Here is a 72,089-nt window from a genome sequence, read left to right as displayed (position 1 = left end):
AAGGTTCCTAAGCGATAAAAATCGCCGCAGCTCGGCGATAAAAATATTGCCGCTAAACCAACATAGCGATAATTATCGCTAGTTGTTAGTAATATGCCCCAAAGTTGGCAAATTGCTTCACTCTAGCACATCTTGTAACATCCTTGCAAGAGTTTGTAAATAAAGTAAGAAAGGCACCACAAAATATTACTCCAACGAACATCTTCCCAAAATAGCATTATAAAGTGCACAAACAGTGAATCTAGTAATCTCCTGCTACTGTTCTGTAGTATGTCCATCCTGCCTTTGTTTTCTGTATGTCAACAAAAAAAACATATTTACCCTCTTTCAGTCCTGATAGAATTTCACTCAGCTACCCTCTACTGGGATAAGACTTTGTAACCTCTCCCGTGCTCATGACAGCTCTACTCCGTCATGAGTCAAGGACAGCGTGTTCTCATGAGGGCGTGGGCCCGTCATGTAACTCCCGTGCCGCCCATGTGGCACTGATTCCCTGCCTGTGCGGGTGAATTAGTGAGTGGGCGGGGTCATGATGGCTCCACGCCGTCAGGAGCACATGCCAACCGTGACTCATGATGGCGTGGAGCAGTCATAGGTACGGGAGCGCCACGCCACCCCCTAGCCCCACCCGCCCACGGCAGAATTTGCGCCGCTGCGAAAAGGTTAACTCAATATTATTCTCAAGGTGCTCATTATGAACTGACAAAACAAGGTCCATCGACCTTGCTTGGCTATTGCATTATGTAAAAGCGTTGAGTTCATATGAGCCTCAGACTTAGTTTTCTGACATGCTTCAGTTCCTTCTGAACATGTTACAGTAACTTTAATGATAGCTTTCAGAGTGCACCTTGTGCTCCTATTTTGGACGTGAAGCCTTAGTGGCATTCAATTATCTCAAGATGACGTCCATAGAATGTTTTAATACTCTGCACACACGTCTAACGTGCTGGACTTTTATTTCAGAATTAGGTACTTAATAGAGAAGGTAGTGGGAATTACAATTTAATGTTTCGTCTGATGTCCTGAAATAGCGTGCTGCTTCCAGTACTGAATGGGAGAATTGTTCAGAGTATGTATACATTTCCTTGTCGACGTCACATTCAGTTCCAGTTGTCGAAATATATTTTTTCAGCATACAATCTGGAACATAGGTCGCTTTCATGAAAGCGCTGTTGGATGATAATATTTTTCATGAATTTAAAACAGTTTCATGTATTAATACCTCACAAACAACATTGACTTTTATTTATGATTTTAAAGAAAGCAACTACTGGACAGGTGTTTTCCACTTATATTGATTTATATACATTTACAAAAAAAATAAATTCGGATGATTTAGCAAATAATTAGGACATCTTGTTTCTGTCGTGGATATGAAATAGCCAGTTTCTGCTTGGGGCATCGTTTTAACTTTACTGAATATAGGCCAGTGTCCTAAGCCTTGTTGCTATGAAATTTAACCATAGCAACAAACATAAAAGATCTGCGTTGCTTTTTTCTGTTTTCCCTTGCAGACAGGTTTTATTGGCTGAAAAAGACAGTAGCCAGATATAGCTCTGTCAAAATAGTTATTCCCATAGAGAGCCGCGTCAGCCAGTTGCTCGTTCACAGTCAATCCAAGAAAGCTACAATTTGAAAAAAACTTAATATATCTCACTTAGTATGGGAAGTGCATACAAGAGTCATTTTGATATTTACATTTCAAAGAAGCACTTTAGAAGATAATTACATGTTAACATACTGCATTTTTCAAACTTTGTGATGGATATACATCAACGCATTATTTTTATTCCTGTAATATATGCAACTTCAACACAAACGTTATTTTATGTTACTCTTTATTTCACAGACAAATATTTCTCTTAAAATACTTTTTATGTTTCTTCTTCAACAATAACTGATGTTTGTAAAGTGTTTCCAAAATGGTTACATGCAATGTAATGTAATGTAATGAAATGTAATGTAAGTGGACATTTCTATAGCGCACCTATCACTCCAGGGAGCATCTTGGCGCTGTGATGCAACCAACATATCGTAATAATGTATAGAATAAAATAAAATGTAAGGTAAATAATAGTTGGTCAGTTGTCAAACCTAATTAGGAAAATATTTACAGTAGATACATTTACTCTAGTAATGATGGGAAATATTACCCTAGTTAGATTCCTCATGCAGTATTGTATAAATTATAGTGCTTCAAAAATGCTGCAGTAGTTGCAGTCTGTGCAAACATGTGTGCACCTCCACGCCACTGGCTCCCTATCGAAAGACGGAGAACTTTCAAACTGCACATGGACGCGTACAAGGCCCTCCACAACATCGGACCACAATACTTTAACAACCGTCTCTCCTTCCACGCCCCCAAGAGAAATCTCTATTCATCCAACCTCTCCCTTGCCACCATCTCATGCTTCTACAGGAACAGAGCGGGTGGAAAGTCTTCTCCTACCTCGCAGCCAAGACCTGGACCGACCTCCCCCTCCAGTTCAGGAAAGGCCTCAAGACATGGCTCTTCAGATGACCCCAATGGGGCTGCACACACACACCCAGCGCCATGAGACCCTAACAGGTGAGCAGTGCGCTTTACAAACCCCTGATTGATTGATTGTGTGCACACTTGTTTAACTGTAGCTATCCTGTTAGAGCAAAGCTATGACTTCCATAAGTCAGAGGTTTATGTAAATTGATTTCCGTGCACCAAATGTACATAGCCAATGACTACAACTGTTTTTGCTTACTTCTCTTATGTCTACTATGGATATGGCTCCTGGTGCACTCATATCAAAACATTCTTCAGGCAAGGTCAGAGTCCTAGACAAGCTAACTATCCAAGGAGCTTCGCTCCAAACATATAATGACGACAACTGTTGATTCTTCATTATCTCTGGTGATCCATAAAACACAGCCAAGCAATGTCCAGTGCATTCAAATATTCTGCCAACATGTTTCTGCCCTTCTGCATCAGTCTATCCAGGTCGAGGGCATTCTTCAGGGCTCTAATTGATCCCCTTTACCAAGTGTGCATGGTTAAATACAAAGCAACATGAGAAGGAAATTACCACCTACTCTGTTAACAAGAATTGTACATAGAGTGTAGAAACAACATAGGGGCCGATTAGAATGGCGGACGGATAGCCACCGCTATGCAGGCGGTGGCGATCTGTCCGTCACCTATTTCCCCCTGCCATATTACAATGGCGGGGGGACTGCGGCGGACGGAAAGACCGTCTGCCACTTTTCCGCCGTGGTCGCCATGCGACCGTGGTGGAAAAGGTCTAATTTTCCGCCAGCCATATTAGGATGGGCTTTGGGGAATGCCTGGAAAGGCATACGGTCTTTGCTTTGGGGGCCCGATCTGGGCCCCCAGGGTGTAGGGAGGGTGGGAGGTGCACATGGGGGGTACGTACGGTACCCCCCTGCATTTCAAAGTACATCATGTTGTGTTTTGAAACGCACAACATGCATTTTTAACATTGCAGCATAGCACCGCCCGCCGCAATGTTAAAGATGTGGGATGCACCCGCCACCGTGGCGGGTGCATCCTAATTCGGCACACGGGACCTCCGCCATTATGGTGGACGGTCCCTTGCCACGACAGGATGGCAAATGAACAATGTCCGTCCGCCATCCTAATAGATGGTTTAGTTAGGATTCTGAATGTCATCTTACTCCATTGATAGCCATCTATATATAAGCACACATTCGAATCCCGGGACCCACATGGATGTAGTGGCACTACAAATACAGATATATGACATGCAATCATAGTGACATGGAACTCAGGAATTCTACAAGCAAATACTTAGGAGTGCTCTGGTGCCTTCCCTAATCAGGATATTATGAAGCTCCTTGGTCTGCAGTGAGGAGGTGACTCCTGTAGGGACACACTGCTATACCTGATGTACCACCTATTAAAGAAAATCCTTGTGGTATACCTTAAGTTATTTGTAGAATAATTGAACACCTGTTTTCTCCAGAAGATCAGTATATCTTAAGAACTCCCTTAACAGTGTTGATGTTGAGTCCCCCCGGTAGGACCTTTTTACCAAGGTGAGATGATGTGACCAATGATGAAGCATTCCACATTGTGTGGGTTAGACTACCTCATTCATATATTTATTAAGATCTTTTCACCTCGGTCTATGGAGGTTTTGTAGGGAGACAGTAGACCCCCTTGAATAATTCTTCACTGCACTTGTTGTGTTTATTTTTAAGTGAATGCCCATGTTTATTGTTTGATCATTGTGTGTGGGTGTTGTTGAGAATAGGCTGAGAGGGTAAATGCAAGAATGAGTCAATAAAAATAAGAAAGGATGCATTGTTATAAGGATTATATTAAGTCCTCATTTTAGTTTTCTCCTTGAACTTAGCATCTAGACATTTAGACATTATTGTCTGTATTCTGCCCTGTTAGTTACAAGGACACATACTAGAAGGGATGCCCTTGCTGTACTTTGTGCTCGTAGGAGAGGACTCTTTTACCCTGACTAAGTAAAGATGTTTTTCTGCATGTCTTATAGAATGAGATAAGGCCAGTATTTTAGGATTTAAACAGGCACTTCACACTGAAATTATCATGGAAGCTATGGAGAGCTGGGAATGAACTGCAGCTCAGCAGGCCCCATTATACATTCTAAGAAGGAAGATAGTTACGCAGTTAGAAATGTATGCAGGCTTGCACACTGAGGTGGAAAATATTTGTTAGTGCACTGAGGCCATCCTCCTGAGACATTACACCAAGGTATGGCATTAGATCATTCCAATTGTGTCTGACAGAAGGGTACTCCCACAACACTCTCACTAGTACAGGAGTATTTGTGATAGACATCAGTAATATTAGGAATAATCAACACAGTTGGATTATTGGTATTTTAACCATTCTAACAATGCTTAGAACAAAGAAGCTGCAGTAAGAGAGACCTTTCAGGGAGTACTGGAATACTAGACAAGAGATGCGGCCATTGTGGATGGACAGGTGCACAATGCAGGCAAAGAGAACTGATCTACCCCACGCCCATCCCCAAGCAAACATGAGCCCATCCAAGCCTTGTATTTTAATGCGAGATCTATCCCTAAGCACTTTGCAGGAGTCTGGGATTTATTAGAAGATATAAAGCCAGACATATGCCTTATTTTAGAGACCAGGTTACAGAATCACACTACACCGGTGCTAGCCCTTGCACTCCCTGAGGATTACACTATTATATGTTTAGACAGGGTGAACGAGAGGGGAGGTGGCCTGGCAAGAGCTTTCCTGGCCCCCAATCACATCAAATTACTTGATATGGTGATGACCGACGGCTTGGAACTGTTGGTCTTCCAGTTACACTCACAGGAAGGTGCGAGTGTGACGGGGGCAGCAGTGTATCACCCTCCAGGAGAAAGTAATAAAGACTTCTGCACCTCACTACTGGAGTCCCTCGCACCATATATACCACAATCGGAACTCTTCTGTCTGGTGGGTGATTTTAACCATCACTTAGATGACCTCGCAAACATAAACACAAAATGCTTAGTATCGGCCATGGAGTCATTAGGGTTCACACAAATGATCCATGAACCCACCCACTTAGCAGGGCACGCTCTGGACAACATTTTTGCCAACATAGGCCTATCAGTAGATCCCCCATGGGCACTGACTTGGACTGATCATTTTGGTCTCAAATACACTACTAAGGTGACAGGTAGAGGTCGCAAGCACCAAGGCAGAGTGACTCCTCGGAGAGCATAGAGGAAAGTTATACGGCCTTAGATATATGGGAGACCTCCATTGAAGACACTTTAAATACTATCACGCCACTTAGAGCCACATGCACGCAGGAGTGAGTTAGTTAGTTTAGCCCCCTGGTACTCTGAGACTACAAAAAAAAGAAAAGACACAGTGCAGATGTAGAGAAAGGAAATAGAGGAAAACCAAGAGATCAGTGGATAAAGAGGCCTTTTCAGTGCTACATAAAGTATACTTAAAAACTGTAACCAAGCTAGAAGAGACCATTTAGGTCTGCAAATACGGGAGGCAAAGAACTCCTCCAGAGAGCTTTTTAAAATTCTTAAGGAGTTCGCAAACCCTACAGTAAGTACACCTTTCCATCATCCCTACACAAATGCTATGCAATGATCCGGCAAATCATTTCAAGGACAAGATAGACAAAGTTTACTGCTCCCTGGTGGTAGGAAAAGCTTCTGACGGGATATCCCCGGTTGGGAGAGACCCCTCACTTCCCAGACTTGGCTCCTTTACAACCATAACCACAGAGCAAGTGCAAAGTCCGATGGAGAAAACAAGATCCGGTGCCCTCACGGACCCGGTGTTGCCATTTATGATGCCTAAACTACCCCCAAACCTTGTCCCCTCACTAACCGAGGTTTGCAACATTTCCCAGGAGTTGGAAAAGGGCACACATAAAACCTCTACTTAAAAAGGCATTGTCAGACCCCACTGAGTTGCAAAATTATAGACCAATGTCCCTCGTTGCAAGTAGCTCGAAGGTCATGGAGACACTGGTAAACAAGCAACTGATGGGATACTTAGACCGGCATAATTTATTCGACTCCTTGCAATCAGTATTCTGTGCAGCCCATAGCAAAGAAGCGGCACTGGTAGAGGTAGTTGACACCATCAGGATGTTACAGGATAGAGGGACCCCCACCATGCTGGTGCTCCTGGATCGATTGGCTGCCTTTGACACCATCTTCCACAATGTCTTATTGGACAGGTTGCGGTAGATTGGTGTCAGAGGACGAGCCTGGTCATTAATGCAGAGTTTCCTTAACAACAGAACTCAATGTGTCCAATTAGACACATTTGTCTCCCAGACCACGGCAGTAGACAAGGGAATGCAGCAGGGCTCAATCCTAAGCCGGACTTTATTCAACATCTATGTGGCTCCGCTTGCAGCCATCATAAGATCCTGTGGCTTTGAGACAATCTTGTATGCGGATGACACACAGGTGATAGTCCCCATCGAGAAGGACCCAGAAAAGTCTAAAGTAAAATTTAGAACCTGTATGCTGCAAATTGCCACCTGGATGAGCAAGAACTTTCTGCAGTTAAATTCCAATAAAACAGAGATCCTTCTGTTCGGAAAGGCCACGGAGATTTGGCCTGCAGATTGGTGGCCACCCGAATTGGGGGAGGCACCTAACCCTATGGCTCAGGCATGGAATCAGGGCATACTGATAGACAACAAGCTCTCGCTGGAGAAGCAGGTGAAATCAGTGTCGGGAACCTGCTTTGATAACAAGCAGATGTTCAGGAAAATCTTCCCATGGATCCCTGTAAAGGACATAAAGACCCTAGTACAGGCCTTACTAGTCAGTAGACTAGATTATGGCAACAAGCTTTTAGTAGGAATCAGGGGTGACCTCGCAGCAAGACTACAGGTAGTGCAAAATACAGCGACACCGGTAGTCCTTAATAAACCAAGGCTTACCCCCTCCTGCCCTCTTTTACAACAATTGCACTGGTTAACTGTGAGGAAGAGAGCTGTGTTTATACTATTGGTGATGGTGTTTAGAACACGACAAGGGATCGGTCCGCTCTACCTAAGGAGGAAAATAACAGCTTACACACTGGCCCGTGTACTAAGATCTCGCAACCGGAATCTGCTTTTCCCTTGTAAAATCAAGAAAACCAAATCGTGAGGACGCGCATTCTCACATCTTGCCCCTTTCCATTGTATTCATCTGCCGGATGAGTTACGTGCCTGCCCTAGTTTGGAACAATTCAAGAAGCTCCTAAAAACCTGGCTCTTTTAACCGCTGTAAGCCCTGTCTTAGTCACCAGCTCTGTGTTGCCAAATGCGCCGAGAGATCCCTGTCGAGATGATTTGTTGCTCAATACAAGTCGTAAAAAAATAAATAAATAAAACAATGTGTCTCATCTGTCTAATTATCGCAGTTCATGATTTAATTACATGGATTGGATCTTTTAAATAAACATTTGAAAATATGTCACTGTCACTTCTCTTTGTGAAAGCTAGGGCAGCAAAAAGGACAAATGAAAGGGTTAGATATGTTTCCACAAATTCCTTGGGAATAGGAGTGATCATGTTCGAGGTTGCAGATCGCATCTGTAACTCTAAAGGTTTAGGAATTTAGATGCAGTACTGTGAGCAAGCGGGACCAACAATTACGGATGATATAAGACTCAGGGCCAGATGCATCAAGCATCCATTTTGCGATTCCTAAATAGCGATTTTTTGCGAATCGCTATTTAGAAAGCGCAAAATGGTATGTATGTACAAAATCGCTATTTTTTAGCGATTCCTTATTATTCTTTATTTGCGAATTCACATTTTGCGGATTCGCAAATAAAGAATAATTTGCAATGCATTCCTATGGGCCAGGAGGCCCATAGGAATGATAGTGCAATAATTCTCAAATTGCGATTTCGCAATTAGCTAATCGCGATTTGAGAATTATTTCAAGGGTGCAGGGGTGTCTCAAAGACACCCTGCTGCACCCCTGAAATTTACATGTGTGTGCATGTGGCACACATACATGCCCTATGGGCATGTATGTGTGTCACATGCCACCCTCACATATGCCATATAGGGCATTTTTAAAAAGAAATCGCAATTTACCACAAACTACAAATTGGTGGTAATTTGCGATTTCTTAACACAAATTCGCAATTCCAATTAGTTACATACATATCATTTAAGGAATCGAAAAATTTGTTATTCCTTAAATGCTATGGCAAAATAAGGAATCGCAATTTTTTGCGATTCCTTAAATTGCGATTATTTGATACATAACAAATCATGCTAATAGGCCGTTTGCGAGTCGCAAAGGCCGAAATTCTGTGAATTTCGGACATTGCGAGTCGCAAAAGCCTTGATGCATCTGGCCCTCAGTCTCTATATTATAAAGTTTTGTTGACCTAATTCGCAGTCCTACTAAATTTGCAGAAACCGTATAACATCATGAATGAATTCAAGGTGACAGATTGTATGACTTAGAGTGATTGTGTGGCTGGATGGACACAATCCTTTCTTTCCGCCCATTATCTTTTTATTGTATTCACCCAATGTACCCATCCATTCTAACACAAATAATGGCAACAATCAATGAAGAGGCATTTTCAGTTATATGATAGACCTGTAAGCTTTGCTATTAGGTGGGCATATCATATCCCAGGAAAGCTTCCTAATATGCTTTAATTTCTGCCATGTTCTAACAGTGTCTCTTTCTTTTTTTATGGAGCAGGATAAAGGTGCTGCTAACTCGAAATATACTCTGCTTGCATTAACTTGTTTTCAGTTTGCATGTGCAAAATCAACAAAGCTATTGATGCAATTTACACATGCCATTAATATCTGCACATTTAAACAATTATTGTGTAAACCAGAGCATTTCAGAAACTAATGGCCTGATATAGTAAGACAATGGTCGCAAAATGTTGTTGCAATTTGTGACTGGACTTATTTTGACCGGTACATAATTTTGTTAACTAACCCATAAACGAATAAGTCTGATATATAAATAGATAATAAAACTGGATCAAGCTACCAAATTTATATTAATTAGGCAGGTGGTAAAATATGATCCACTATGATTGGGTGCAAAGACATAGCTAATTGCCGGCTACAAATAGCAGAACACATTGCCGGTCTTTGCATTTTAACATTGAAAGCTATGGGGCATATTACCAAGCAATAGCGATAATTATCGCTATTGCTTGGTTAGAGACAAAACTTTACCGCTGAGCTGCGGTGATTTCTACCGCAAATAAACCTTGGTATTACCAAGGTTTATCGCAAATGCGATAAAAATCGCCGCAAAGCATGAATATCGCTGAAAAGTCAGCGATATTCATGCATTAGCGAGCTAATGTCCTTAGCCATGTTATCCACCTCCCATTGGATAACATGGCTAAGAACTGCTCAGGGCAGGTGTTAGCTTTTGGAGATATTCGTGCTTAGCGCGAATATCTCCAAAAGTTGGTAATAGGAGATAGCGATGTTAGCGACTGTTTTCAGTTGCTAACATCTTGGAACGCCCACTTTGCATGTCATTAGTGATAAATATCACTGACATGCAAAGTGGGGCCCAAGATGGTCGCTATCTCCTACTAGCTGTCGCTAACTGGTGTTAGCGACAGCTAGGTAATAGGGAGATAATTTTATCGGAGATAAACCCCCTTGATAATATGCCCCTATATTTTTTAAGAAACCCAACGTTTGAAAAGAAAACTCGGCTACTTTAAAAAAAACTTCCATTTTGCAAACATTCTGTGAACTTTGGCTGTGTTCCTGGGACAACTGCCTACCCCCACAAAGCTGCAACCCAGGATTCTCAAAGTCCAAGAGGTCTTTGGAAATCAGTTACTGCCCTATCTTGGAAAATATAAACTTTTCAATCGTTTGGCACCATAATTGTGGTCACAAGTCATTAATATAAATGGCTCTGATTTGCAATCTGTATCATACTCCGATAACCTGCTCCATGCAAATTGCAAATAAGTATCTATTAGGAAAACCATTTTAAAATTGGTTAAAACTGTAATGACTCTTAAAATGAATTTAGTAAATTTTTGTAAATATTTTAGGCGTTGCAAATTTTTCAAATGGGAGAGTTTGCGATCGCTAAGTTTAGTATCACTAGCCCTTTGGGTATTTCTATTACAACTATTTGTCTGTAGTCTTTAATTTCACACTAAAATGCACTGATATGATGTTCTCACAAATACATTTTGACATCTTGGTGGTGGCGGATTGTAAGATCCCGCTACATAAGAGAGCTCTGCTGCATAAAGTCAAAAGAATATCACATGCACATGTTAAAGTAGCCCAGAGAGATGGTATGTATGCCAGGGCATGTTCTCATCCTAGACAGATGTTACTGACTCAAATACACTAATATTTCCAAATCGTACAAGGTTACCAAAGATGCTATGAGCCTGGCCTGTGAAATGTTTTACAAATCATTGGGTTCTGAGGTGTTAATGTCCTATTTTAACGGGATCAACTGAGATAAACCAGAACTACAACTTATAGAAGGAATGACGTTGTTCAATGAAAGCAAACGTCCAGAGCACCATGCTATTTGTGAGCTGAAGTTATTGAATTATATGCAACCATGACCCCACCTGATGCAGCCAACATTATTCCCAGTTTTGGTGAGTAAGGAGTGGTGCTGGGTAGCCTGTCCCATAATGGAGCACAGCAAAGTAGATCTTGTCCTTCTGTTGACTGTTGTCCTGTTCTTATAAGCAGGTGGAGACAGACTCTGAAACAATGGGTCTGATTTATATTTAAGAGGGCAGTCCTCCATTCCGCTATGGAGATTGAGTAGGCTTCCTCACCTAATTTATAAATGACTGCCAACCAGTCAGTCATTTATAAAGGCAGGGTTACATACCTGCGTCGGAAAGATGCATCTCTTTATTATCGCTATGCTTGGTTAGCGGCAATAATTTTATCGCCGTGCTTCGCCGATTTTTATCGCTTAGGAGCCTTGCTTTTATCAAGGTTTATCTCCTAAGCGATAAAAATCGGCCGAAATGCATGAATATCGCTGAAAAGTCAGCGATATTCATGCATTACCGAGATAATGCTCTTAGCCATGTTATCCACCTACCATTGGATAACATGGCTAAAAACTGCTCTGGGCAGGCGTTAGCTTTTGGAGATATTCGCGCTTAGCGCAAATATTTCCAAAAGTTGGTAATTGGAGATAGCGATGTTAGCGACTTTCCGTGTCATTAGCGATAATTATCGCTGACATGCAAAGTGGGCCCCTAAATGCCCGCTATCACCTACAAGCTGTTGCTAACTGTTGTTAGCGACAGCTTGGTAATAGGGCCATGAAATTATCGCCGCATTAGCGGGAAAAAGTCCCGCTAATGCGGCGATAATGGCCCTTGGTAATATGCCCCAATATCCTGAAACTATTTTTTTTGGTTTTTTTTAAAGAAGAAAGAAAACACTGTGTTGTTTATTTCTCTGTATCCCGCCCTGTTCCACCGCGGCTGGTGCCGTTTGTGTGGAGGGCGAGGCGAGCCGCCATCTTGGGTGGGGCTGGACCGGATCTAGCGGTCTAGTTCTCCCGGGAGGCAGGGCATAAAACCAAATGTGTATACGGGAGCGCAGTGGACGAGCGCAGCGGGCGCGACGAATGCGCGCCGAAGTTGCGCATAAGTCAAGCCCGTCTGTGCCCGTCCACGGCCGACCGGGGCTAGGGGCTGGAACCCCTGGCCAAAAATACACATATTCTTCCCAGGACCTGATACAACTTAGACCAACAGACAATCTGGGTCCAGCTTTACCAGCGTATGCACTAAAGCGCGCCGCTACTTATGGCATTCTTAAACCCAAGCACACTGCAGGTAAAGCCACGCGCCCCAATCCCTGTACTCCCCCTCTACCCTCACTGGACTTAGAGACCACGCTTAAATGTTACTATTTAAACACCAGGTCTATGGTCAAACACCATATGTATTATATGTATTAACCACAGTATTATAGCGCGGGGATGCCTTCGGGTCACCAGGCGCTTTACAAATCTCAAAAATAAAATAAATATGGATATATTTTTTCTGCTACAAGCCGAGCAACCTGATCTCTTACTCCTCACAGAGACTTGGCTTAACACAGATTCTTTACCCTATATTTTAGCAGCTGTCCCCTCTAACTACTACATTTTAAATGTTAATAGACCTGCTGACAAAAGGGGTGGAGGAGTCGCAGCTATTATTCGCAACACCCACAAATTCTCACTTTTACCATCTCTTGACCTCATAGGATCAAATAATATGATTTTTAAAATGGACACTGATAGTGGATCACTACTAATGATCCTCATCTACCGTCCCCCTCAAAACATGCCTACATTTGCGGCATCTTTGGCAGAACACCTAGCCCCCTTAATTATCAACCACAAAAAAATCGTGCTGCTGGGCGACTTTAATCTTTGGTTGAACTCTACTACGTTGGACACCCAGGCAGCCGCGTTGAAAGAGACCTTATTAGACCTGAACTTGATCAAACAGATTCACTTACCCACCCATGAAAAAGGGCACAGCCTTGATCAAATATGGTCACAGAATATCCCCTTGGTTATTAGTTCCATTACTCCTTGTATTTGGACGGACCATTTTTTGATACATTTCACTATCTCTATCGCGAAAAGTAGAAAGCAGCCTGTCCAGAAAGGTGGGAAAGTTAGAATACGGAAGAACACTGACATCTCAGCCTTCATCGACACTTTGACTTCATCCCTCCCCCCATTGGATCAGGACATTGATGGGACTGAAGAAGCCTTTACCAACTGGCTACGTCAAGCAGCTGACGTTCATGCCCCTTGTTCTAATACTCCCCGCTCCCACCCCAATGACGCCCACAGGTGGTTCACACCTCAACTGAAGACTTTAAAACTTGAAGTTCGTCAAAAAGAGCAGAAGTGGCGAACGGATTATTCGGCACTAGATAAAGCCAACTACTGCAGGGCTCGAAAGGACTATCTGAAACTTGTCCAAAAACATAAAACTGATTACTTCTCGGAAAAAATCCTGAATTCCTGTAACAAATCAAAAGAATTGTTTAATATCGTTGAAGGTCTTAGTGGCAGTGATAGAACTACTCAATCTGTGGCTCCTACTCAGGACCTCTGTAATTCACTTAATTCTTTTTTCTTTGATAAAATCTGCACTATAAAACAACTACTCTGTCCTCCCCCCCTTTGGCTGATGCGTATTATAATTCTTCAACTTTGGAATCATTTCCCCTTATTGATGGTGATACTCTATCTAAGCTGTTCGGCAGGGTCAAATCAGGCTCACCCGATGACATCTGCCCTCCGCACATCTTGAGAGAGGTGGGAACTGCTATTCCTGAGGGCATGCTTTCTATGCTGAATGGATCTCTTTCACAGGGTAAAGTCCCCAACAACCTCAAAAAGGCTCTACTCATTCCCCTGATAAAGAAGGTCGGAGCAAACCCGCTTGACCCGCTCAACTATAGGCCCATATCACTGCTGCCGTACTGTGCTAAACTCTTGGAGGCTCATGTCTGTGACAATATGTCCAAATTTGTCGAAGAAACTGAATACCTCGAACCCAACCAAGCTGGTTTTCGCCCATGTCATTCGACTGAGGCAGTCATCCTGGCGGTACAAAATACCCTGAGGCGGAACGCGGATAACGGGATCCACCAAGCCCTGGTGCTACTGGACCTCTCGGCTGCGTTCGACACGGTTGACTATACCATCTTGGTCAACCGTGTCAAACAAGCTGGTCTTAGGTGCCCTGCGTTGAGTTGGATCCGTTCATTCATCTCCGGCCGCACTCAATCTGTAAGATTAGGCTCTTTCACAGCTCCCACTATTTCCACCACCTGTGGAGTACCTCAGGGCTCATCATTGTCACCTTTACTTTTTAATTTATACCTACGCCCCCTATTTTACTCCTTAAGAAAAGCGAAAGTTACCATCTTTAATTATGCAGATGATTTGCAACTCATCTTCCCTTTGAACACCAAGGACTCAGTGGAGGTATTTCAAAATGCCATGTCTCACATCCAGGGTTGGATGAGTTGCAATCATTTGAAACTCAACCCAGGCAAGACTGAATTGGTCTTGCCTGGGCAGAGTGTACTAAGCTGGAACCCATGCTTTTGGCCATCAAGCATGGGGGCCCCACCCTCCAAGTCAGCTTCAGTTAAAAGTCTTGGAGTACTAATTAGCGAGGATCTGTCCCTGAAAAGACAGGTAGGCGCGGTGGTGTCATCCAGCTTTTTTCAACTAAAGAAAATCAAGAAAATTGCTTGTTTCTTTTCTCCGGCTGCCCTTACCCAGATTGTTATTGCCTTGGTCCTGTTGCGACTAGACTTCTCCAACAGCCTTTACTTTGGGCTCCAAATTGGAGAGTTAAAACGCCTCCAGCTGGTCCAAAACCAGGCTGCCAGACTTATTCTGAACCTTTCTAAAAGGCAGTCCATTAGATCAGGGTTTAAACAGCTACAGTGGCTGCCTGTTGAGCAGCGAGTTGCTTTCAAAACAGGGTGCATTTTATTTAAGTCCCTACATGACTCTGGCCCTAAGTTCATCAGAGATCTGTTCATCATATACGATCCTTCTCGCAATCTTCGGTCAGCTCACAAATCCCTTTTGAGTGTCCCTTCTTACAAGAGGAAGCGTCTAGGCGGTTGCTGCTTTGATCATCTTGCAGCCACCTTCTGCAACTCCCTTCCTCTTCAATTGAAACTGAGATGGTAACATTCTGAGCTTTAGACACTCTCTCAAAACCTGGCTATTCTCCCAGGCTTACTGCTGAGTTGCTTTATCTCTATTTTTAACCGTTGTGCTGTGTTCCCTCCTACAGCGCCATGAAGCCCTTGGGCGTACGAGCGCTTAATAAATGAATATTAACATTAACATTAACATTAATGCTCTCTTCTGCATGGGAGGCTTCTTCCAGGCCGGGAAGAGCATTGAAATGGTTTTACTGTTTCCTATTCTCCATGTTAGTAAGAAAAAAATAAAACATAGGATTTAAATTAGGCAGGCAGACAAGCAGGCATTTCAGGGGTGTAAAGGCTGAGTAGTCTCTGCCGTGGCCAAACTTAAGGTCGGCAAGCAATAACATTTGGTGGGGGGACCGCTGTATTGAAGGGGTGGGAACTCCGTTGCCGTATCCCCTCTGTCAATTTATAAAATGGCCCTAAATCATCTACTTAATGTTGCATAAATGCCTTTTAGACTGGTTTCACGGCAAAGCAGCTATGGCCCATGGAGGCTACTTTGACTGTAATAATTGTATGATAAAACTGGATGAAGCCCCCTGAAGAGGAACTGCTCCTTGATCGAGAAGGAAGAGAATATGTCTGACCGCTAATAGTTGGCCATCAGACACCAGCAACACTGATCAGCCAGTGCAAAATAATAGCTGTGAGTTACTACATGCCCAAGTGTCCAAGAGTTCTTTACACCACTCCCTCTCTTGGAGGCTGCTTGAACAACAGCAGAATATAAAAAGACAGCTTCAAGAGGTGAGTTGCACAGGTGAGCTATACAAAGCTCTAGTCTGATCTTCTTGGACTCCTGCAGAAGAAAGAATGGCCCACATGCACTCATTTCAGAAAACCATTTGTGCCAAGAGGACCACAGCCCTAACAAATGTGGGTTGTGTGATAGAGGCACGCATGGCTAAACAATGCATGCAGCCCAAACCACGAATGAGCCTTAACCACTCGGTCCTTTACCACGCATCCCTTTACCAGGCAATTTCGTGGTAAAGGCATGAATGGTAAAGGGGTATACATGGCTAAGTTCACCACTACTCTGACCCCTTCCCTTAGCTACATACCCCATAGGCCCCCATCCTAAGGCCCAAAACATTCCACTGACCTCCTCCTACCCCCACACTGTCCCTAAAACTACCCCAACCCCTTCCATTGTCCTTAGGCCTAAAACCCTAACCCCTAATTGAACAAAACTATGGGCCCCCTCCTTAGCCCTAATACTATAGACTACCCATTCCCCTCCCCCTTTCCTGAGGCCTAAAACCTTGCCCCTTTACATACACTTTCCTGAGCTCTACCCTGTGCTGTCCCAAAACAGAACCTCAAACACCCTCCACTGCCCTTAGGCCTAACACCATAATGCCTAATTAAAAAAACTACCCCAACTTCCCCATGCCCTAAAAACTACTGCAACCCCCAGCCCTAAAAACTACCCTGAACCCCAGCCCTAAAATCTTTCTTGTCCCCAGCCCTGAAAACTACAAGACCCTGCCATCCCTGAAAATGACGCTGACTACACCATAGCCCTGTAAACTATCCTGACCCACCAACCATGAAAAGTAACACCCTAAAAACACGGCCCCAGCCCTACTGAACTCACTGTGTCCTCCACTATCTCATTTGAGGTCCTCCGTCTTCCATGTTCCACCGAGCAGTAGCCAGCAGCTAGACTGTACACTGACTTAACCACCCATATGTGTGAATAAGGTAAGTGTAGTTGTGTGGTTCCTAATAATACATAGGATCCGCATGTTTCCATTACATAAACTAAGGGATTGGTGTCTAGACTGATTCCAGACACCCCCAAAGGATATGTTAGTCTTTAGACCAGCTAGCTCACAGTGTCAGCATAAGCCCACTAACCTTACCAAGGAGCAAATAGTTTCTGGCAACTATCAAACATTACAACCCTTGATCCTTCAGGGATTATGGAAACAGTACAGTACCTTTCGCACAGTCAATCGTGCTCACTTAGTCTCAGAGAGATATACGGAATAAATAATGGGGACACTTTCATTATGCATTTGTTGAACCAGCATCATTCTAGTATAAAACATGTTTGCTGTGACAATCATTAGACAGAAACAGATATATAAGATTACAAGCACTGATAGCGTAAATAATAGGTTCAATTCCAGTTAATATATCCAGGCATATAGCTACATGGCAGTAATCGAGCGTACTCTTAAAATGCAAACCCAATCTAAGTGTACCAAAGTGTACCTAGCATGTATGTGGGTGTAAAGGCAAGAATCTCCCTAGGAAGGAGCAAACCCCATTACCTGATGGGAGAGAATGAAGGAACCCATCTTGGTCTGGAGTTGGACACATAGCAAGATATGTCAGACCACTGATTGCTGGAGCTTCTGTAGGCCGGGTCCTCAGCATCTAGTGTCAGTGTGAAAGGTTCTCCTCTCGTTAAGCAGTAAAAATGTGGTTCTTGTATACCCACAAAATACCCTCAGGGGTACTCTACCTCGATATGAAATGGCTTGGCATTATGTATAGTGGAACTGTCATCCAAGGATGACATTAGTAGTGACTTTAGTACAGAGTTATTATACAGAAGATGGCAATCCTGCTGTGTACATCCTGGACAGGGGATTAAGATATGATACTGATGTCATCAGTGATGTCATCAGTGATGTCATTTGAGATGTCATCAGTGATGTCATGAGTGATGTCACTGACCATGTCATGAGTGATGTAATATGTGACGTCATCAGCAGTGGATTGCGGGCTCGCAAGTTATAGTTAGCTGAACTAACTAAAACAGGGGAATTTCAATGGTTATGTATGAGTGAAATGGCCAGCTAACTATAACAAGTGTGAAACCTATGTTTTTTTCAGTGAATTTCTAAGGTTTTTTAAATGCTAATTCCTAACTATAACGTGTGTGAAACCTATGTTTTTTCTGTGAATTTCAAAGGTTTTTTAAATACTAATTCCTAACTATAACATGCCTAAAACCTATGCTTTTTTGTGAATTTCAAAGGTTTTTTAAATGCTAATTCCTAACTATAACATGCCTAAAACCTATGTTTTTTCCAGTGAATTTCAAAGGTTTTTTAAATGCTAATTCCTAACTATATCAGGCCTGAAACCTATGTTTTTTTCAGTGAATTACAAAGGTTTTGTAAATGACAATTTGTAAATGTATTAATTATTATATTTATTTGCTTAGATACTGATTTAATACATTTTTTTAAACTTTTTTTTAGCAATTATATTTTGTAAATTACATTATAATTACATTATCCATTACATTACAAAATATACTTTCTCAGAATGAATTACTTTACTTTAAATACTTTGCAAATAAACAATAGACTTTTAAGTACAGTAATTTCAGTTGTTGCAATGCACAACATAATTTTAGATACAATGCAACATTGAGCTCAATGTGAATTTCTAGTCAAATGCAATTCGTTACTTTTTGGATTACTTTTCTAACCAGAGGACTGAATCCTAGATTAAGTCCTGGGAATTCTCCTGTAAACAGTTGAGTAAAAGCGTTTTGGTTACAGTAGTGATTTTTAAGGAATATTATTGTATTTTAAAAGTTGACAGTAAGAAACTTTTTCACATAGAATCACCAATGTTAGCCTATGGGAGGAAATTCACTTATCAGGTAAGTAGTGTTAACGTTACTGTTTCTTACTCAGTGGTGGACCCTTGATCCGGCACAGGTGCATCTCCTGTAACCAGTCGAAAGAATGCGTTTAAGTCATACAGGCAATTTTTAAGGAATATTTTTAGTTTGTGAAAATAGACACAGAAACTTTTCCGCTAAAAACCAGACATTGGATTCCTATGGAAGGAAATACTAGTTACTGGTAAGTACGCTTAGAATTATTTTTCAGCGTCAGTGCTGGGCTAAAAGATGCAGCACTGGGTTCTCTTGTGCTAACAGGTGAGTAAATCGCAATTCGTAGTTCGGCTGATTATAGAGGAATATTTGTACATTTCAAAAATCAACAACTAGAAACCTTTCTGGTGAAAATCACACAATGGATTCCTATGGAAGGAAATACAAGTTACTAATAAGTACGCTTAGAATTACTTTTCAGGGTCAGTGCTGGGCTAAAAGATGCAGCACTGAGGTCACTCCTGATAACAGGTGAGGATTCGTAGTTCTGCTGATTTTATAGGAATATTCTATAGTTCCAAAACTCCACTCTTAGAAAATTTTCTGGTGAAACCACACAATGGATTCCTATGGAAGGAAATTCAAGTAACTGGTAAGTATGGTTAAAATTACTTTTCAGGATCAGTATTGGGCTTAAAGTTGCAGCACTGAAGTCACTCCTGATAACAGGTGATAAAATCGGAATTCATAGTTCTGCTGATTTTATTGGAATATTTTAAAGTTCCAAAACTCCACACTTACAAACTTTTCTGGTGAAATGCACACAATGGATTCCTATGGAAGGAAATACAAGTTACTGGTAAGTACGGTTAGAATTACTTTTCAGGATCAGTACTGGGCTTAAAGTTGCAGCACTGAGGTCACTCCTGATAACAGGTGAGTAAATCGGAATTCGTAGTTCTGCTGACTTTATAGGAATATTTTAAAGTTCCAAAACTCTACACTTAGAAACTTTTCTGGTGAAATCCACACAATGGATTCCTATGGAAAGAAATACAAGTTACGGTAAGTACGGTTAAAATTACTTTTCATGGACAGTGCTGTGCTAAAAGATGCAGCCCTGGGTTCTCTCCTGGTAACAGGTTAGTAAATTGGAATTCGTAGTTCGGTTGATTTTATAGGAATTTGTTAAAGTTCCAAAACAAAACACTTGGAAACTTTTCTGGTGAAAACCACACAATGGATTCCAATGGAAGGAAATTCAAGTAACCTGCAAGTATAGTTAAAATTACTTTTCAAGATCACTACTGGGCTTAAAGTTGCAGCACTGAGGTCAATCCTGATAACAGGTGAGTAAATCGGAATTCATAGTTCGACTGATTTTAGAGCAATATTTGCACAATGCTGAAGGAAGGGGGCGGTGCCTGAGGTGACATGTGTGCAAACACGCCCTGTGGGGCGTTTTAAGTTGGGGAATTAATTCTTCTTCAATCCTGAGGTCCCCTGTGGGCCAACTAGCCCACCAGGTACCTCCAGTATGCGCCAGGGAGCTGCATTACAGAGAGGCCACGCCCCTTTTTACAACACTCTGCAATGCAGCTCCGTGGCGCTTACTGGAGGTACCTGGTGGGATAGTTGGCCCCTAGGGGACCTCTGGATTGAAGAGGAATTAATTCTCCAACTTAAAACGCGCCACATTTTAACGGGGAGGTGGGCCGCGGGCCCCCCTCCCGGGTCACTGGTAGCTCCGGGGATCGTGGGGGGTCCCCAATCCCCCCAAGGTCCCGTTGGCTCCACGCCTCCTGTGGGACCCGGCATTGATTTTCCATATGGGGTGCAGCTAACATGCTGCTTCCCATATGGAAAAGCATTCTGCTTTGCTTCATTGAAGCAAGAGCAGGTTTCCCTGCTCTCGCTTCAATGAGGCAAAGCAGTTTGCAATGGTCATTGCAAATAGCAGTATCCCGAGAGTGGGCACCCCGGGACACTGCAGGAGCTGGCCCTGGGGGGTGGCGGTCCCCAGGGCCTCTACAAGGCTCCAGGAGGGGGCAGAGTGGCCCCCTCCCACATTTGTTTCAAGCCCCTGGGGGGTGACGGTCCCCGGGCTGGAGGAGCCTGGGAGCCCCCCACCCAATTCTAAGAAGCCCCGGGGGTTGCATCCCCGGGGCTGGGGGGACCTGAGGGCCCCCACCCAATTGTAAAAAGCCCCGGTGGTGGTGGTCCCCGGGGCCGGGGGGGCCTGAGAGACCCCCATATGTAATATAAATAAGCCCAGGGATGGCGGTCCCTGAGGTAGTGTGGAGGGATTGGGACCCCCCACACTATTTTTTTACAAACGCCCCCAGGATTTGGCCCCCCGGGGGCTAAAGTTTTTTCTTTTTTTAGCAGCAGGATGCGCGCAGGATGAGTGTATCCGGCGTTTCAAAAAAAAGAAAAATGTTGTGGGACCCACTGAGCAGGCCTAGGGGGTCAGGGTGTTTCTAGCCTGCCCCCTTTGCGTCTTTTGCGCACTTCTTTTTCAGATGTCTTGTGCCTCACTTCTACCGAGGCACAAGATGGCTGCCAACACTTCCTGGTTTCGAGTGTTGACAGACAGTTGACAGCCAATTAGCATGCAGCTCGGGCTCCTAAGGGTAGGCGTATAATCCTTGGACGGTACTTCGTCCACAGATATATCTTTGATTTTACTTTTGATTTTCCCTGGAACTACTGCACGGATTTACACCATTTAACAAAAAGCGTCATCTGCGAACCAAACTCTACCTTTTTGCCAAATTTAGTGCAATACCGTTCAGCAGTTCGGGCTGAAGCCCGACTTAAATGACCCCATGGAAAATTGCATGGGGAAAACACATTTTGGGATTCCCTTTTTTCTCAGCCCCCGCTTTACGAATCACCCCCAAACTTTCAGGAAAGGACCGGAGCGGAGCAGGCCATCTTCTTGGAGAAATTCGCGAACATTTGGCGACCGGCGCCAAAGTTATCCTATATAGAATGTTGCGGATTCCCTATGGAAACTAGGTCCTAACTATAACTAGCTACTGGCGACTGCCAGTAGGTTATATATATATATATATATATATATATATATATATATATATATATATATATATATATATATATATATATATATATATGAAGAAAGATTCCTCCCCAGCCTGCTCTGCGCTCGCAGACACCGCCTCCACGCCAGCAAGGAAGAGGACCGGACCAGCAATTCAGCAAAGATGGTAATTTTATTACAGATTAAAACAGAACCAGCGACGCGTTACGGGCGGAAAGCCCTTGATCACGCTGCCAATATATATATATTTTTTTTTTTTCTTTTTTTCAAATACTTTATTTTCGATTGCAAGGATCTTATAAAGTGCAAAGTGCTATAAAAATAATATAAATAATAACAAAAGCATGCAAAATACAGTATTCTGCAAAGGTTAGAAATATACGAAATACAATATTTAGCATTAATTAAAAAGAATATGCAGGATTAAAAGTCGATAAAAGAAAGCGCCGGTTTTAACATACAGTAATTTGGGAGACTATTTCATACATTTAGAGCGTTTGATCCGTAGTGCATACCAAAATCTGGCAAGACCCAATACCACTGTCCTACATGTAATGGTAGATAGTATTCTCATAGCCCCAGTCGTGCCAGTCTACATAATGGCCCAATCCACTTAACCCTCAGATTTTTGTAATAGGGGAAAAAAAGCAAAACTGGACAATTGATTCTGGACAAGCATTACATGCCAGACACTGGTTGTCTACGGAGGGATTGCTACACCTCTTTTTACAGAATAATTTAGTTGGCAGGGTTTTAAAACAGTATTGAATAAATAATTTCCTTGCCAGAGGAGGAACAATTTAATCGATGGTTTCTTCAAATTAAGGAGCACATTTTAAATGAGTAAACTCTTAGATAAAAGGGCCCACCAGTTGAGCCGACTCCTTCTCCATAATGCCATCCCAGTAGATCTTTTTTACCCTGCACTCTGGAATAAGGACACGTTTTCCTGGAGTGATCCAGTACTCCTCCATCCCAAGACTCTTCAGTAGATTCTTCAAACAGCTAAACCATAAGATGGAGTTAGCCTGGGATCGCTTAGGATATCTATTGTCTCTGCTCTATATGGTGTGAGCTCATTTACCGACCACAAGCAATGCCAGAACATTAGCTGCTTATAGCCCATCTTATTCTGTAAAATGTTCTGTTTTCTACTGAAATAAGGGAGTTTATATTTCCTATACCCCACAGTTCAGCCCCATAGAGGGTCCCCCCAGTATTTTAGTATTATAGATCTCTTGGGCTGGACCCACTTTCCTAGATACTGTTTTTTATGTATCTTACCTAGGTGAGTGGTTTGTTGGATTAAGGATGCCAGTGCCTTTTTGATTTGTGGTGCCAAACTTAAATTTGTGGTTAGGTGAATACCTATATAATCAAATGCAAAAACTCGCTCAAGGGGGCATTCTCCTACATACATTTGCCACTTAGATGGCTTGGAGTTCCCTTTGAGAATATCATATATTTTGTTTTTGCCTCATTTAATAACAGGCCATGTTCCTTGCAGAATTTAATAACATTATTCCATAATTGTTGAAGACCAAGGATGGATTTGGAAACTAAAAGGGTGTCATCTGCGAACAGTAAATCTGGAACTCTATGCTCCCCCACCTTTGGGGCATCACTCTATCCATTTCCGAGTAACTAATCACACCATTGATAAAGAGGGAGAAAAATGTAGGCGCTCAAACACATCCATGTCTCACTACACAAGTGAAAGTGAATTGCTCAGTGAGCTGGTTGTTGTCCCCCCACCTAACTTTTTGCAGTGTTTGAGGAATGCAGTCATATTAGAATTTCTAATAGATTTTGTGGTGCAACCCCATTTTGCCCAACACTCTCAACAGCTTTGCACGCAGGACCAAATAAAATGCAGTACGTAAGTCCACAAATGCTACATACAGTTTGCCACCCCTAATAGTACCTCCCTCCAGTAGATACATAAAAAATAGAACACCTGGTCCAACGTGCTAATGTTCGCATGAATGCCTTCTTGGAAGTCGATAAAAATATGGTGCTCTGAGATCCAATCCTGGACTTGTCACAACACCTGTTTGCATAATTGTCTTTGCAATGAATCAATTAAACTGATAGGCCTTTGTTGGCCAGGTTAGCACTTAAAAACAAGTCGTTTGGAATGCGATCGAGTCCTGTGGCTTTGGCTGCTGTAATAAAACCAATTGCCACCCGGGTTTCTTCCATGGAGAACACAAGGGCCTCTGCAACTTCATCCTGGATTTTCTCTTTTTCTCCTAGGAGTGCCTCTAACTCGCAGTCACCTTGAGCATAAAGCGCCCCAAAGAGGGTCACCCAACCCTCAGGCTGGACTGTGAACTCCAGCTTCTGTTCCCTGCAATTTAACCAGTAGGCTGCTTCTTTCCAAAAGGATTTGGAATCCTTGGCCACAGATGCCTTTTGGGGGTGGTCCAAAGAGAATCTTCCCAGCTCTTCCTAGCTGACTCAAACTCTTTCTTATAGTTTCGTCTGCAAATCATCAGGTTTGAGTGAGCATTAGATGTTGCTGCACAGAGTAGATTAGCCTTGGCTTTCCTACAGTCCTGGTTCATGACTAGTAGGCAACTTTCTAATTAACCTATCTTTGGGGTGTTTGGACAGTTCTTCAATGTTCTGGTGTACTAAGGGTTTCACTGGTTCGAGTGCCTCAGGATGAGTCTCCACCCAGTTGCATCTAATAGATCGTGTGTTATTCATGACAGAGAGTACTACCAGGTCCTTTTTACCCCAGCTACCTTTTTCAGCAAAGTTGCTACCCAGGTTCATTAGGGACAGGGTCAAGGCATTGTGACCGCTGTCTAGGCGATTGGCCGCTACCATATCATGTACTAGGGGCCTGAGGCTAAGTGCAACCTAGCAATAATCAATCCTACTGGCATAGCCAGATCTAGTATATGTTACCTCCCCTTTTGGGTCTGACTTTGTTCTCCCGTTGGTGGCTCTCAGGTCATGCTGTAATGGGAGGGTCAACACCTGGCTACTTCTCTTAGACCACCTGACTGGGGGAAGATAGACCTGGGGGACCTGCCAGATCTTATCCCAATCCTTGGTCAGGTCTCTATGAATCATGGTTAGGGGCTTAAATGTGCAGTTTAGGTCTCCTGCTACCAAGGCTCTCACGCTGTCATCGGATTCAGATAATACCTGATCTCAGATCCTAATCATATTGGTATCGTCGGAGCCCCAATCAACTCTATTACACACATTGAAGATCCTGATTTTTAAATCACCACAGATATTTAGTTCTAAAGCTAGCATATCAGGGGAGTCTATATGGACCTGTTTCTTTTTTAGGCCAGGAGCATTTCTAACCCATATTGCTAAGCCTCCTAATGGCATCCCCTTCTCTTTCCTGGTAGCATTCAGGCTATAGGTAGAGAACCTGTTCCTATATGGAGTATGCAAAGTATTATATTGTGTGAATCCACATAAGACTCCCACTCAGAATCAGCTACAAGTTTGGTAATCCCTGCTATATTCTGTATTAAAAATCTAAGGTTTGTTGGGCAAGTGCTTGTGGGAGTACAGCTAAGGTTGTTCTCAATGGTTTCCCCTTGCTCAGCATTTGGGAAACTGTTAGCCCCCTCTCCTCCTCCTCTGTTCCATTGCAATCTGCTTTCCATCAAAATAGCGAACACCCCATTTCTTCTGCCCCTTGTTCACCCAGCCCATCCCGAGATTGACCAGGGGGCAATATGCATTCATCTGGGTATAACCAACCTCTTCTGTACAGTCATACTTGTGTACCTGGGCCACTTATTATAGTTCGAGATTCCACACTCCAATATTAAATGTATTTATTTAATTTGTTATGGAACACCTACGGAGGTCCACAGAAAGCACACCTTCAGGTAAAAAGAAAAAGAAACAAAGCATACATATAAAACAAAATTCTTCCTTATGCATTGCTATGGATATTCTTTTATCAAACATACTGAGAAGTGTTCAAATTGGGCTAAAATACAAAATACAGTCAATTCACCAACCAGTAAATTTATTTTATCGACATAATGAGAAATGTGCAAATAGTGCTATAAATACATAAGACATTAAAAGAAATTCCTAATAAATAGGCAGAAATATTTTAAACATTGGATATATCTTAAAACAAACCATTTCATTCGGAGGGGATAGAACCAAAGATCTTGCCTCCTGGGCAGAGTTGATATTATATTTAAAAACTATCGCCTGGCACTTTGCAGCTTTGGGTATACGAAAAGCACATGATTAAGATCTTCGATCTGGCACAATTCACACATTCTATTCTTTCTAGGTGCTTTATCCCAGATACCAGTAACATCTCTTAGAGGCAGCAAACTAAGTCTCATTAGGAGAATCAGCCTTCTAATCCTGTGAGGGATATTCCAAGTCAAATAAGGCTGTGGTTTATTCTCCAAAGCACTCCCCATGACCGCCTCATTACTGGACCTGAACTGGCTGGAGGCCGCATCTCTCGCCAAACTAATAGGGACTGTAACTTCTTTAGAAGTTGTGTCAATACAGGTTTGGACATAGGAGAAGCGGAATTCAAACTAAGGCCGAATGTATCTAAAAAATGTTGCTTGTTCCTTTTGCATGTCAAAAATTTCTATTCTCAGGGCAGCCCTAAGTGTGCCCTCCTCTCTCAAAAATAGGGAATTATCCCACCTAAGAACTACAGCCAGGGATAGGGTAAAGGACGCGACTAATCCAAATTCGAGGCGTAGTGCATGTGGGGTTGCCAAGGAGGTTAAATTGCAAATTTGACACAAGATTCTTCCTTCCACCTTATCGAAAGAAAGCCAATAGTTCATGTCCAGCACCTCGGCAGCATATGTTAACGAGGGGGGATTTTGACCTTAAAAACAGATAAAACATGGCCAAAGTGGGGTCTCCCGCAAGTTTTGTAGAATCTGTTTAGTGCACTTACCTGGGAGACAGCTTTACTGACACAATGTTTAATATGCTCTGAATCTCAGCCAGTATTAGAAAAAACCTTCCCCAAATATAAATACCAGTCAACCAGTTCCAGTTTTTTGTAACCAAGCATCCATTTTAAACATCTCCTTATTTTATGCCCTTTCTTACGAAATACCAAAATCTTACTTTTTGCGATATTGATTTTCAAGAGATGAGCAACTGCATATTTACTTAAGGCTTCTAGACAGCTTTGCAGGCAAATAGGCGTTAGATCGAATATTGCAACATCGTTAATAGAGAACCAATGGACATGGTAGTAATTTTTGGGGTATCTACCCTTACCGAGTTCAGAGATGAGCAACATACAGGGAAAATAAAAGATGTGCCAATAGCAACCCTGTTTGAGCCCATTATGTGTTCTAATTTTACATGATAGCCCCTGCGAACCTCTAATCAGAACCTTGCACCATGTGTCTGTATGCAATTCCATAATCATACCCAAGAGATGATAAGACATGCCAAGAAGGACCACAGCGTTTGGCTGTCCACTTTGTCAAACAGCATGGATAAATCAATAAAAGCTGTATATATTAACATTCCTTGGACAAAAACATATTTCTCTACAATTGTCTGGACAACCCCTACATTATCCAAGGTGCCGTGGTTCTCTCTAAAACCAGCTTGTTCCGGGGGAAGGATATTCTGATCATAGACTCATTGTTGAAGATGGCTTAATATATGCTTTTTGCAAATAATTTGCCTGAGGAATCCAGGAGGGCAATCTGTCTAAAACTAGTCAGCACCGTTTTCGGCCCTTTTTTATACAGTGAGACTATAAGGCTCCCCTTCCGAGATAGGGGAATTTTATTCATGAGGAAGCAATATTTTAAAAGAGGCTCTAAAAAAATCACCTTTTTAATTAGTGCAATCGGGATTCCATTCGGATCTTCTGCCCCAGAGGTTCTTGCATTCTTTATATAACTTAGCACTTCCTTTGCTGATGGGTGGCCGATTTCAGTCAATTCAATGGATGTGGGTTTAACCCCTTTTGTCATCATGGAGAGACTGGGCTACTATTTCCATACAATAGGGAGATGTAATCCACCCAGTCATTTTATGGAATTGGTGTGGGTAGTGCCCTCTGCCTTGAATCACAGTATTTCGCAATCAAGCGCCAATATTTTCTTGAATCTTTAGCCCTTGTGGCTTCCCTCAGCCCAATCGACTTGTCATCCAGCTCTCTTTTTTTTCACAGAGCATAATACATCTTTTCGCTCGCTTAAGGTGATCGATTTCCCACTGCTGGCCAGTGAAGAAATGTATATGCTGTTTTTGGACAAGATGGTTAATTGCTTGTTTTACGGAAATCATATGAGACGTTGCCTGTTTATACGGGCGAGGTACAGAAAATGTAGAATTTAAATTAGAATTCTTCTCCATTAGAGCCTCAAAGAAGGGTATAAAATTAGAGTGAGTTAAACCCTGCTGTTCTACTTTGGCCACCTTTACTATTGAGCCTACTTCAAAAATGTTTTTTTGCATCCAGAAAGACCAACTATTTGCTTTGTTAAATGTAGCCCAGGCCTGACCAGCATTCACCGAGTCCAAAGTGGGTAGATCAAAAGCCACAGTCACGCCCACTAAGCTATGGTTGCTCCATTTCGACGGGCAGACAAAGAAGTTATCACAAGCCCCAAACATTTGGTAGGACACAATCACATAGTCTAAAAGGTTCTGAGTATGTTGTGAGTAAAAGGTAAAATGTGCTGCTCTATCAGCGTGCACTCTCCCATTTAAAATAACAAGATCTAAACTTCTAATGCATACAAGCAAGACATTGAAGGCTTTACAGAATGGAAATTAAAAGTCTGGCCTTCTTGGACTACAGCTGCCACCCCAGGGTGAATCCGGGGCAATTTACAGAAAAAGCCAGTTATAACAGGGAGGGATTTATAGCAGATATGCTGTAGTTGTCTAGTGCTGCTAAACAATCTTTTTTTAGTTTGTGGCTTGGTGAGGAGGAGAGCACGCGCCCTGAGCGCAATTTCTTAGAAGTCATTTTGCTCTGTGTTTCAAGGTTGCCTAAATAATTACTGCAGCCACACGGATAAACAGTTAAACACTTAATCCTTTAATATGGAAGGAAGAGTGCAGATTTTTGGCAACAGTGCTTATGGATTGCTTATCTTCAGTATATCAATGTTCTAAACCCACCAACCACCGGCCTTTTCCTTCGCTGCCTCTCTGTTTCACCACTCCGGGCCTGCTCTTGACCCGAGATTCCACTCAGCAGGTTTTTTGGCAGCGTAATGCCAAATTTTCAGACCGTAGGGTAATTACGGTAGATGGCCGGAGGTTGGCCGAGTCCTTGCAATCCGTTCTCTGAGGGGGGCCAGCAGGGAGACAAGCAGAGAGACAAGTTAGGATCACGCAGGGATCATGTGGGAGCTGAACAGGGGCCACAACCAAGCTGACTAGGTAGCCCAGCTTGCACTTAATCTCCCCCCTCTCCCCACCTCACCTTTGAGAACAGGCGGCGTTGATGACCCAAGTTCCAACCTCAGGCTAGCGACTCTGGTCCTTCAGTCCTGCTGCTGTGTACTGCTGCCACCTCTATAAGGGGAAGGGCGGGGCTATGGGAAGAGGAGGCAGCTGAAGTGGTCACACCGGCGTGCAAGCACCGGCACCGGCCCCCACACCGCAAGCCTCTGCTGGCTTCTGCAAGCCCAGACACAACCACCGGTCCATATCCCAACAGGGCGTGCTCACATCCCCTGTCCTGCACGGCACTGCCGAGGGCTCCGTGTCGAAACTTTGCCTCCACGACCTCCGCGCACCTTACACTGCACTCTGTACAATGTTCCAACTCCCCTGTGGGCGAGGGGAAATGGCTGGTGTACTGAGGTGTAGTGCCTTGCCTGCTCGCAATTTGCTTGCAGCTTCTGCTTCTCTGTCTCCTGTCTACGCTCTCTGTAGCAGCCGGAACCGGAAACAAACATCACTGCCTGAAAAAACAAGCAGTCGTTCTGCACTCCCTACTCCGTACAGACCCGACAGTCATTGAATCTATTTCTGACGACGGTCTGTATCTCAACAAAATAGATTTGATAGCTGTGGGGATAGTGTGTGAGTTGATTGACATAATACTATTAACAATGGCCTTGGAGTAAGTCCCTAGATAGATAAGCCTTGGAGTAAATTAAGACAATAACCACATTCTTTGCAGACCCCGGGACTGCTTGTCCTCGTTTAACACGTATTATATTGTCCCTTACAATTTAGTAGCAGTGCCGAATTTCCCTAAACCAATAGATGACCATGTTTTTGAGTGATTCATGATCTTGGTGACCACCCTTTATCTATCTAGGGACTTCAGTTAGATATATTGTCCTGCTGGGATCCCACATAAATTCCATTTACTATTTTGCCCATTCCTACTGGCCACCCAAGTCCAGACATACTAGCTCGCCTATTTGCTGGTGGGGTTATGTTCTTTAGAACCCCCCTAACCTCCTCCTTGCCCTGGTGGAGGCGTAGTGTTGTCTCATCCTTTTTCAATATGCTTCGCTAGCCAAGCCATTGTTCTCATAGATGAATTGATTTGTAATGGGCTTAGGCAGAGGGTCATAGTGAATCATATTTGGGCAAGGAGAAATAGGCCTTCCTCTTTCCCCCTCAGCAGGCCCTAAATCTATGAGAGATGGATTAATATAGACGGTAGATGGAGAGCCAATATCAACTTCCCTAGTATTTAGGTTATCGCTCTTGCCCTTCCATGCTAGATCTTAGATCTCCTTCCTTAGGACAGCCACTACTTCTTGCAATGACTCAATGATGGTTTTAGGAGCCTGAACCAGACCAGCTAGCTCGATGTTCCCACTACCATGGTCAGCCATCCCACCTCCCACTTTCCTATTAGCCATTTCCATGAGGGCCTCAAATCTGTTGTGGCACTCTATTTGAGGTGCATATTTATCCTCAATGGTGCCCTGAGTATTGCTAGATTGTGTCACTATCTTTGAATTTGGGGTTAAACTGGGGGTGGGGGGTTCTAGGCTTTTTAAAAGTAAAAGAGTTTTTAAACTTAGATGGAATTAGCAAGTTCACATTTTTTACTCGAGGGAGCATGGGTGGGGAATTCAATATTCAATACTGGCATGGAATTGCGGTCAATGCCGGACAAGTTTTTTAATTGAGCTGGGGGCATAGAGGATTCTGGGCTCGCTATATCATGGGATTCAGAAAGAAGGATCCCTGTCCTGTTGATTGACTCATGTCAAATGGCACCAGTGCACCACTTTTTTGAATGGGGAGCTCCCTGCACTTTATCGTGACCTTTCCTTTTCCCCATCACTCTTTGCACACTTGAAAGAAAAAATACATTGAACAAATGCTTCTTCTGAATTTCCACCCCGCTCAGTTGCAACCATACACTATATCTAACCAAGGTGGTCAAGCCACTCCCTCCCCCAATTCTGTATCTCTGACACAATATCGATGTCAAAAATATAGATATACAAAACTATCAAGGTAAAATTATAGAATGCCAAAATATCGACTTCCTGGAGGGCGTGGCTTGGCTGGCGAAGATGGCGGTCACAGCCTTGTAGAGCTCCCGCCGGCCCGGACATAATTTGCTTATTTATCCTGGCCCCCGAGCCCGCTGACGACACCACGTGAGTGGCATCTGTTCCTGGAGGTGCCTTGACCTTTCCGGTGTGCTGACCCCGCAGTTCCAACTTTCCCGGGGTCCGGAGGCGCCGGCGACTGAGTGCGGCCTGGTGGTTGGCGGTGAAGCCGGGACCTCGATTTTCAGGAGGCCGGGTGGTGGTCGGTGGCAGACTGCCGGAGATCGCATCGGCTGGGTGGGTTCCCGCCAGTCAGTTGCAGTCCCGAGAGCCGACGAACAACAGAGGTGCCCTACGATCTGGCGCCGTGCATTGGGAAACCTTCCTAGACGGCACGGCGTGGTGGAGGCCTGTCCCACCCTTGTGAGACCGGTGCCTCGAGTTTTGCGACCTTGAGACCGGCCTAGACCTGGGCGCATTGGTTGATGCTCTTCTTCCAGAGACACTATCGGCTGTGCCCTAGCCCAAGGCTCGGAGCCTCCGGTGCCCGACGCTGTGGGTATGCTCTTGGGGATTCCCCGGGGACCGCTGCAGACGGTGTTCGCCCTGATCTCGAGGCCGGGTGGAGGACTCCGGAGACGGTACCAGAGACGGCCGCCCAGGGAGTGGTGCGGCTGAGACTGCAAGCGGCCATGACCAGAGGTGGCGGCGGAGGCCCGCCTAAGCAGGGTCCTATCGACAAATTTACAGGGCCTAGTGGTGGATCTGGAGCGCCCGGCGGTGGCGGCGGAGCAGGGCCGGACAACGCAGCACTCTTGATGGCCATCACCCAGTCCCGGGACATGCTCGACGCTAAGATTGGGGCTGCGGGTGCAGACGTTACACTACTGCGCCAGGACCTTCGCAATGCAGTGGAGCGGATCACGGAGACAGAATCCAGAATCTCGGTGGCGGGGACGGACATTGGCACGCTGAAGCAGAAAATGGCGGAGAGGGAGCGTGTCCAAAAGACTCTCGCATCCCGAGTGGAAGATGCCGAAGGGCGCGCACGCAGGAACAACCTTCGCTTTATAGGTTTTCCGGAGAGGTGTGAGAAGGACTATATGGAGCAGTTTTTGTCCCAATGGCTGGAGGGCTGGCTCCCGCCGGGGGCCCTGTCTTCTTGTTTTGTGATCGAGCGTGCACACAGGGGCCTGACACAGCGGCCGCCGGAGGGTGAGCGTCCTCGGCCTGTCATTGCAAGACTTCTAAATTACCATGACCGCGATGTCATACTGCGGGAGGCAAGGATCAAAGGCCCACTTTCTTATGAAAATCACACCATTATGATCTTTCCTGATTATACTAGGCTTGTGCAACAGCAAAGACAGTCGTTTGTAGCCGCCAAAGCCAAGTTGCGGGGCCTGAAGCTCCAGTACTCTCTGCTGTACCCGGCTCGCCTACGGGTGGTGTACCAGTCCCGGACACATTTCTTTGATTCACCTGAGGAGGTCTTTCGGTGGACGGACGAAGCAGTGAGGATTAGGCCGCATGCCCAGCCGGGGCTGGATCCGGGCGGGTCAAGGGGATCATCGCAGGAGCGGAGGAACCGCCAAACCCGAAAAGGACTACATCGGAGGTCCAGATCACGCAAGAGATCAGCCTCTGCCAGTGCGACACAGACCAGTGGAACAATGGACTCTGAACACTCAGATACTGGCAGTTGAACCCTGTCGGGGCCTGGACCCTGGTCTTTCCTGGTAATGTGTTGCCCTACTTTGTAATGGATCATTTCGTGGGGCTGTTTGTGTGGGGGAACCGTTGATACAAGACTGCCTACTTTTGAGACTCTTTGTGGCTATATGTGGTGACGCTGTTGGGGCTCGGGAGGCGACTTCCAAAGGGCCTTTGACCCTCAGGAGTTGTGGGAGTTGTCGGGGGGGGTGTGTGTGTTGAGAACGGGATGCTGGGATCCTTTGGTATGGCTGGCTCTGGGTCCTCGGTTCTGGATCCGGGTCTATCCATGCCGCGACAGATACTTCAGTGTTCTATGAGGTATAGGGGTGGGGGGTGTTGGGATGGGGTTGTGGGAAGCGTTGGTTTGTTGTTGGGGGGGTCAGGACTGGGATGGGGTTGGGGGGCCTGGGGATGGGTGGGTGAAACCGCACGTGTATATTGCTGCTGGATTGAGTGAGTGGTGGGGTGTGTTGAGGTGGCGCAGGGGGCCTGGTGGGGGAGACTACCTAGATAATGGTTGATCGAACTGCTATGCTTCCCAATAAGTCCATACGTGTTGTAACATGGAATGTGAGGGGGACGCTAGATAAAATCAAATGTGGAGCAGTGTTGCGCTGGGGGAAAAGGGAAGCGGTGGATGTGCTGTTGCTCCAAGAAACGCATATGTTGGGCTCCAAGGTCCTTAGCCTTCAGAGGTTTGGCTTTCATCAGGTCTACCATGCCGGCTTTACGAGAGGATCGAGAGGGGCGGCCATCTTGGTTCATCGCAGGGTGGCCTATGTTCATGAAAAGCAGTGGGTGGACCCTCAGGGTCGCTTTGTCTTTATCAAGGGAAGGATGGGTGCTGAACCTGTGGTTTTTGGTAGTGTTTATGCCCCCCCCCCTTTGCAGTGGGCCCTATCGGAGAGACTATTTGCGATATGGGATGACATCCCGGATGTGTTGACGGTGGTTGGGGGTGATTGGAATGAGGTTATGGATGTGGGCTCGGACCGCCAGAGGCGATTGGCAGTGGCGGTAGATCCTTCTCCCCCTGCCCCACATACTAAGCTGCGAGCGACAGTTGACAGTTTAGGCTGGGTGGATGTGTGGCGCCATCTCCATCCGGCTGCGCGCGAGTTCACGTATGTGTCGGCTGTGCATGGCTCCTTTTCGAGATCTTTATGCCTGGTGCCTGTTTAAGTTGTGTGAGTGACGCTGCTATCCTGCCCAGGGGTCTGTCCGACCATTCCCCCATTGTGGCTACCATAGACCTTCCCACGAAACGGCAGCCGTTCCGTTGGCGGATGTCCTCATGGCATTTACAGCATCCCGACTATGTTCATCACTTGCGCGAGGCGATTGATAATTATTGGCGCGATAACCTTGTGGGCGACACTGACGCGGTAGTGGTATGGGAGGCGCTGAAGCCCACAATACGGGGGATAGACATCGCTTGGTGTGCAGCCGCCCGCCGGAAGCACCGTGAGGCTATTACCGCCGTGGCCTCTCGGGTGGAGACCTTGGAACAGCGTGGCCGAGAGGGGGGTGATGAGGCTGTGATACGGCTGCTCCTGCAGGCGCAGCAATCCTATGCCTCAGTCCTACATGACGAGGCCAGGCAAGCGTGGCTTGCCACACGCAGCAGGATTTATCAATGGGGCGACAAGTCCTGCACAATGCTCCATGGGCTGTGTCATGCAACTTTCCAACCGCTCACGTTACCGGGCCACACGGCGGAGGATGGCTCGGTGGTGACAGACCCGGCCCGCCTCGCGGCTAGCTTTGCCCACTATTTTGAGACACAATATGCCCCTCAAGATTCCCTGGACGCGGAGGAGGTATCCACATTCATAGATGGTCTGTCGCCACAGGCCGTCTCAGATGACAGCAGAACTGCACTGGACGCTCCGCTCTCTGCTGAGGAACTCGGAGAGGCGCTGGGGCAGCTCAATACCGGAAGGCGCCGGGACCGAGCGGCTACCCGTGCGAGTTTTACAAGAAGTTCCACCTCCAGCTGGGGCCTCAGTACAGACGTGCGCTTGAGGCAGCGCGGGTTCGGGGGGAGCTACCGCTGGATTGGCGCCACGCCGAGATCGTGGTGTTTCTGAAGCTGGGCAGGGCCCCTGACAGACAGGACTCGTACCGGCCCATTTCGCTATTGAACATAGAGGCCAAAATCTTGGCGAAGGCCCTGGCGAACTGCCTTCTTCCCTATATTACGGACCTTGTCCACCCCGACCAGGCCGGGTTCATGCCCCGTAGAGCCACTCGCCATAACATCCGGCGGGCACAGGCGGCGGTGGATGCCATGGGGGCCCGGGACGAACAGGCAGCACTCCTACTGGCGGATGTAGACAGGGCCTTTGACTCTGTAAGCTGGGCATACCTGTTCGCACTCTTGCCCCGCCTTAACCTGGGCCCGGTGTTCCTTTCGTACCTGAAGTTGCTATACACCAATGTCACTGCCTCGGTCCGGGTGGCTGGTGCCACGTCCAGGCGCTTTCGGATTGGTCGGGGGACCCGACAAGGTTGCCCACTGTCCCATACCTGTTTGCTCTGTTGATGGAGCCCCTGGCATCTCGGGTGCGTGCTGATGCTCAGATACGCGGGTTTGTGTGGAGTGGGGAACTGGTGGATAGAATTGCACTATATGCGGAGGATATCCTCTTTTTCCTCACGGACCTGCAGCGCTCAGGACCCCGGGTTTTAGAGGCCATGCGCGTATTTGGCGAGGTCTCCGGCCTTCGGCTCAATCTCCACAAGTCGACCCTGTGGGTGCTAGGTGGCGGGGTTGTGGCAGACCCCTGGGCGGCAGGACTGTGCATGGCGACGGATGGGCTGAAGTACCTCGGCGTCTTTCTCTCGGAGTCGCCCGCCGTCGCTTGGGACCGCAGTATTCTGCCAGTGTGGGAACGGGTCCAGGCCGATATTAAAACATGGTCCAGGATGCCTCTCACTATCTTTGGGAGGTCGGCCATCTTTAAAATGGTGGCGCTCCCACGCCTGTTGTACCAGCTACAAAACTTCCCCTACCCTATCGGCCCGCAGTGGTTTCGCCAGGTTAATTCGGCGCTAGGCCGTTTTCTGTGGGCTGGTGGTGCGGCCAGAGTGGCGTTGAAGACATGCTTCCTGTCTACTTATTGCGGGGGCCTAGCCACCTCTGATCTGTTATCTTACTACCAGGCTTCTCAACTACTTGTCCTTAACGAGTGGTGGTATAGCGACAGGGGAGACCCGGCCTATGCATTGGAGCGATCGCTTATGGGCGATAACACGCTCCACACCATTTTATACTCAGCCCGCTTGCGACGTGTCCTGCCGTCGGTCACAAGAGTGGTCTTTGCGGTATGGAGACAGGCCCTACGCCGCATGGGTTGGTGGGGCAAACTGACGGCGGAGACGCCACTATGGCATAATGGCCTACTCCCGGAGCTTTCGGCCCTGACCGGATTTTAGGGATGGGAGGCAATTGGTATCTCGCTACTGGGCCAGGTCATGTCCGGCACTACCCTTAAATCTTTTCAGGAACTACGCACGGAGTTCCAAATGCCTCAGTCCCAGTTCTTCCGCTATTTACAACTGCGCCACGCCCTCACCCCGAGCATTGCCCATCTGGACTCTCTTCCTGAGTTTAGCCCAGTCGAGGCGAAAATTCTTTATGGGGGATTTGGGGGATAAAAAGGTATCCCGTATTTATCAGACACTGGTCACTCACTGTTCCTCTACCCTACTCCCTCTTCGGGCGGCATGGGAAGTGGATGTAGGCCCCCTGGATGAGGACGATTGGAGGGAGGCCCTAGAATCCCCGCGTGGGACCGCTATCGCTGTACGACTCCGGCTTATCCAATTCAAATACCTGCACAGGGCCTATTACACCCGTGAACGATTGTGGAAAGCTGGGTTGATTGAATCCCCGGAATGCCTGCGCTGTGGAGCTGTGCCTGGATCCCTGTTGCATACTGTGTGGTCGTGTGGTCGATTGTCTGGCTTTTGGAGAGGTGTGTGGAGCTGTTTATCCGAAGTCCTGGGTTGGGATCTTCCCCGCACTCATCGACTGGGGTTGCTGCATATTATGGAGGGCATTGGTGGGAACATCTATAAACGCCACCTGCTGCTTTTGGGGCTTGTCGTTGCCGAACGGGATTTGGCACGGGCGTGGAAGGGAGTGAGGGCCCCCCCCTTGTCTGCGTGGAAAGCTGGATTGGACTATTACATGGGACTTGAGAAACCGATCTTTGAGGCGAGGGGCTGCCCGCGCAAGCACTACAAAATCTGGAAGCGGTGGGCCGACTACAGAGGACTAATGCTGGATCCCCCAGCGGAACGGGACGAGGACATTTGATTGTACGGACATTGTTGGCCTGATTCTGCGACACACCAGTCACACTGCACCTACAACCTTTATTTGCTGCTTCATGTACACGTGCGTGGGGGAGGGGGGTGGGGGGTGGTTCTGGGACCTGGGGAGTTTGGGGAGTTAGAGGGGTAGGGTGGGTTGGGGGTTTATTCCTATTGAGCCTATTTTCGGTGCCTGCTTGAACATTTGCTATACGTCTGATACATTGTGTCTTCACTGTTGGTGGTGATCTCCGCTCTGTGGGGTGCCACGATTTTATTGTCTACTTTGCTCAATAAAATTGGTTGTGAAAAAAAAAATATCGACTTCCTATCTCCAAACAGGTAAGTACAAAAATATCGAATCCAAAATAGCGATGTAAAAAATATAGATAGTCAAAATATCGACTTTTTTAAATAGTTAAAAGTAATTTAAAATTATTAAAATAATAAATATAACTAACTTAAAGATACTTAAATACTTAAATACCATTAAAACTAATAGATAATTAATATAATAAAAAGAAAAATAATAATACATTATATATAACGCGCTTGTTATAGAGTCCAACTAACTATAACGTTGGAATTTCTATGGTTTTGTGTCAGTAAAATTTCCAGCTAACTATGACTGGTGTGAAACCTATGGTTTTTTCAGTGAATTTAATAGGTTTTTTAAATGCTAATTCCTAACTATAACTGGTGTGAAACCTATGGTTTTTTCAGTGAATTTCATAGGTTTTGTAAATGCTAATTCCTAACTATATATAAGGCCTCAAACCTATGAAATGTAATATTTTTTATAATGAATCCTATATTGTATATTTATATAATACTTTTTTTTAAAATGTATATTTTTTTTTGCCCTGGTGCGCTCCCTGTGCGCGCCCCGGTGTGCGCACTGGAAAGCGCAGTTTTCTGGAGCGCCCCGGGTCGCGCACCGGTGAGCGCCCCGTTAGCGCTATTGCAGCGAACAAAAACATTGTGAAGTATCTTGTAGCTGCGTCTGCGTGATACGCACGGCGTAAGCGCACCCGGAAGTACTCGAGTGAATACGATCGCGCAACGTAAGCATCTGACGCGCTTACGCGACGCGCCCCCTGGCGCACCCGGGGGCGCGTCGCCTCAGCGTGTTGGGTCATGTGACCTGAAAATAACACTTTTTATTGGTTCAGAACAGTTTTGGTTTCCAAATGATGAAAGCCCGGATCATGTGACCTGAAAATAACACTTTTCATTGGTTCAGGACATTTTTTTTCCAAATGATGAAAGCCCCCACCTTTTTTCCTTATTCTGACTTTGTCCTTTGACTGAGGAAGACCTGTTTGGAGATATAAGAGAAATATTTTGTACTTTAAAATGGCTACAGTAGCAGCAGCAGCTGGAGCATCTGCACCACCACCAGCACCACCACCACCAAGAGGACCACCACAACATTACATGAAGAAGAGGAGGAGGAGGAGGAGGAGGAGGAGGAGGGGAGAAGGTGGCTGTCAGAAGACAATACCCCATACAAGCCAAGGCAGCATATTGTATGGGAGTTTTTTTCTATCCCAGAGGGCAAGAAGAAAGTCAATGCGCCAAAGGTGACTTGCCAAATCTGTGGCATTGAACTTCAATGGGGAAACCCTAACAAAAAATATTCATTTGGTAATAACACCATGATTAGGCACATGCAGCGCAAGCATCCGAACAACTATGCTGCCGCAGAGGTGAGAGAACTGGCCAGTAACCCTCCCCAATCGTCAACCAGCACCTCCAAAAGAAAGCAACCCACTCCATCGGGAACAGAGACAAGGGAGACGATCCCTTGCATACAACCACGGTTTGGTGAATTCAGGATCACATGTATTTTTTGTGGTAAAACCATCTCCTATGGTGAGCAGAGCATAAAGCACATCCTCCTTGCTGGTGACAACCACAATTGCCCCAAAAAACCCTAATTTTTTCCTGATTTTTTTTTGCTCCAGTTGAGCCATTTTCAATTCCCTGTTTTTTGTTCCTCCCCATAAAAATAACAATTTTTTTTTTAAATAGTTCATAAAAGCCAAAAAAAGTACAAAATGTTCGAAAAACATTAAAAAAATATAAAACAACAAAAAGAAGAAAAAAACCAGTTCTTTTTAGAACTACCTCCAAATTATAAAAAAAACTACATTTTTTAAAAACTCTATCATTCTTTTTTCCCCATGGAACGCTCCCCGGTACGCTCCCCGGTACGCTCCGCGGTACGCGTACCGGGCGCTCCCCCCATGCAAATCAAAAAAAAAAAATGTTATGCCCCGCGGGGCCCTTTCATAGCCCCCACATCAAACCTAGGGGGTCAGGGGGGGTCTACTCTACCCCCTTATGGTCATTTCCCCCTTTGTTTTTGCCACCTCTTGTGTCTCGATCCTACGAGACACAAGATGGCGGCCGCTCCGGACTGTTTGGAATGTTGACAGACACCCGAGAGCCAATCAGCTTTCCGCGCACGAACTCGCATAGCGCGCTGGCTAGCGCCCCGGTGCGCGTACCGGGGAGCGCTTAAAGATCTATATATTTTTTTGAACGTAAATTACTCAAAATCCACTGGAGCACATATCTTGAGACATAGCAAAGGCACATCGGGCTACCAGTCCCTACAATTTTGCCAGGTTTGGTGAAAATCCATTCAGCCGTTCGGGCTAAAAGTGAGGTTGACCGCCCTATGGAAATTAACATGGGGAAAACATGTTTTGGGACCCCCCCTTTTATCTCAGCCCCGCTTGAAAAATCCCCCCCAAACTGTCAGGGACGGACCGGGGCGCCTCGAGGCAAATTTGAGGAAATTTTCAGGCAGATTCCTCAACCGGCGCAGAAGTTATTCACAATAGAATGTTGAGATTTTGTATTGAAAATAATCCTAACTATAACTACCTACTGGCGAGCGCCAGTAGGTAATATATATATATATATATATATATATATATATATATACACAGAATCCTCTCCAAAGGGCAAGAAGAAGAGGCCACACCGGGGAGACTGTGGAGGAGTCTTTTATTGCTGATAAAAACCAAAGTTCGGGCGGATGCATTTCGGCATATCTGTAGCCTTCCTCAGCGCCTAATGGTTTCAGCAGGGTGTAGGGAAGAATGCCGGTGAAATACCTTGTTCCCTCCTGCCAGGTGCAAACAAGCTCCGCCCCCGAACAGCTCGAGATGTGATTCGCTGATTGTCAAGTGTAGTGGGATGCCCAGTGCTTCCTTACTACAAGTCCCAGAATGCTGTGGGCTGGTCTGGCACTGCGACGGGGGTAGGTAGAATATGCGGGCAGTTGTCATCTGTATGTCGGCAATGCAGAAACCTCCTCTGGTCCCCGTACTGCACCGACCTCGTGATCCGGATAATCCATTTAGCAGAGGCAGGACCGTAGATCCATATTTGTCAGGCGTGGGGTACAATTACTCCACAGCAGCCTTACTTCATGCCGGATCCCAAGGTGTGCTCTCGGATATCCCAGTTACCTGGGCACCAACGATTCCACAGACGTGGATGCCAATAAGTCCGGAGCTTCTTCGTGGTGCAGGGACCTCTTAAAGCGCGTCATTGGCAATCGCGCTGACTATGTACACAGAATCCTCTCCAAAGGGCAAGAAGAAGAGGCCACACCGGGGAGACTGTGGAGGAGTCTTTTATTGCTGATAAAAACCAAAGTTCGGGCGGATGCATTTCGGCATATCAGTTGTCATCTGTATGTCGGCAATGCAGAAACCTCCTATATATATATATATATATATATATATATACATATTATTAATAATAAAATATACAATATATTCAATATATTTACCATAGGATAGCGAGAGGGTTACATTTACTATAACCACTCCAGTGAGTGCAACCGTAGAAAAAACATTGGATGGCGACATTACTATTACAACTCCAATGAGTGCAACAGTAGGGAAAGAGTTGGATAGCGGGAGGGCAAGAATTACTATTCCCACTCCAGAGAGTGCAACAGTAGGGAATGCGTTGGATAGCTATGGGGTAAAAATGACTATTCCCACTTCAGAGAGTGCAACAGTAGGGAAAGCGTTGGATAGCGTAGGGGTAAAAATCACTATTCCCACGCCAGAGAGTGCAACAGTAGGGAAAGCGCTGGATAGCGTAGGGATAACAATTAATATTCCCACTCCAGTGAGTGCAACAGTAGGGAAAACGTTGGAGAGCGGGAGGGTAAAAATTACTATTCCCACTCCAGAGAGAGCAACAGTAGGGAAAGCGTTGGATAGCGTAGGGGTAAAAATTACTATTCCCACTCCAGTGAATGCAACAGTAGGGAAAGCGTTGGATAGCGTAGGGGTAAAAATTAAGGAAAGTGTTGGATAGCGAGAGGATAAAAATTACTATTCCCCCTCCAGTGAATGCAACAGCAGGGAAAGCGTTGGATAGCATAGAGGTTAAAATTAATTTTCCCACTCCAATGACTGCAACAGTAGGGAAAGCGTTGGATAGAGGGAGAGTAAAAATTACTATTCCCACTCCAATGAGTGCAACAGTAGAGAAAATGTTGCTAGCATAGTGGAAAAAATTACTATTTCCACTCCAGAGAGTGCAACAGTAGGGAAAACCTTGGATACCGTAGGGGTGAAAATTACTATTTCCACTCCAGTGATTACAACAGTAGGGAAAATGTTGGATAGCGCAGGGGTAAAAATTACTATTCCCACTCCAGTGAGTGCAACAGTAGGGAAAGAATTGGATAGCGTAGGGATAAAAATTACTATTCCCACTCCAGAGAGTGCAACAGTAGGGAATGTAAATACTTCATAAATGATTGAAAATTAATTAAATATTAATACCAATTAAACATTTTTTAAATAATCATTAGTTTTTTATAATAAATTAATTAATTTCAACAAAAATACCCAATAAATAAATTAAAACATGTAATTATTTATAATTAAATTACCATTCCCCCTCCAGTGAATGCAACAGCAGGGAAAGCGTTGGATAGCGTAGAGGTTAAAATTACTATTCCCACTCCAATGACTGCAACAGTAGGGAAAGCGTTGGATAGCGGGAGAGTAAAAATTACTATTCCCACTCCAATGAGTGCAACAATAGGGAAAACGTTGATAGCATAGTGGTAAAAATTACTATTTCCACTCCAGAGAGTGCAATAGTAGGGAAAACCTTGGATACCGAAGGGGTGAAAATTACTATTTCCACTCCAATGATTACAACAGTAGGGAAAATGTTGGATAGCGCAGGGGTAAAAATTACTATTCCCACTCCAGTGAGTGCAACAGTAGGGAAAGAATTGGATAGCGTAGGGATACAAATTACTATTCCCACTCCAATGAGTGCAACAGTAGGGAAAGCGTTGGATAGTGTAGGGGTAAAAATTACTATTCCCATTCCAGAGAGTGCAACGGTAGGGAATGTAAATACTTCATAAATTAATGAAAATTAATTAAATATTTTTTAAATAATCATTAGTTTTATATAATAAATTAATTAATTTCAACAAAAATACCCAATAAATAAATTAAAACATGTCATTATTTATAATTAAATTACTTCCTACCCTATTCCGCTATAAACCCACAACCCACTACTGAAAATAAATTAATACAATTAACATGATTAACATTTAACCAATTATTTAAAATTAATTACCAATTATATTTTAATTACTTACCAATTATTGATTATTAACATTGAATTGCAAATTTTATTTTAATTAAGTACCAATTAATCAATACATTAAAATTAATTACCAATTACATTTTAATAATTACCAATTATTAATTAATGCAAAATTAATTCAAAATAAATATTAATAAATAAATTAACATATTTAATTAATTTTAATTAAATTACTTCCCACCCTATTCCCCTATAAACTCACAACCCGCGTCAGAAAATAAATTAATATAATTAACATAATTGTCAATTAACCAATTAATTAAAATTAATTACCAATGTTATTTTAATTATTTGTCAATTATTAATTAATTAAAAATTAATTACAAATTAATACCAATAAATAAATTAACATATATAATTAATTATAATTAAATTAATTCCCACCCTATTCCCCTATAAACCCACAACCCACTACAGAAAATAAATTAATATAATTAACATAATTATCAATTCATCAATTAATTAAATTGGACTACCAATTGTATTTTAATTATTTACCAATTAATAATTAATTAACAATTAATTCAAAATAAATACCAATAAATAAATTAACATATTTAACTAATTATAATTAAATTACTTCCCACCCTCTTTCCCTATAAATCCACAACCCGCTACTGATTCATATTACGCAAAAATAAAATACCATAAAATTAATTAATTAAAATAAATTATAAAATAAATATACACTTTTCACACATATAGTAACATAAAAAACACGTTAAAAATTGATATTAACTTACTTACCTCTAATTCGATATTTCTGTTGTCTATATTCTGTCCAGTCGGTATTGTGTCCGTTCTATATTTTGGAATCGATATTAATGCTATTCTAGTCGATAGATTTGTAGTCTATATTATGTCCAGTCAATATTGTGTCCATTCTATATTTTTGAATCGATATTAATGTAATGCTAAATAAAAAACTCGATATTTTGACTGTATACCCCCAATTCCCTTATAAATCCACTAAATATGATTGTCCGTCCAAGAAGGCAAAGGTATAAGAACAGTACAATTATGAGGAACAGCAGCTCCACAGTGATTCCCCCATAATTCCAACAGTACCTTTAAGATGCAGAGTTTAATGGGATGGTGGCAATCAGGCAGTACACATTGACCACTGACGGCAGAACCAAGGGATGTGGCCCTTCCTGGCTCTGATGGGCACAGACAGGCCCACCCTTGGCCCAGGCATTGCCCAGACACGCCCATGTTCATCCTGTGCTGCGGGAGCCCTGAGCTAATGTTGAAGCGCCTGCAGGCGTGGGGAACTGGGGTGGGTCACTAGGAGGGTTGGGACTCATGGTTCTAGTTCCTGGCCCCAGCAAAAGCAGAAAGTGCAGGAAAAATGGTCACCCTGCACTGTGGGAGCCCTCTGCTGATTTTGAAGCGCCTCCAGGCACAGTGAACTGGTGTGGGTGGTAGCAGATAGGAGGGCTGGTACTAGTGGTCCAGGTACCTAGCCCCAGCAGCAGAAGAAGGCAGAATGTGGCTGGAAAAATAGGCATCCCGTGCTGGGGTAGCCCTCAGCTGATTTTGAAGTGCCTTCAGGCACAGTGAACTGGCGTGGGCATGAGCCGCTAAGAGGGCTGGGACTCATGGTCCTGGTCCCTGGCCACAGCAACAGACGACAGCAGAAATGGCAGGAAAAATAGGTGTTCATAAATGGTAAGCTTTTCAGTTGGTGTGAGGAATAAACACTTTACTACCAGCAATTTTACAAACAACTGACAGACTAATTGATGTTGTTTATTCCAAGTATTTTTCTGGTGTATTAGTCTGTTAGAATATACTGGGACAGAGCAGGGATAGAGCTGAGCAAACAAATCTGGGTTGGGAAGCAGGAGCAGATCCTTGTCACAGCTCCCACCTCTGCTGCAGGCTGAGCTCCTTTTCAAGCCTGTAACCACTGTCAGCCAGACACCCTGCCACTGCTCTCAACCTCTCCCTATAACCTTGTTTTCCTTCCACTTAACTTTAAGCTTTTTGCCTCCTTTTTGCTTCCATAAACAATCTTTTTTCCCTCCTAAATTTAACATTTTGCCTCCTTATTGTCTCCATAAACCGTCTTTTTCCAGCCTAAACATAACCTTTTGCCTCCTTTTTGCCTCCATAAATAATATTTTTTTCCACCTAAAGGTAACCTTTTTGCCGCCATAAACCTTGTTTTCCTCCCGACTAATAAACTCTTTGCCTCCTTTTTCCTTCCATAACCTACTTTTTCTCCAGCAAATTGTGACTTTCTTCCTTCTTTTGTAACACTGCATCATTTTCATAATCGTTTTTTCTGATTCCCACCTAAACTGAACCTTTTTCCTCCTCCTTATTCTCGACTTCTTCTTAACCCACCCAGCACCCCACCCCGGAACCTACTTAGTGGGGGCCAGAGCATGGCTACACACTCAGCTGAGTGCACCCAGTGCACTGCCGGCGAGCCAAAGGCAAGCCCATCTGCTCTCTTCTGCACATGGACCGCGCCCAGTGGACCAATACAACATGTTACACAGTCAAGGCAATGCAAACAAGAAAATGACAGTAACCAGCAAGGAGACTGAGAAAACCACACACCAGAAGTAACTGTATTTATTCACAAATAGCACAGATGTAGCAACACAACATCAGTACACCACAGCAAGCCACAAAAACAGGTACAAATGGCATAGTCTAAGGAAAAGTGAAACACAAACAAGAAGGACAGAGTCCATGGCAGGGGAGAATACAGCATATCAGAGCAACAGGCCCAGAGTCCATGGCAGGGGAGCACAGCATATCAGAGCAACAGGCCCAGAGTCCATGGCAGGGGAGAGCACAGCATATCAGAGCAACAGGCCAAGAGTCCATGTCAGGGGAGAGCACAGCATATCAGAGCAACAGGCCCAGAGTCCATGGCAGGGGGACAGCAAGTATATCAGAGGCTGCACAGTGGAGAGCACAGCATATCAGAGCAGCAGGCCCAGAGTCCATGGCAGGGGAGACAGCAAGTACATGAGAGGCTGCACAGGGGAGAGCACAGCATATCAGAGCAACAGGCCCAGAGTCCATGGCAGGGGAGAGCACAGCATATAAGAGCAACAGGCCCAGAGTCCATGGCAGAGGAGACAGCGAGTACATGAGAGGCTGCACAGGGGAGAGCACAGTATATCAGAGCAACAGGCCCAGAGTCCATGGCAGGGGAGACAGCAGGTACATGAGAGGCTGCACAGGGGAGAGCACAGCATATCAGAGCAACAGGCCCAGAGTCCATGGCAGGGGAGACAGCAAGTACATGAGAGGCTGCACAGAGGAGAGCACAGCATATCAGAGCAACAGGCCCAGAGTCCATGGCAGGGGAGACAGCAAGTACATCAGAGGCTGCACAGGGGAGAGCACAGCATATCAGAGCAACAGGCCCAGAGTCCATGGCAGGGGAGAGCACAGCATATCAGAGCAACAGGCCCAGAGTCCATGGCAGGGGAGACAGCAAGTACATGAGAGGCTGCACAGGGGAGAGCACAGCATATCAGAGCAACAGGCCCAGAGTCCATGGCAGGGGAGAGCACAGCATATAAGAGCAACAGGCCCAGGGTCCTTGGCAGGGGAGACAGCAAGTACATGAGAGGCTGCACAGGGGAGATCACAGCATATCAGAGCAACAGGCCCAGAGTCCTTGGCAGGGGAGACAGCAAGTACATGAGAGGCTGCACAGGGGAGATCACAGCATATCAGAGCAGCAGGCCCAGAGTCCATGGCAGGGGAGACAGCAAGTACATGAGAGGCTGCACAGGGGAGAGCACAGCATATCAGAGCAACAGGCCCAGAGTCCATGGCAGGGGAGAGCACAGCATATAAGAGCAACAGGCCCAGAGTCCATGGCAGAGGAGACAGCGAGTACATGAGAGGCTGCACAGGGGAGAGCACAGTATATCAGAGCAACAGGCCCAGAGTCCATGGCAGGGGAGACAGCAGGTACATGAGAGGCTGCACAGGGGAGAGCACAGCATATCAGAGCAACAGGCCCAGAGTCCATGGCAGGGGAGACAGCAAGTACATGAGAGGCTGCACAGAGGAGAGCACAGCATATCAGAGCAACAGGCCCAGAGTCCATGGCAGGGGAGACAGCAAGTACATCAGAGGCTGCACAGGGGAGAGCACAGCATATCAGAGCAACAGGCCCAGAGTCCATGGCAGGGGAGACAGCAAGTACATGAGAGGCTGCACAGGGGAGAGCACAGCATATCAGAGCAACAGGCCCAGAGTCCATGGCAGGGGAGAGCACAGCATATAAGAGCAACAGGCCCAGGGTCCTTGGCAGGGGAGACAGCAAGTACATGAGAGGCTGCACAGGGGAGATCACAGCATATCAGAGCAACAGGCCCAGAGTCCTTGGCAGGGGAGACAGCAAGTACATGAGAGGCTGCACAGGGGAGATCACAGCATATCAGAGCAACAGGCCCAGAGTCCATGGCAGGGGAGAGCACAGCATATCAGAGCAACAGGCCCAGAGTCCATGGCAGGGGAGAGCACAGCATATCAGAGCAACAGGGCCAGCAACACACACAGTTCGCAAACAATGGACTGCACTAGCACACTTGTGTGGGGCACAGGCGTATGAGTGTGTTGACAACTTACTCCTGGCTGTCATACGGACTGAGACCTGGCTGTGTTTTGTGGACAGCAGGCCCACTTGACTGGGCTGAAAGAGGCCCATGTGATGTTGTAATTACAGAGGGCCTGCATGGTGGAGGGCTGTGTGGACCAGGTGGCACAGTGGCACGTGGAGGTGGAGTCATGCACACCCTTGACACATTGTGGGTAGGAGAAGTTGGAGGGGTACCATTCCACTATTTTGGTACATGAAAAGGCTTACCTGTCTTGGGGTTGATGGGAAGTGGTGATGGCACAATAGGCACACACACCAACTGCCCCACATCAGGGGCAGACACTGCCACTCCCTCTGGTGATGTGATTGATCCTGCAGAACGCTTAGGCTGGCTACGCCTCCGGACCACCTTACCCTCTCTGGAAGGTGTACCCCTACAGTGCCCACCTCCCCACTACCCCCAGGGGTGGTGTTTACATTGCCCTCCTGCCCCTTCTTGCCAGAGCTGGTCACAACACTGACCTCCTTTCCCTTTATCACTGACCTGGACCCAACACTGGCCTACTGTACCTTGATCACTGTCCTGGAACCAACACTGGCTTCCTTTCCCTTGATGACTGGCCTGGACCCAACACTGGCCTCCTTTACCTTGATCACTGTCCTGGAACCAACACTAGCCTCATTTCCCTTTATCACTGGCCTGGACACAACACTGACGTCCTTTCCCTTCACCACTCGCCTGGACCCATCACTGGCCTCCTTTCCCTTAATCACTGGGCTGGTCCCAACAGGGCTACCCTCTGCCTCAATGACTGGGCTGGTCACTACAGGGCTCTCCTGTGAAAATTGCAAAAAACACGATTGATGGACAGAATGTAGAACAATGTCATACATTCACCCCAGTACAAGGATCTGGGCCTAAATCCATCGTTTTTTTGCACTCCACACCACCCTCCAGGCACAGTGAACTGGTGTGGGTGGTAGCAGATAGGAGGGCTGGTACTAGTGGTCCAGGTACCTAGCCCCAGCAGCAGAAGAAGGCAGAATGTGGCTGGAAAAATAGGCATCCCGTGCTGGGGTAGCCCTCAGCTGATTTTGAAGTGCCTTCAGGCACGGTGAACTAGCGTGGGCATGAGCCGCTAAGAGGGCTGGGACTCATGGTCCTGGTCCCTGGCCACAGCAACAGACGACAGCAGAAATGGCAGGAAAAATAGGTGTTCATAAATGGTAAGCTTTTCAGTTGGTGTGAGGAATAAACACTTTACTACCAGCAATTTTACAAACAACTGACAGACTAATTGATGTTGTTTATTCCAAGTATTTTTCTGGTGTATTAGTCTGTTAGAATATACTGGGACAGAGCAGGGATAGAGCTGAGCAAACAAATCTGGGTTGGGAAGCAGGAGCAGATCCCTGTCACAGCTCCCACCTCTGCTGCAGGCTGAGCTCCTTTTCAAGCCTGTAACCACTGTCAGCCAGACACCCTGCCACTGCTCTCAACCTCTCCCTATAACCTTGTTTTCCTTCCACTTAACTTTAAGCTTTTTGCCTCCTTTTTGCTTCCATAAGCAATCTTTTTTCCCTCCTAAATTTAACATTTTGCCTCCTTATTGTCTCCATAAACCGTCTTTTTCCAGCCTAAACATAACCTTTTGCCTCCTTTTTGCCTCCATAAATAGTATTTTTTTCCACCTAAAGGTAACCTTTTTGCCGCCATAAACCTTGTTTTCCTCCCGACTAATAAACTCTTTGCCTCCTTTTTCCTTCCATAACCTACTTTTTCTCCAGCAAATTGTGACTTTCTTCCTTCTTTTGTAACACTGCATCATTTTCATAATCGTGTTTTCTGATTCCCACCTAAACTGAACCTTTTTCCTCCTCCTTATTCTCGACTTCTTCTTAACCCACCCAGCACCCCACCCCGGAACCTACTTAGTGGGGGCCAGAGCATGGCTACACACTCAGCTGAGTGCACCCAGTGCACTGCCGGCGAGCCAAAGGCAAGCCCATCTGCTCTCTTCTGCACATGGACCGCGCCCAGTGGACCAATACAACATGTTACACAGTCAAGGCAATGCAAACAAGAAAATGACAGTAACCAGCAAGGAGACTGAGAAAACCACACACCAGAAGTAACTGTATTTATTCACAAATAGCACAGATGTCGCAACACAACATCAGTACACAACAGCAAGCCACAAAATCAGGTACAAATGGCATAGTCTAAGGAAAAGTGAAACACAAACAAGAAGGACAGAGTCCATGGCAGGGGAGAATACAGCATATCAGAGCAACAGGCCCAGAGTCCATGGCAGGGGAGCACAGCATATCAGAGCAACAGGCCCAGAGTCCATGGCAGGGGAGCACAGCATATCAGAGCAACAGGCCAAGAGTCCATGTCAGGGGAGAGCACAGCATATCAGAGCAACAGGCCCAGAGTCCATGGCAGGGGGACAGCAAGTATATCAGAGGCTGCACAGCGGAGAGCACAGCATATCAGAGCAGCAGGCCCAGAGTCCATGGCAGGGGAGACAGCAAGTACATGAGAGGCTGCACAGGGGAGAGCACAGCATATCAGAGCAACAGGCCCAGAGTCCATGGCAGGGGAGAGCACAGCATATAAGAGCAACAGGCCCTGAGTCCATGGCAGAGGAGACAGCGAGTACATGAGAGGCTGCACAGGGGAGAGCACAGTATATCAGAGCAACAGGCCCAGAGTCCATGGCAGGGGAGACAGCAGGTACATGAGAGGCTGCACAGGGGAGAGCACAGCATATCAGAGCAACAGGCCCAGAGTCCATGGCAGGGGAGACAGCAAGTACATGAGAGGCTGCACAGAGGAGAGCACAGCATATCAGAGCAACAGGCCCAGAGTCCATGGCAGGGGAGACAGCAAGTACATCAGAGGCTGCACAGGGGAGAGCACAGCATATCAGAGCAACAGGCCCAGAGTCCATGGCAGGGGAGAGCACAGCATATCAGAGCAACAGGCCCAGAGTCCATGGCAGGGGAGACAGCAAGTACATGAGAGGCTGCACAGGGGAGAGCACAGCATATCAGAGCAACAAGCCCACAGTCCATGGCAGGGGAGACAGCAAGTACATGAGAGGCTGCACAGGGGAGAGCACAGCATATCAGAGCAACAGGCCCAGAGTCCTTGGCAGGGGAGACAGCAAGTACATGAGAGGCTGCACAGGGGAGATCACAGCATATCAGAGCAACAGGCCCAGAGTCCATGGCAGGGGAGAGCACAGCATATCAGAGCAACAGGCCCAGAGTCCATGGCAGGGGAGAGCACAGCATATCAGAGCAATAGGCCCAGAGTCCATGGCAGGGGAGAGCACAGCATATCAGAGCAACAGGGCCAGCAACACACACAGTTCGCAAACAATGGACTGCTCTAGCACACTTGTGTGGGGCACAGGCGTATGAGTGTGTTGACAACTTACTCCTGGCTGTCATACGGACTGAGACCTGGCTGTGTTTTGTGGACAGCAGGCCCACTTGACTGGGCTGAAAGAGGCCCATGTGATGTTGTAATTACAGAGGGCCTGCATGGTGGAGGGCTGTGTGGACCAGGTGGCACAGTGGCACGTGGAGGTGGAGTCATGCACACCCTTGACACATTGTGGGTAGGAGAAGTTGGAGGGGTACCATTCCACTATTTTGGTACATGAAAAGGCTTACCTGTCTTGGGGTTGATGGGAAGTGGTGATGGCACAATAGGCACACACACCAACTGCCCCACATCAGGGGCAGACACTGCCACTCCCTCTGGTGATGTGATTGATCCTGCAGAACGCTTAGGCTGGCTACGCCTCCGGACCACCTTACCCTCTCTGGAAGGTGTACCCCTACAGTGCCCACCTCCCCACTACCCCCAGGGGTGGTGTTTACATTGCCCTCCTGCCCCTTCTTGCCAGAGCTGGTCACAACACTGACCTCCTTTCCCTTTATCACTGACCTGGACCCAACACTGGCCTACTGTACCTTGATCACTGTCCTGGAACCAACACTGGCTTCCTTTCCCTTGATGACTGGCCTGGACCCAACACTGGCCTCCTTTACCTTGATCACTGTCCTGGAACCAACACTAGCCTCCTTTCCCTTTATCACTGGCCTGGACACAACACTGGCGTCCTTTCCCTTCACCACTCGCCTGGACCCATCACTGGCCTCCTTTCCCTTAATCACTGGGCTGGTCCCAACAGGGCTACCCTCTGCCTCAATGACTGGGCTGGTCACTACAGGGCTCTCCTGTGAAAATTGCAAAAAACACGATTGATGGACAGAATGTAGAACAATGTCATACATTCACCCCAGTACAAGGATCTGGGCCTAAATCCATCGTTTTTTTGCACTCCACACCACCCTGGGTTAGACACTGGCTATATGCAAATCAGCTCTGACCCTGTGCCTCATGGGAACAGTCCAGTCCGAACTACCCAGTCATGTCTTTCCCAGACCGGAATCAAGCATCCATGGACCGGTTTCTGGCAATCAGGGTTTTGCATCTTTGCGAGGACATTGTAATCCAATAACCCTTGATGTTTGTGAAACTCGGTTAGTGTGCACAATGCCTGGCCGTAGTGCTTTGTTTAGCTGCTTTAGAGGTTGTGGTGCGGATTCCCGATTGGAGGACTCATGTCCGATACCTCCAGTTGGAACTCCAGTCTATGAATTTTATAGTCGCCATGGTGTGGGTCCTATCACATTTAATGATTGCTGGGTCCAATATACTAAAGATGACGGTGTCCTTAGTTGGCCACCTCATGGTAGTTTCGAAACAGCTATTTTGGATAATTTAGAAGCAAAATTGTTCAAAAAGAAAGCAAGGCCGGCCATGTTCGATTCCTTTTGGTTATGGCGTAAAGAAGCCAAGCAGAAAGAAATCAAACAGCTTAAACGTAATAAGAGAGAAGGTATCGTTACGACGATGAGAAATGCAGAGCAGTTTCAGCGAGATAAAGATGAGAAGGAAAAGGAAGTTTTTGATAGATTGCAATGCATGACAGTGGATAAGTGTTATCCCGCTTTACCGACGGGTACTGATAAGAAGGGAGAGGAAGCAGTAGAGGATCCCTTGTTGTCCTATCTACTGAAGTCACCACCTCCATGTGCACAGGATACCACAGCCTCTGTGGTTCCCCCTGTTCCTCAACCTGTTGTTCCGGCAGCTGTTAATCATCCTGTCGCTGGTCCTGTCCTTGCGAATCCTCCTGTTCCTATTCCTCTACCTGCTGCTGTTCCTACTGCTCCACTGTATATACCTTCTCAAGCTGTTGTTCCCGCTACATCTGCTCTTGTGGCTACTCCTACTGCTCCTACTGCTCCCGTATTTAGCTCTCATGTTGTTGCTCCTGCACTTTTCTCCTCTTCTCCGTCTGTTCGAAGACGCATTCCTAATGCTGTTGCTAATCTTTACTCTCCTTTTGGACCGCTTCTTGGGTCTGATGATTCTGATGTTCCCCAACGACGAAGTCAGCTTCCTGGTGGTAGGGAACGTGATACATTAATCAAAATAGCGCGTAATTGGATTAGGTATCCCCTTAAAAATCCCCTGCGCATAATTGTTGAGACTTTCTCTCAATTCAACGAGCCAACTCAGAGATTCGTGTTTGATGAAATGTGCAAATTTCTACGTGAAGCGATATCAAATGATGAGGTAAACGAAGTACCGGTTGACGTAACTGAACTTCAGCTTCAGTTTTCAAGTGGTATACTTGTGGGTAGCAATGTTCGACGTGCTATAGAACATCTACTGTCTTTTTGTCCCACTATAATACCTTGAGCATTGTTTAAAGATGAATCTGAGGAGTGGATGGCAACGCCTGGTCAGTATCCCATGCGTGAAGTTCCCCCAGTGTATATGCCAGGTAACCCTAATGCTGCTCCTCCGATTCTGCCACACTTCCAGAGAGTGTGGATACACCTCCCATGGAAGCGATCAGAAGTTTTGCAGGTTAAGCAGTCTTTGCCAGACCCTCGGAAAAATCCTGCAGGGTACTATAAAGAGTTGTCCCAATTAGTGGATGCTACAATCATGAACCTTGCTGACATCGACATGTTGTTCGGCAATGTCGTACCTCAACCGGTTTGGGCGAAAATACGTCGCGAAGATCACGCAGCTGAGTTAGGTGGTGATTGGGCTGCGCTTACAGCGGCTGACGGATTGCAGGTTGGTGGGGCTAAGCCTGAGCACTTAATTATGGCTTTGCCTCAGAGAATTATTACTCTAATGAAGACTCTTATGCCATCAATGAAAGTTAACTGGGATAAACTGTCTGCCTGTAAGCAAAAGAAGGACAAGAGTGTCTCCGATTTCTTTACGAGATTTGAGGAGGCATTCATCGATCACAGTGGTCAAGATATGAGCACTGAGGGAGGTCAGAGGTTGTTTGTGGATAAATTTGTATCGAATTTGTTGCCTGAACTTAGCAACAAATTGAAAAATTCAGACAGTGCGTGGGCTGTTTCTACCTCTGCTCAGATATTGGCTATGGCTCAATATTATGAAAATAGAGAGAAAGAGGAAAATGATCGTGCAGAGAAAAAGACGAAAGATCTCAAAACAAAAGTTCTGTTACAGCAAGCGTATCCTCGGCGTTCAAATCAAAATGATTCTCAACAGCGGAATAGATCGCAATCGCAATCCGCTAGGTCACAGTCGCGGAATGACTCTTCTTCGCAGAGATCTATGCTTGGATACAACCAATGTGCCTATTGTAGAGGTGAGGGTCATTTGAAATTTGATTGTCCGGTTTTGCACGATCGAAATAATGGTAATTCATAGAGGAGGTCGTAGTGGTCCTCAACAGGCTTCGCGAGGTAGAGGGCGTGGTGTTACTCAGAATCAAAATGAGCGTTCTAACAATTCATCTGATTCCAATAATTGTTTTGATCAGCGTGGTTCATCGTCAGGTAGATCTACACAGTACCATGTGGACGATTTTTATATCGAGCAGGGTATTGATGACAGTAACTACTAGGACAGCCACAGACAAAGAGAGGGAGTAGTATCAGTTCCGGTTGATCAGAGAGGGCCTTACGTCGCAGTTGCCACATCGGGCGTAGTTGAGCCTTTTCTGTTGGACATTGGTGCAGCGAAAAGTTCCATCATGCATTCGAAACTCCCTGGCGCACCTTTGTCTGGCTTAACAAATGTTTCCGTTGGATTCTCTGGCGCCCCTGTTAGCAATCCGGTCTCTAGCCCTTTGCCCCTTACAATTGGGCCTTGTGAGCTCAAAGCTCCTTTGATTTTGACTACTGGTTGTGGTGAAAATCTTTTGGGCCTGGATTTGCTGAAACGGTTATATGCAACTTTGTATTGTTCTCCTGCGTGAGTGGAGCTTACGTTGGGTCAGAGAGTGATCTCTCCCATGTACTTGTCATCTGATAAGCTCCCACCGGAATTGAGTTCTCTTCCTGCATCTTTGTGGGCAACAGGCCTCAATGACGTGGGCCTGCTTGATATCTCCCCTTATGTTGTTCAATTGAAATCGAATGTGCGATTGCCACGTATTCCCCAATATCGTATCTCCCTTGATGGTGAGCAAGCGTTGTTAGCGATCATCTATGATTTGATCGAGAAAGATGTTATCGAGGAGACTCGGGGAAACGTGTGCAATAGTCCTGTGTTACCTATCTTAAAACGCACTGATCCATCTAAGCCTCCTGTTTATCGTTTTGTCATTGAGTTACGGGAGGTGAACAAAATTATGATTCCTCAGTTCCCTGTGGTGCCTGACATTACGGCTTTACTGACTCTGATTCCAGCATCTGCTTCTTGGTTCTCAGTGATCGATCTGAAGAATACTTTCTTTAGCATTCCGATTGCTGAGGAAAGCAGGGATCTATTCGGTTTCTCATTAGGAGGTCGCAGCTTTAGGTTTAAACGCGCTCCTCAGGGCTACTGTGAGAGTCCATCGATATACAGCCAAGCCCTGAAGAGTCAACTCGATGCGTTTGTGTTACCGGCTAGTGCGGCCTTGATTAAATATGTTGATGACTTGTTGGTGGCTGCCGATACTAAAGACATCTGCAAAACTGCTACGGTGTCTCTGTTGCAGCATCTCTGTGACTTACATCACAAGGTGTCACCTTCTAAACTGTAATATTGTTGTCAAGAAGTAACCTATCTAGGTCACTTATTGTCAAAGGAGGAAAGAAGGTTGACCCCAGAGAGAATTGCAGCGATCGCTCGAATGACTGTGCCAACAACTCAGAGAGATGTGCGTGCCTTTCTAGGTATCACGTCATACTGCAGGCAATGGATTCCGAATTTTTCGTTGCTATCAAAACCATTGGTAGCCCTCACGTGCAAGGATGTTCCAACTCCTTTGCCATGGATGGAAGAGTGTCAGAAAAGTTTTTCTGAACTGCGTGATGCGTTGTGTTCGGCTCCTGTGTTAGGTACTCCTGACTACAGCAAGCCGTTTACACTATACGTTCACGAGAGAGAGGGTTGCGCGTTAAGTGTTTTGACGCAGCAATTTGGCGGTAAGCAGCCTCCATGTGCATATTTTTCCTTGACCTTGGACCCAGTAGCTAGAGCGTTGCCGAGTTGTCTAAGAGCGACAGCGGCGGCTGCGGTGTCCATACGACAATCTGCAGGATTGGTCATGGATAATATGCTTACGGTGATGGTTCCGAATGCAGTTGACACTCTCTTAAATCGTACGAAAACCCAACACTTGACAAGCGCAAGGTTGTCTGGTTACGAGTTGACGCTTTTGGCAAGTCATATTAAAATAAAGCGCTGTAATGTTCTAAACCCGGCGACTTTGTTGCCAACCAATATGGAATCAGACGATGTACCACCACATGATTGTTATTTGCGAACTGAGGAGGAAACGAAGGGTCGTGTTGACCTAAAAAACACTCCATTGGCAGACCCCGATGGTACTTTGTATGTTGATGGTTCGTGTTTAAAGTTGCCGAATGGTGATGTAACGACTGCGTATGCTGTGGTAACATTGAGCACGGTTGTGGAAACTGCGAGATTGAATCAGAATTCTGCGCAGGCGGCAGAGTTGATTGCTTTGATGAGAGTCAGTATGCGTTTGGTGTTGCGCATAGTTTTGGTCGATTGTGGCGAGAGAGAGGCTTTATGACATCGCATGGCACGAAGATCCAGCACAGACAGCTTGTGAACGAACTTTTGGATGCACTTACATTGCCCAAGCAGGTGGCGATTATTAAATGCAGTGCGCACCGTAAGGTGACGGATGATGTTGGTCGTGGCAATGCGTTTGCGGATGAGATTGCTAAAGAGACTGCTAGAAACCTTGCAACCAGAATGTATGTGACGAGTTCGGTAAGGTGGCCTGCAGAAACTGGTATGTGTGAGGATACTGTTGAAAGTGTGAAAGCGATTCAGAATGAGGCCACCGAAATTGAAAAGACCTAGTGGAAGGAGAGCACAGGAAAGTTGGATGCGAATGGATGTTGGATTGATTGGTCGGAGAATCGGAGGTGGATGTTGCCGGATGCATATGTGCTAGCTGTTGTGACTATGGCGCACGGCTTGGCACATATGAGCGCGAAAGGTATCTGTAAGTTGCTGTCGCCTGTATGGAAGAATGATGGTATCGCTGAGAGAGTGGTTAAGAATTGCATGGTATGTATGATGTACAATCCTGGCAAGGGCACTCCTACACCCCCTGGCCATTTTGCTCCTCCTACATGTCCTTTTGAAGTTATCTAGCTAGACTTCATCCATATGGAGAGATGTAATAACCTGAAGTACGTTTTAGTTGTGGTTTGCGCATTCTCCCGATGGATCGAAGCCTACCCTCTCAAAGACAATACTGCCCTGTCCACAGCGAAAGTCCTACTGAAGGAATACTTTCCTCGGTATGGAATGCCACGAATTGTATGGTCTGATAACGGAAGTGAGTTTGTGGGGAGTGTGATGAAGAGTGTGTGTAAGGGCCTTGGAATTACACAAAAATTCCACAGCGCCAATCATCCCCAGCCAGCAGGTTTGGTTGAAGGGTACAATGGTACTCTCAAATTGAAACTCGCAAAGATTCAGGCTACGACTGGTCTGTCATGGCCTGATGCTTTGCCTCTTGCCCTTTTGTTGACTAGGGCGACTGTACACTCTCGAGTAGGGCTTAGCCCATATGAGATTGTGTTCGGTCCGTCCTGCAAATATTTGGGGGGTTCCTAGACCTAGGTTTTTCGACAGTCTTGAATATCCAATGTTAATTGATTATCTCTATGATCTGACTGCTAAACTGAGGTTAATTCATCAACAGGTCTTTGAAGCACTGCCGGCACAGACGGAGGGTCCTGGCCACTGGCTCCAACCGGGAGACTGGGTGGTGACCAGAAATTTTGGCCGGAAGCGAAACCTAGAGCCGAGGTTTGTGGGACCCTTCCAGGTGCTACTCGCCACGAGAACTGCAGTTCGTTTGGAGGGCCGCAAGCATTGGGTGCACGCCACCCACACCAGAAAGGTACCAATACCTTTACCAGCGGACTCGTGGGTGAAGACTGGCATCACCGCATCAGAGACAGAAACTCCGGTGAACTTTGTGCCGTTCAATGACGTTCAGCCTGTGGGAGATACTTCAGTGCAGTCAGATAACTCTGTTGAACCTTTGCCATTGGAGAACTCAAGACTTGAACTATCGTCTGACCGACAGGACTCTGTTCTGCAACCTGAACAATTATTTGAAGAGCAGACTCGTCCTGGAAGAAGCAGATATTTTCTTCGTTCCCAAACCAAAGACTAATAAAATTTGTGCTTTTTCCCCCATTTTGAAAATTCACGTTACCCCCCTATTATCATCTTGAACATTTCTGAACAATTGTGGTTTCTATTTAATTTCTGAGTTCTTTTCCACGTGTGTGTTTTTCTACCGCTACGAGATTTTGTATTATATTGCTTGATTGAAAGAACCTTACATCCGGGTTGACCGTAGGGCCGTGCGGGTACTTCCTTCTGTTTAGCAGGTTCCTGACACTAGGTCGGAGGCCGTCGATTCCTAGGAACTCCTGGGGATTGATAATTGCTATTCAGAACGAAGTGCATCAAGAACGTTGCGGACGGTTTTTAGAGGATGGAATTCTCAAAGTTGTCGGAAGTGGAGAAGACTCTTGCGCAAAGATCCATACTGCACAGGGTTGTACGTACCAAATGCTTTCTGTTTCAGGTGTTCCTATTGTTTCTAACTGTTTCCATGTTATTGGTGGGTGGAGTATATTTTGGAATACAAACATTATTGCCTTCTGCTTCACCTACTCCTTCCTCTGACTCAAAACCTAGCTCCACTGTTTCTCCTCATTCCTTTCACCTTTTACCTCAACACAAGCAGGTTAGACGTGCGGAATTCATGAACAACTCCTTCGTTCAGCTCCTTCATTAACATCAGTTGGTGATGAATACTACCAACTGTTGGGTGTGTGGTTAATGCCACATACCACTGATAGGGGAATTCCATACTTGGTCCTTCCTTACAGTTCCCAGGGTTCAGCTCGAGCATTCCAAACAATGTTTCGTAGCGCACTAGATTCCTACCCCCATCGAGAGCCACGCACTGCAGATCATGGTCCTGGCCCCGTACCACAAGCCTTTGGCAAGAGCGATTGTCGATTTAGATAGGGATATCTTCGACGCATTGCTTATCCCAGAGGAAGAGGAACGAGCATACAGAGATCTGAGTGAGGCTGAGTATAGCATGTCAGTGGGTGATCGGCAGCTTAAAAGCTCGTCTCCGATCTGGATCGTACCCCATCTCGGTAATTTCTGTTTGAAAGGTCTTGGCCGAAGCCCGCGAGCTCAGCTTGGGAGGAGTGCCTGTACTGAAACATATGTTTTACCGATGGCCTCTTCCCCTGTTCTTTTGACTGCCAAGGGTACATACTTTGTCTGTTACGACCGCGCATATACATGGTTGCCTCGTGACTTCTCAGGCACCTGCTATATTGCGAATCTGTTGCCGCCAACCTTTACTGTTGGGTCGGATTATCACAAGACCAGAGTTGTGAGAGGCGTAATTAGCGAAGAGGACACTGCCGGTCAAGAAGCAGGAGACTTCTTTAAGGGTTTCTTGCCGTTTTGGGGACCTATGATCAATAGTAGGAACCTGAGACAGTTGACTCGAGTGGTGGAATCGGCTGCTAATATCACTGTAAGTGCCCTTGGTAATCTTACAGCAGAGCTTCAGGCGGACAGGCTTATGACGTTACAAAACCGTATGGTTTTAGACGTCGTTCTTGCAGATCGAGGTGGAGTATGTAAGGTGATCCATTCGAGTTGCTGCATTTTCATTCCTGATAACGCTCCAACTGTCTATCAAGCCATCTCGAAGTTGCATAAGATCTCCGAGTCCATACACGTGGACGTAGGTGATTGGACGCTACTAGGATGGTTTTGGGGCCTAATGTCGACGTGGGGTTGGAAGATTCTGATGATCATTGGGGTTGTTGTAGCATTTCTGTTCATGTGTTGTCTTTGTGTGCAGTGGGGTCCTGCCTTATGTGGCCTCTGTGCTACGACGTGTATAAGACGACCACCTGTTACCAAGGAAACATTGATGGATAGAATTATGTTGCAGCAACATCTGGATGGTCTGATGAATATCGAGATCGATTCTGATATCGACTAGTGCTTGCCTACATGAGGGCAAAAGGAGCGTCTGAGGTTCCGTGACAATTGTAAGTGGTGTTTTCGACTTGCTCGAATATGGTCGAGTTTGGTATCTATGAACCGCAAATGACGAGTTTCGTGGGTGTACGCGTTTTCGCTGTGCTGACCTAAACCGTTCGTCCGTTTCATAGGGTTTCTTCATCCAAACCCACGGGTTCCATTTTAGATACGGCATCCATTTTGTCTCTTGCCCTCAAGTAGCCAGCGAACAGACACTGTCCGCTTCGTGACCCTGGGATTCACAAGCTCTTGGGGAAGACACGTGTTCCTTTGAGGGTGTCTTTATGATGAGGGGGATGACACTGCAAAGGCAGATGGCCCCGCTCGAGGCTCATCTTGCCGTGCCGATCTATTGTTGCAGCTGTGCATTCATTAGGCGCGTCTCCTTTGATCCTGCAATCGTGTTTCCGATATCACCCCCTTGCACTCTTTTCAATCTATTGACTATCTTTGTCTTCCTCTGCACCTGTTTCTGACTCTTCCTTAACTCGTTTACAGCCGGAATGGAATGCCCTAATGATGGGAAGATGTACTTTTACAGTTGGGAACCGGCGATGCTACTGTAATTATGTTCCGGGACCCTGAATACATGAAAGCGACCCCCTATGAAATTTACTGTGGGAACTGGGGTGTAACCTTTTGTTTGTCATGTTGTTCTATGACGAAAAACTGTATAAAAGAAGCGATCCACAGATACAATTTGAAGCAGTCTCCTAGAACCTACATGCTATGTACTTCTTGTGACTTCTGTGTTCCCTGCAGTAAATAAACCCTGATCTTTGACGCCGAAGGATGTGTCCCGTGTCTCTGTCATTTGTACGCCGGAACAGGTAACCCACGAAGGTTTCAGGTGTTGTCCCCTGGCACCGCTGGGTCTTAGAAAAACCCAGTCCTTCAGTGTCATCTCTGCCACTTGCTTAGCCAGCCGGCTGATGTCGTCCCACCTCTTGTGACAGTGTGTGTGTCGTCTGTTTGATACCCCCAGGGCTCGCACCTTTGCTGCTATGGCCCTCCACACGGACTTACGTTGGTGTGGCTTGAGCTGAAGGTATGGATATAGAGAAGGGAATAATTGACTTTAATGACATGTGACAAATCAGCATCCATCAGTACTGCTGCCACACACTGTCTCAGGACTCACAGTAACCTCCCTCCCTCCATAACTGAGGGTACCTTCACGAGGGCACTCAGCTTGACATAAACATTAGTGCTTGCATGCACACATTGTGGTTCTAAGTCTGAATGACCTTCACACAAATGCATGATGCCTCAACCCAAATGCATCGGCAGCAGTGTGAACATCAGTAATTGTAGAGGGCACTGATGGGGCATATGTAATATTCAGCATGCAGCTACTGTATCAGGTCAGCCTGTTGATGTACATCGACTGGCAGTGCTGCCACTGAACCTACTCTGTGGGTCACACTGACTCTGACTATAGGGGCACCCACTAATGTCCTCACAAGCATTCACTGTTCTTCCATCTAATGGGGCAACAAGCGTTGCTTCTGTATGTGCGACAATGGAACACACCCCACTCACACATACAGGTACAGGGCTATAAAAGAGTTACATGGCAACACACACACTCCCACGAGGTGGATCCAGCTTGTCTGTCAGTGTCTGTCATCACCCCACATCCCCAATCATATTATACTGCATCACCACTACACGTCCCACACCACCCTGCCCTACAGCTCCCTTTCTGGTGACTTACCACAACATTGGGCCCACCGAACAGCCGTGGGTACTGTGCCAGCACCTCATCCACAAGGACATCTAGCTCCTCAATCGTGAATCGACTAGCACGGATCTTATCTGTTCTTGACATCCCTGTGGATATGGCAGACCTGTGGCGGAACTGAGTTGTGAGGGCTCCCAGACAGCAGGCTCTTGGGGCAGCAGCAGGAGAGGCTCCCAGACAGCAGTCTCTTGGGGCAGCAGCAGGAGAGGCTCCCAGGCAGCTGGCTCTTGGGGCAGCAGCAGGAGAGGCTCCCAGACAGCAGGCTCTTGGGGTAGCAGCAGGATAGGCTTCCAGGCAGCAGGCTCTTGGGGCAGCAGCAGGAGAGGCTCCCAGATAGCAGGCTCTTGGGGCAGCAGCAGGATAGGCTTCCAGACAGCAGGCTCTTGGGGCAGCAGCAGGAGAGGCTCCCAGACAGCAGGCTCTTGGGGCTGCAGCAGGAGAGGCTCCCAGACAGCAGGCTCTTCGGGCAGCAGCAGGATAGGCTCCCAGACAGCAGGCTCTTGGGGCAGCAGCAGGATGGGCTTCCAGGCAGCAGGCATTGTGAGCAGTGGAAATGTGAGGCTCACACACACAGATTTATAGCCCCCTAAGGTCGTTAGGAAGGTCAAAAGCTGCAACAATTGGTTGTCCAGGTCTGCATCGTTCAAAAGCAACCAATGTCCGCCTCCGCGGTTGCGGAACACACCTTCCGCGATTTTCAAATATGCATCATGCCACCGCCATCATCGCTGCCATTGGCCGCATGCAATGATCCCTGGCTGTGATGCACCGCGGGTGCCTGTGGTGCGGTACTGCGATGGTGCATCATTCAAAAGCAACCAATGTCCGCCTCCGCGGTTGCGGAACACACCTTCCGCGATTTTCAAATATGCATCATGCCACCGCCATCATTGCTGCCATTGGCCGCATGCAATGCTCCATGGCTGTGACACACCGCGGGAGTCCGTGGTGCGGTACCGCAATGGTGCATCATTCAAAAGCAACCAATGTCCGCCTCCGCGGTTGCGGAACACACCTTCCGCGATTTTCAAATATGCATGAATGAAATGAATGAATGAAAAACAATTTTTAACGCGCAACTAAGCCCAGACGGGCATCATGCCACCGCCATCATCGCTGCCATTGGCCGCATGCAATGCTCCATGGCTGTGACGCACCGCGGGTGCCCGTGGTGCGGTACCACAATGGTGCATCATTCAAAAGCAACCAATGTCCGCCTCCGCGGTTGCGGAACACACCTTCCGCGATTTTCAAATATGCATCATGCCATCGCCATCATCGCTGCCATTGGCCGCCTGCAATGCTCCATGGCTGTGACGAACTGCCGGGGCTCGGCGGTAGGTACTCCCATTTTCGTACCCATTGGTGTGTATGTCAATCAAGGACACTGTATCAGCACCCTGCAGCAACATGGAGAAGTGGACATCATTGTACACACGATGCCACACAGCCATGTCATCCACAGGTGGACGCACGTTCAGTGTGAGTTACTTTGGACTGGGTTTCAGACATTTTAGTCACACATTTGTTGGCTGATGATGATTGTCAGACTTCAGCTGTTCTGATTCATGTCCTTCCGTACACTTACTTGATGGTCAATGCAGACCTTGACCTGGCTTGTGGCACCGCATTCTATGGGACCAGACTTCTGCTACCACTACTGGTCATGCACTCAATCGGAAGTGTTCCTGCTATTGTGATCATTCTGTTGATGACTGTGGAAAGGCTTTACATGATGCCTTGAGGTATGGGAGGTACAACTGATGTGTATGATTGACATTGAAAGTCAAAATACATTAGCGGGTCTTGCTGCACCTTGTCTGCACATGTCAATTGGACATCCATTAAGTCCGCATTCACTGTCCCAGATGTGTGTGTGATAGTTGTGCATTGTCACTGGAGAGGTGTGCCGTCTGTGTGTAGCAATTACCAAGCCATGTAACCTGAAGTGTCATCCGTCTCTCGTGCAATGGTTGTATTCCCATGACATCATTGGTGTTTTGTGCTATACCCATCTCATGATGCTTGTCACTGACATTGTCTTTTCACTTCTCAACTAGGAGGAGGCCGAATCTCCTACGTCAAATCACAGTGCTGGAGGACATGGAGGAGGAGGCAATCATCAGGAAATTCAGGCTGGACAGACCAACATTGACGTACCTGTGTGATCTATTGGAGCCCCACCTGCAGCCTCGCCATCACTATCCTACGGCATTTACACCCCCCTACAAGGTGATGGCAGCACTCCACTTCTTTGCGACTGGTTCCTTCCAGGAGACCGTGGCTAACGCTGGGGGGATGTCGCAGCCCATGTTCAGCATGGTGCTGCGGGATGTGCTTGCGGCCATGATGATCTATCGCAATCAGTACATGAATTTCCCCAGGGGACTTGAATTGGCAGCGGTGAAGGGTGACTTCTATCCCCTAGGGCGCATCCCACATGTAGTTGGTGCAATCGATTGCAGCCATGTGGGTCTGTTGCCACCGATGCCGACGGAGTACATATATCGGAACCGCAAACACTACCACTCCATGAATATGCAGGTGGTGTGACTTGCGGACATGACCATCTCACATGTGTGTGCTAAGTATCCAGGTTCGGCACATGATTCGTACATCATGAGGAACAGCATGGTGCCATGGATGATGGAGAATCTGCAACCCGAACAGGCCTGGATTGTGGGTGAGTATCACTACTGCTATGGCGTGGTGTGTGTCACTTGCTGCACTCTGGCTGTACAACATTGCAATGTGTGATTGTCATTCACAGGAGACTCAGCATATCCCAGTCGCCGATGGCTGTTGACCCCACTCCGAAATCCCCAGACACCAGCAGACATCCGCTACAATGAGGCACATGGCAGGACACGACGGGTCATCGAGCGGACTTTCGGCCTGCTGAAGTCAAGGTTCAGGTGCCTTGACAGGACCGGAGGCACACTGGTATACTCACCTGGGAAGGTGTGCAAGATATTTTTGGCATGCTGTATGCTGCACAACCTGGCCATCTACAGGGGTGTCCCCCAGCTCCTGGACGATGGAGATGAACCAGGGCCACAACCTGCTCAGGGACCTTAATCCAGTGATGAGGACAGTGGAGAGGATGAAGGAGTCGACCTGTGCCAACAGATCATTGTACACTACTTCTCTTGAGGTGGGTGACTAGGTACAACGTGTACATTGTCTGGTGTTGTAGCTCTTGTTATGAATGGCTATGCGCAGATGTAACCGATTGGCACATGTTCTGTCACCCATGTGTGTTCTTTGTGTAAATGACGTTTATTGGCGTGATGTACATTGGAATGTATTTGTGCAGATCTGGTAGACATTATGTAATATGCCGGTGATGTCTTGGTTATTTGCTGTGCTGTGGTCTGTGTGTTGCCATAATGAGACCAGTGACTGTTGTTCTGCTGTGTCTCCCTAGGTGCTACAGAGGGTTCCTGCCATGCATACTGTACAACATTTCTACACATCATGGACATTGTCGACAATGTAAATACTGGACTACATAAATCACTACGCAGAATATTGTGCTTAAGGTATTTTATTTTGTGAGCGGACATGTGATTGGTGCTGTAATATTTACATGAAGGTGTGGAATGAGCAGTGAGTTGACAGTCCTGTTCAATGAGATGCTACAGTAGACACCACATGGATGTGGTGGCCCATTCCAACTGAGAGGTGCCTTTGCCAGGGCAATGTGGGGAAGATGGTCCAAAAGGTGAATGCAGTTGGGAAGAGGGTTGTCTTCACGGCTGGCTCCGTGACTGGCGTGTCGTAGGTGCTTTGCCTCCAGTGACTCTGAGGCTTTTCTTCGGACGCCCCCTAGATCTTTTTGGCGGTGGTAGGCCTGCTGAATGGCCAGCGGCGTCAGGGTAGTCGTCCCTCTCTGTTGGCGCAGGGGAGGATGGTGCACTCTCATCCTGTGGTGCAACAGAAGGGGACGGAGGTGGTGGTTGGGACACAGGCCTGTCCCTCTGCAACGCCACTTGCTGGCCCATGAGGTCCACCATCTGTCCAAGGCGGTTATCGATGGACCTCATCAGCACAATCAGCTCCCTCATGAGTTCATCCGATCGGCCACTTTGTCCCTGGACCTCTTGATAGGCCTCCACAACTCGGGGGAAATGCTCCAGGGATGGTGTCGACTCCTCCCGAGGTCTGGTGGTGACCCTGGCCCTCCCACGTGCTCTGCTGCCACGGACCTCTTCACTCGCCACTGGGGGGCCACGCACTCTATCCCTGCCCTCCACAGCTGTTGGTGTGGGATGGTCATCCCTGGGGACAGGGTGGGTGCTGCTGGTGGTACTGGTGGTCCTGGTGGTGTTGGTGGCAGTGGCGGTGGTGGCTGTGGTGGTTGCAGTGGTAGAGGCCGTGCCTGCAGGGGTCTGCTGCGTTGTAGTGGCAGCAGAGGTGGTGGTGGTGAGGATGGGGGCCTGGGACCTCTGGGTCTGTGGCCGGCCTGGAGCTCATCATCCATACTGTCGTGGGAGTCCACATCCGAGAGTCCATGTGACGATGGTGGAGACTGGCTCTGCTGGTCGTTGGTGTTGTCCTGAGCAGTGAGTTGTTCATCACCTGTGGAGTAGATGAGGAGTGGTCAGTGTTTCTGTCATTGGTGTTTCATCATCTGTCTGTACACTACTTACATATGCATTCATCAGTAGTACTAATCATGTAAACACGTGTAACTTTTAATAGTGCTGAGTCACATCATGGAGTCAGCTATGATGATTGTCAATGCTTTGGGTTCTATTGCTGTAGGTTGTCTGGCTGCAGGTCACACACACACACACACCATGCGGATTAACAGTAGATACATGCCTGTTAGGTAACTGTGCAGGATGCAATGGTTGACACATGCTTCTGGGTGGGGGAGGTCTCCATGCTGCTGGGGTGGGGGCCAGGGGGAATGGTGGTAGTGCAGGCCTCCCTCCCTCCCTCCCACACCCTCTCAGTGAAGAGGGCTACCAACCTGTAAGTCGGTTTGTTACACTCTGCAATGGCTGACACATGCTCCTGGGTGGGGGAGGCCTCCATGCTGCTTGGGTGGGGGCCAGGGGGAATGGTGGCAGAGGTAGTGCAGGCCTCCCTCCCTCCCTCACTCCCACACCCTCTCAGTGAAGATGGCTACCTACCTGTAAGTCTGTTTGTTAAATGGTGCAATAGCTGACACTTGCTCCTGGGTGGGGGAGGCCTCCATTCTGCTGGGGTGGGGGCCAGGGGGAATGGTGGTAGTGGTAGTGTAGGCCTCCGTCCCTCCCTCCCACACCCTCTCAGTGAAGATGGCTACCTACCTGTAAGTCTGTTTGTTAAACGGTGAAATGGCTGACACTTGCTCCTGGGTGGGGGAGGCCTCATTGCTGATGGGGTGGAGGCCACGGGGAATGGTGGTAGAGGTAGTGCAGGCCTCCCTCCCTCCCTCCCACACCCTCTCAGTGAAGATGGCTACCTACCTGTAAGTCTGTTTGTTAAACGGTGCAATGGCTGACACTTGCTCCTGGGTGGGGGAGGCCTTCATGCTGATGGGGTGGGGGCCAGGGGGAATGGTGGTAGAGGTAGTGCAGGCCTCCCTCCCTCCCTCCCACACCCTCTCAGTGAAGATGGCTACCTACCTGTAAGTCTGTTTGTTAAATGGTGCAATGGCTGACACTTGCTCCTGGGTGGGGGAGGCCTCCATGCTGATGGGGTTGGGGCCAGGGGGAATGGTGGGTGAGGTAGTGCAGGCCTGCCTCCCTCCCTCCCTCCCTCCCACACCCTCTCAGTGAAGATGGCTACCTACCTGTAAGTCTCTTTGTTAAACGGTACAATGGCTGACACTTGCTCCTGGGTGGGGGAGGCCTCCATGCTGATGGGGTGGGGGCCAAGGGGACTGGTGGTAGTGGTAGTGCAGGCCTCCCTCCCTCCCTCCCACACCCTCTCAGTGAAGATGGCTACCAACCTGTAAGTTGGTTTGTTACACTCTGCAATGGCTAACACATGCTGCTGGGTGGGGGAGGCCTCCATGCTGCTGGGGTGGGGAACAGGGGGAATGGTGGTAGTGGTAGTGCAGGCCTCCCTCCCTCCCTCCCTCCCACACCCTCTCAGTGAAGATGGATACCAACCTGTAAGTCGGTTTGTTACACTCTGCAATGGCTGACACTTGCTCCTGGCTGGGGGAGGCCTCCATGCTGATGGGGTGGGGGCCAGGGGGAATGGTGGTAGTGGTAGTGCAGGCCTCCCTCCCTCCCTCCCACACCCTCTCAGTGAAGATGGCTACCAACCTGTAAGTCGGTTTGTTACACTCTGCAATGGCTGACACATGCTCCTGGGTGGGGGAGGCTTCCATGCTGCTGGGGTGGGGGCCAGGGGGAATGGTGGTAGTGGTAGTGCAGGCCTCCCTCCCTCCCTCCCACACCCTCTCAGTGAAGATGGCTATCAACCTGTAAGTTGGTTTGTTACACTCTGCAATTGCTGACATTTGCTCCTGGGTGGGAGAGGCTTCCATGCTGCTGGGGTGGGGGCCAGGGGGTATGGTGGTAGTGGTAGTGCAGGCCTCCCTCCCTCCCTCCCTCCCTCCCAAACCCTCTCAGTGAAGATGGCTACCAACCTGTAAGTATGTTTGTTACACTCTGCAATGGCTGACACATGCTCCTGGGTGGGGGAGGCCTCCATGCTGATGGGGTGGGGGCCAGGGGGACTGGTGGTAGTGGTAGTGCAGGTCTCCCTCCCTCCCTCCCTCCCACACCCTCTCAGTGAAGATGGCTACCAACCTGTAAGTCTGTTTGTTACACTCTGCAATGGCTGACACATGCTCCTGGGTGGGGGAGGCCTCCATGCTGCTGGGGTGGGGGCCAGGGGGAATGGTGGTAGTGGTAGTGCAGGCCTCCCTCCTTCCCTCCCACACCCTCTCAGTGAAGATGGCTACCTACCTGTAAGTCTGTTTGTTAAACGGTGAAATGGCTGACACTTGCTCCTGGGCGGGGGAGGCCTCCATGCTGATGGGGTGGGGGCCAGGGGGAATGGTGGTAGTGGTAGTGCAGGCCTCCCTCCCTCCCTCCTTCCCTCCCACACCCTCTCAGTGAAGATGGCTACCTACCTGTAAGTCTGTTTGTTAAACGGTGCAATGGCTGACACTTGCTCCTGGGTGGGGGAGGCCTCCATGCAGATGGGGTGGGGGCCAGGGGGAATGGTGGTAGTGATAGTACAGGCCTCCCTCCCTTCCTCCCTCCCACACCCTCTCAGTGAAGATGGCTACCTACCTGTAAGTCTGTTTGTTAAACGGTGCAATGGCTGACACTTGCTCCTGGGTGGGGGAGGCCTCCATGCTGATGGGGTGGGGGACAGGGGCTATGGTATGAGTTGTTGTACAGACCTCCCTCCCCAACAGGATGGCTGGCTAAATGTTGGGTGGGGATGGACAGTGTAATGGTGTTTGTGTATTACAAGGAAGTAATTGGCATTGTGGTGGTTGTCATTTGTCTGTACTTACCAGCCTCCGCTCCCCCGGCTACTCCTGTGAGACTCTCAGGTAGCAGGATGGCAAGCACCTTCTCCTCCCATGGTGTGAAGGTCTTCGGTGGGATGGGAGGGCCACTGCCAGTCTGGTGAGCCAGCGTCCAGTTCTTGCTCCTCCTCTCCTTGACAACCTTCTTCAGATCATTCCACCGCTTCTGGATCTCCTTCTTGGATCTTGGGGTGGCCCCTACTGCATTCCCCCTTTGGACTATCCTTTCCCACATTTGTGTCCTGGTGGCTAATGGTGTCTGTTGGACCAGGCTACCAAATAGTTGTGGCTCTACTCTCACAATCTCGTTGACCATGACTGTCAACTCACTGTCGGTGAATTTGGGCATTTTTGGTGCTGTCATGGTGTGTGGAGGTTGAGGTGTTTGTGGGTGCAGGGGTGTGTGGGTGCAGGGTTGTTGTGGGGATGTGTGAGGTGGGTTGTGTGATATGGTATTGTTTGTGATGGTGTGATGGTGGTGTTGATGGTGGTGTTGGTGTGTGTGTGTGTGTGTGTGCTTAGCTCTATGGTCTCTCCTGTCAGTTGTGGTGTATGGCCTTCTGATCTGGAGTGATGCTAAGGATTGTGGTGAGTGAAGGGGGTGGCTTTGTACTCAGCTGTGTGGGTGTGTCCAATTGGAATTAGGTTGTCGGGTGTGTTGTGGAAGTAGTTCTGTGGTTTTGTCTTTGAGTTTACTACATCAATTTTATGTGTATGTGTGTGTGTAGTTTATTTTGGGGGCAGTGCTACTTTGTTAATGGGATTTCGGCACCACTGAGGTGTATTCACATCCACCGGCATATTTTTCATGTTTGTCCCCAGCGGTGGCGTTGCTGCTGCTTGTGCGCCATTTCTCCTGGGTGCGACCGCGACGGTCGGTGTCGGCGTTTCCGACCGCGACACCCTCGGGGATATCGTAATTTAACATGTGGTGTGTCCGTTTTCCATGCGGTGGGATGTGCCTTTTCCGCTGATTCACCGTCCACCGCGGTCCAATTTTTGCAGTCTCCGCCCGCGTCGGGCGGATTTGCTTGGCCCACTGTCGCCGTGGTCGGTCTTTTGTGGCGGTTCATCCTAAATTTGCTGACGGTATTTCCGCTGTCCTGTCGGGCGGTGTTTTTCCGCCTCCATGGCGGTCGGGGTTGTTTTCTACCCGCTATCCTAATGGGTCCCTTAGTGTGGCAATAAGGATGCCCCTAAGAAGTACCCACTTGGAGTCTTGGGAGCCACAGGGAAGGACATTGCCAACCTCACATTGCAAGAGTACAAAAGCATGAGCAGCAGTTCTAAAGTCGCTTTCTGGAAGTTTGACTTTCTTCAGAACAGAGGGCTGGTACCACTACTTTGGCCATCATTATGAGTGGCCCACTTGAAATACAAGATTTTTGGTTGTTTCACTTGCCTCACACTTTTCCCCAGGTAAAATTCAGCAGGTGAAACTGGGGAAAGTGCCAGGTAAATACCTGTACATGCGACTTTTGGTGTGCAAATCACCGAAATACACATGTTCTAGCCCATTTTAAAAGGTACAACTTGTAATATGTACTAATTATCACACCTTTTAAATTCTGATTTCCATCATATTGGACTTTAAAAGGTGCAATAATGGTCGGCTTCCCAGATGGGCTACTCGCAAAGAGGGCTTAAGTGGTAAACTTATGTGTGTGAGAATCTCTCATAGAAAATATTGGAGACGTGGAGTTGGGGATATACACTCATAATGTTGGGAACTGCATGATGTAGTATGCATGTTATATAACTGTAATACAACTTTACATACTACAAAATGCAGTTTTTGAATCGGGCCATTTGTGTTACTTTGCATAACTTTGCATGTCTTTGCTCCAGTACAAGGTCTTTGTGAATATGTGTCGTAGTTTTTATACTGTCCATTTAGTCCTAACTTTCTTATCAGTCTTTAAATGAAAAGTTACCCATAAACAGGGATTCTGATATAATGTAGAGATCTGCACTAACATTATGAAAATTGATTCAGTGCAACATTTCCTTAGTTAGCATTCCAGGAGAAAATGTATGACAATATCTCCATATTTTTCTTTATATCTTCAGGTGTCAAAGAGATATTGATGCAGGTTTTCACAAATATATGGCTCTGAATGTAACAAACCATATAAGGCCTGTTTATGATGCCGGTCAGACAGGCTTCTGCGGTCCTTTTCAGAGGTGGTCTGACCAGCGCAGTCTCGTCAGAAGTGGCCGGATTACGATGGATACCTCCTGTATTCTGACCAGCTACGGAAAGTCCGCTGACTCCAAAAACCTTTCTCCAACCTCTGAGATAGCAGTCGGAGAAAAACAGCATCCATAGGGCAGTAAAGGAATCTCTGACCGCCGTTTGGATTAGAATGTGGGTTTCCGATGACCCGAGCGTGGCAGTCCGACCGCCTGCCTCGAGTCATTGGAAACAATGGATTTGGAGTGCATACTCACCCAAACCAGCTTCTCCCCAACAGTCTGTGGCATGGATCCCTTTCTCCAAGTCCCTCCTATACAACATAAGCTGAACCCC

This window comes from Lissotriton vulgaris, chromosome 6 (assembly GCF_964263255.1).
Source record: "Lissotriton vulgaris chromosome 6, aLisVul1.2, whole genome shotgun sequence".
Taxonomy (NCBI): Eukaryota; Metazoa; Chordata; class Amphibia; order Caudata; family Salamandridae; genus Lissotriton; species Lissotriton vulgaris.
The sequence above is the reverse complement of the archived record's forward strand: the minus strand, read 5'-3'. Positions refer to the sequence as shown.